At 34.2% G+C, this 72,089-nt stretch overlaps 4 protein-coding genes and 2 pseudogenes across 7 annotated transcripts; 4 read left to right on the top strand and 2 right to left on the bottom strand.

Annotated features, from left to right (window-relative positions):
* Nucleotides 1-6,276: 6,276 nt before the first annotated feature.
* On the bottom strand, nt 6,277-9,369 carry LOC142614610 (geraniol 8-hydroxylase-like; annotated as a pseudogene).
* A 1,654-nt stretch (nt 9,370-11,023) lies between these two features.
* LOC142617928 (geraniol 8-hydroxylase-like) lies at nt 11,024-12,796 on the bottom strand (annotated as a pseudogene).
* Nucleotides 12,797-25,979: 13,183 nt separating this feature from the next.
* Nucleotides 25,980-30,611, top strand: LOC142617684 (eukaryotic translation initiation factor 3 subunit C-like). The gene is made up of 4 exons (XM_075790637.1): nt 25,980-26,121; nt 26,679-26,749; nt 26,877-28,694; nt 29,318-30,611. Exons 2-4 carry the CDS (start codon nt 26,723-26,725, stop codon nt 30,320-30,322), a joined length of 2,850 nt encoding a protein of 949 aa, XP_075646752.1. The 5' UTR covers nt 25,980-26,121; nt 26,679-26,722; the 3' UTR covers nt 30,323-30,611.
* A 2,389-nt stretch (nt 30,612-33,000) lies between these two features.
* Nucleotides 33,001-37,479, top strand: LOC142614663 (U-box domain-containing protein 44-like). Its single transcript, XM_075787221.1, has 4 exons — nt 33,001-33,461; nt 33,815-34,560; nt 34,668-34,968; nt 35,831-37,479. The coding sequence occupies exons 2-4, from the start codon at nt 33,817-33,819 to the stop codon at nt 37,282-37,284; spliced, it is 2,499 nt and encodes an 832-aa protein (XP_075643336.1). The 5' UTR covers nt 33,001-33,461; nt 33,815-33,816; the 3' UTR covers nt 37,285-37,479.
* Nucleotides 37,480-39,304: 1,825 nt separating this feature from the next.
* Nucleotides 39,305-47,736, top strand: LOC142614862 (uncharacterized). The gene is made up of 9 exons (XM_075787507.1): nt 39,305-39,544; nt 39,703-39,786; nt 40,969-41,078; nt 41,209-41,259; nt 42,968-43,111; nt 43,207-43,296; nt 43,823-43,929; nt 44,712-44,796; nt 47,352-47,736. The coding sequence occupies exons 1-9, from the start codon at nt 39,433-39,435 to the stop codon at nt 47,448-47,450; spliced, it is 882 nt and encodes a 293-aa protein (XP_075643622.1). The 5' UTR covers nt 39,305-39,432; the 3' UTR covers nt 47,451-47,736.
* An 8,899-nt stretch (nt 47,737-56,635) lies between these two features.
* On the top strand, nt 56,636-63,500 carry LOC142617973 (putative disease resistance RPP13-like protein 1). 4 transcript variants are annotated; one of them, XM_075790953.1, is made up of 7 exons: nt 56,636-60,462; nt 61,470-61,691; nt 61,793-62,193; nt 62,283-62,598; nt 62,739-62,852; nt 63,000-63,114; nt 63,231-63,500. In XM_075790953.1, the coding sequence occupies exon 1, from the start codon at nt 56,726-56,728 to the stop codon at nt 60,431-60,433; it is 3,708 nt and encodes a 1,235-aa protein (XP_075647068.1). In that variant the 5' UTR covers nt 56,636-56,725; the 3' UTR covers nt 60,434-60,462; nt 61,470-61,691; nt 61,793-62,193; nt 62,283-62,598; nt 62,739-62,852; nt 63,000-63,114; nt 63,231-63,500. The 4 variants fall into 4 exon arrangements, with proteins under 4 accessions (XP_075647068.1, XP_075647066.1, XP_075647067.1 ...); XM_075790951.1 differs by having other exon boundaries at nt 61,811-62,193; XM_075790952.1 differs by having other exon boundaries at nt 61,811-62,193; nt 63,003-63,114.
* Nucleotides 63,501-72,089: the final 8,589 nt, after the last annotated feature.

The raw sequence follows: 72,089 nt of genomic DNA on the forward strand, positions 1-72,089 counted from the left end.
CCACTCTACATTCCATAAATCAAAACCTGCCACCTATCCAATAATTCCTAATTATTAACTTTTTTATTTCACTTGCCTAATTATTATCTTCTTTGTGAATAAATATTTGTCTCATATTTGTGTTCTATTTTATGCTCTATCTACCGAGTCTAAATCTTCCATTCTAATTTCCAGCTCCACTTTGTGCTCCACTAATAAAACCTGCTACATGTCCACCTATTTAACTAAATTTTACCATTATGACTTTTTCTATTTTAACAAACTAAATTAAAATTAAAAACCCTGAACCTCTTCCCCATCACCAACCTTCGCCAGCACTGGCCACCGATGCCATCAATATTGTCGGTCACGGCCAACCACTGTCACCTAGATTAATTTCTTTGTTTTTGCCATATGCCTCCTTTAGGGCTAATTTGTTGTTGCAGAAGATGAGTTCTATCAAGGAGAAGCAAGGGAGAGGGAGGTGTAATTGATGCAAATTGAAGAAAGTTCCAAAATTGGCATACCTTGAATATCACCAAAAGGGTATTCGATGATTGTTCTGCTATATATAATAAAGCTGGGATTTTATTAAGCAAAAGAGAGATACTCATTATTGAAAATGGCATATAGGTGAGGGTGGGGATTGAGAACAGTAAGTTGGTGTTGATTTGGGTTGAACTAAGCGAGAGAGATCAAATCCTATCATAATGAAAGGCATTTCACCATTTGGGTTGTGAGAGAAGCAACAAATGTATATTTGGAGGTTTACATACACATTGCACATCAAAACAAACAAATTTTTATTTTTTTACCAACACCAAAAACAAAGAATGGGAAAGAGAGAGTAATACAAGTGATGGTGGTTGGCCATGTCCGGTGATATTGATGGCACCAACGAAGGTTGGTGGTGGTGGAGAGGTGTTGGGTACTTTATATTTTATTTCAAGTTGTTGAAATAAGAAAAGTCATAACGGTAAAATTTAATTAAATAAATGTACATATGACATGTTTTTATTGGTGACGTAGGAAAATTGGAACAGAAGATTTGGACTCTACAATCAATATCCTTTGTTGACCCACACTCACTTTGCTCCACTCTATACTCCATAAATCAAAATTTGCCACCTATCCAATAATCCCTAATTTTTAGTTATTATTTATTTATTTCACTTACCTAATTATTAGCTTCTTTTTTATTTATCTATAGAATTAGAACCTATGACATTTGCTTTTGATAATTGTGGTCTTTGCCATCAAATTTAGACACCAATCTGTTTTTGGTGTAGATGGGAATTAAACCCCAGATTTTTTTAGAGAGAATTCCAACCTATGACGTCCGCTTTTGATGATAACTATTTATCATCAGATCAAGACAACAATTAGTTTTTTGTATAGGTGGGAATTGAATCACAGATCTCTTATACAACTATCAAAGACTTTACCAATTGAGCTAACTAGAACCCACAAACCCCAAATTTTTTATTTAATCATATTAGAGACTTTTTCAGTTGAGTTAATTAAAATTCACTAATTATTAGCTTCTTTGTGAATAAATATCTTTGTCCCACTTTTTTGTGTTATACTTTATATTTCATCAATTATTGTATAACATGTGTCTGATATTTTTCCATTTTGAACTTTAGTTACTTCGTTAGGAAAGTAAAAAGAATACATGGAAAATTGTAATTAGTGGAACATAGGTGGGACAAAAGTTTTGTATTACTTTTTAGCAACCATACGTAAGGTGTGCTGATTTCTTAATGGGGTCCTTGGAGATTTGAAAGAATTGGACCTTGGAAACGTAAATGACCACGTAGGAAATTGAATGTTTAAAAGTTAATTGTTCTACCAAAGATTTTTTCTCAGGTCCTAGACTCCTAGTTAATTGGTGTACTTGGTTCGGAAGCAAGAGTTTGATGTTCAGGGACTGAAGGGAGAAGTAGAACACTTGCAAGTACGGAATTAGGATTTGAATTTGGGGAGTCGAAGTATAAACCAAAGTTAGATTAAGTCTTGGTGCTGTGGTGATTTTTCAATTTTCATTGAAGAATTTTCAAAAATTGGGACATTAATAATAGAGTTTGGCAATGTTTGAACATCAACATCAGCTTGCAAATTATTTATATTTTTTCTTTTGAAAAAAATCAAACATTGCAATTAATTTTCTCATAATTTACAAATACAAATCAAATAAATGTTGATTATTCTATATTAAATAGTTCTATAGTGTCATAAATTAGTCTAAAAAAAACTAAACAAATCACACAAGTCACAATAAAATTACTGATGATAATTTATTGGATTAATCAGCAAACAAACATTAAAGAAAAAAAAAACACATTGTCAATTATTAACCTAAAAAAAAAAACACATTATCAATTACTAATGTTTATTATGTTGGGTGTACGGTCCTTACAAAATCCAAGCCACACTTTACTATTACTCACATTAATTAGATTGTTGAACAAGCATTGAAAAATCTAATTTCTATTACTCTCTCCGTCTCAGTTTGTTTGTTTTCTATTCCATTTTGGGATGTCCCAAAATATTGTCCTATTTCTAAAAATAAAAGTCATTAATTTACTAATGTTACTATTATGCCCCTACTTTATTTTCAAAACTATTTGAAAAGAAAACTAACAAATATTTTAAAAAATCAATCTAATTGGGGCACTTTTTTAGTTGTCTCATTAAGAATAACACTTTAAAAAAAAAAAAAAACTGATAAATTTATTTAAGGATAGTTTTGTAAACTTATATATTGTTACAAGGCAAATAAGACAACAAATTATGTTCCTTTAAAAAAATTGAATTTTTAAATAGGATAAACAAATTAGGATGGAGGGAGTATTTTATTAAAAGATGTGTGCGTGTATCTTAAGCTGAAGTAGGAAAAAAAAAAGGATAAAGAAAAAACAAAGAGACACACCAATTCTATAAAAAAATTAAAACACACACACACCATTGACTATGAGAGAGGGGAGACAACACAGATTGAAAAATAAACTTAGATCAATGAAGATAAATCAAATGAGATGAGAAGACCATACCTTAGCCAATTCAACTCATGTGTGAGTGTGAAAAGTAGACCAAGGTTAGAACCTGTGATAGTGAGCTTAGTGACTAGTTTGTGGATTTGATGTCAAAGGTAGTGAGAAATGGAGGAAGAATGAGAGCAACGAGACTAAGAGAGAGAAATTAAATGGGTAAAGTTGGGAATTTTTTATTGTTTTGTTTTTGTTTAGACTGAATTTGTGATTTATTTTGTAGTTAATTTTTTTGATACAGTAGTTAATTTTAGTTTGTCTAAAGGTTATTAATGTTGTTCTTGGGAAATTTCTGTTGTTTAAACCTAACGATTTTCTGGTTATTCTTGGATCAATATTTTTAATAAGCAAAAGGTTGGAGCATTTTTTTTATTTTTTGTTTTTTTTTGTTTTCATGGGTTACTATGTAAATATTTTGGAGGAGGGGGCTCAAAAAATATATTTTGGGGTAAATTTTTATTTTTTTGGTTAGATATATATATATATATATATATATATATATATATATATTTATTCTATATTTTATTCAAAATCTAGAGGGGGGGGGGACATGGCCCCTTAGTCCCAACGTAGGTCCGCCTCTGAGCACTTGAGATCGCTTTTGAGGTTTGACTTGTAGTGGGTAATTATTATTATTATTGGGGGCGTCAGGCCTAGGCTTGTATACATATTGTCTCTCAATCTCTTTTTATTTACATTTTTAACAATTTTTTTTTTAGAATACCAAATATTTTTAATACACACATAAGAAGAGGAGAAAATGTCTTAAAGAAACTGACAGTGATGTATATCCAAAAGGGCCTAACTCTTAGATACATAGCACAAACTTTAAACCTCTTTTACTCACACTCATTTTCTAATGTGGGATTATCCTATTGTTTTTTCTTTTGAAAATACTAAGTATTTTTAACACACTCACACAGAGAGAGGGGAGAAGGTCTTAATAGAGGCATGCTAGTGTTTGTCCCACTAGCAAAGGGATGAAGGTGCAAGCTAGGAAGGCAGGGGTGTTTTGAGGAAGGGGTGAATCCGAGAGAGAGTGAATAAGGGACACTTACAGTTGACAGCTTTTGCATTGAAGAGAAAGTTGGATGAAATATGCTAGTGATACATCATTTTCACAATAACTGATTTGATGATTTAAAGTTATGATGGTTGTATCATAAATGTGCAACTAATGATCACCATATCATCATACTCCAAGGGCACCTAAGACTGTAATTATTAAGTGCTTTAAGAGCTTAATAAATGCATGCCGAATCTCACATGAATAATAAGTCCTATCATGAATGTAAATAGTGTGATCCATTGACAAGTTAGAGGAAAGCATGCATTTATATATTGTGCTCTTGACACAATGAATAATTACTCCTTCTTTAACATATCAATTGGTAAAGATTATTGTTCTCCTGATTAAACATATCTTTATAGTTTTTGAGGTTTTGACCGAAGATGTATGAACAAAATCAAAACGGCAAAAAGGGGGAAGTGATCTAAGTTGAGGAGGAGAAAATTGAAGTGAAGAAAAAAAAATGAATCGGGAACCAGGGATTTAAAAAAGCATGAAATATCTAAATATAGAAGGATTATTACAGTTAAAAATTTTAATTTTTTTTTATGAACAACAAATAATAGAAACGGGAAGAAAAAAGCATAATAATTGAAGAAGGCAACAATGGTGCATGTCGTATCTATGCCAGCAGTCAATTTGTGCCTTATTTGCATTATTGTAGTGTCATTGCGATCTGATTTGGACGAGGCCGAGCTTTTGCCATTTGATATCAAGTAGGCTCTTGCAAATGAAAGTTGTATCTTGCTCTTGCTTGGTTTGTTGAATTTTCTTCATCCATAAAGGAAAATAGACATTTGTCTGTTTTGAACTTTGATTGGTGGGTTACTGCATAGAAGATTCTAAAACAATCAAATCCTTTTTTATTGAACAGTAAATAACTATATATTGTTTGAGAATCATTTTTCATGGATTATTATTGAGTACTCCCAGAGTATACTTTCTCTCTCTTATATGGGATTGGAGTATACTCCTGAACTATCTAATAAATTTTTATTTTTCACATTTGTACTGATGATGCCGAATAAATCACCAGTAAGCTGCAAGCACTCCTCAAACCAAAGCAACGCCTGCAAAAAGAAAATAGAGGACCTAAAAGAGAGCACCGGTGTGGTGCCGGCCAAAAACCCTCTGAAGGTCAAGTTAGTCTTCTTTTTTTACAACCCTAGAGTGCTAGAGTCGAGATAATTATGCGTACCTTGATGCTAGGGTTTCTGGGGTACTTATATTGGCATAGAATTTCCTTTCCTTTTAGGATTCTACTTCCTTCTTGAGCTCTTTTCCATATAGGAGTCTTCTTATTATGGTCAAACGTGTAACGCAAGAACTCCAGGTGTACACGCTTGCGTGGAGATAAAGCAAAGCCAAGTCAAACACATCGTGTGGCAAACAACTAAGGATTTATAATCAATCAATTATCGGACGGGTACTCAATGATCGGCACCGTCCTATATGCATTCCCACGGTATTAATCCGTCTACTTCCACTCCGTCCTCCTAGGACAGAGGAAAGATCCGTCTCATGTTTTTCATCCTCTTCATGTACCAACAATCTTTAGAATTGTGTGCGTTTATGCAAATGTTTTAAAATCTGAAAATATGATATTTATTTTACACCGAAAACATGAAAAGGTTAATATGTACAAAAGATGTGCAAGAAATTAGGTGTGATAATTATTATACATATATGGAATAAATATTGCTTTCTTATATGACAATAACGTTGAATTTTAAGCCCTTAGAAGGATGGGCAATAATAGTTACTAATTAGAGGAGGTTGGTTTGGATGGAAGGAATAAGGGGAGGGAGAGTGCATAAAATTCTTACACCATGATAGGAATAGCTCGTAAGGGTCGGAGAATACACTCAAACTATCTAATAAATTTTTATTTTTCACATTTGTACCAACAATCTTTAAAATTGTGTGCATTTATGCAAAAGTTTTAAAATATGAAAATGTGATATTTATTTTACACCGAAAACATGAAAAGGTTAATATGTACTAAAGATGTGCAAGAAGTTAGGTGTGATCATTATTATACTTTTATTGAATAGATATTGTTTTCTTATACGACAATAAAGTTGAATTTTAAGCCATTAGAAGGACAGATAATAATAGTTACTAATTAGAGGAGGCTGGTTTAAAATGGAAGAAGGGGTGGGAGAGTGCATAAAATCCTTACACCATGATAGGAATAGCTCGTAGGGGTTCAGCCTTTTGTAAGGTTAAACCAAACTTCTCTTCAAAGTAGATATCCTTGGGCTTAAAACCACCTTCAACTTTCCAATCAAAGGTGTGTATAAGCGAACCCAACATCAAGTGTAACATTCTTAATACCAATGGTAATCCAGGACACATTCTCCTTCCTGCACCAAACGGAATAAGCTCAAAATTCCTTCCCTTGACATCAATTTCTGATCCCATGAACCTCTCTGGCTTAAATGAGTTTGGGTTTTCCCATATACTGGCGTCCCTGCCTATAGCCCATATATTTACAAGCACTTGTGCACCCTTTGGCACTATGAAGCCCTAAATTTCTATATCTGCTCCAGCTTTACGGGGAAGCAACAGTGGAACCGGAGGGTGTAACCGAAAGGTTTCTTTAACTATTGCTTGTAAGTATAGTGAACAATCAATGTCAGATTCCACTACTGCATTTCCTTTGCCAATGATTTGCTTGAGCTCTGCTTTTGCTTTTGTCAAAACCTCAGGATTGTAGAGTAGCTCCGCCATTGCCCATTCCAATGTAGCTGAAGTTGGATCATTGCCTGCAAGAAACAGGTCCTATTCAATCCATAAAAAGTAAGCGATTATAGATCATCAGATCCATTCACGAGACCACAAGCCACAATAATAAAATGTACATAAAATGGATAATTACCCAAAAACAAAGTGCATAAATGAATAAATTCGTAGTTATTGAAGAAGAATGTAAAGAAATTGTTACCACAAACAAACGTTCGATTTGAGTTTTGTCAATCTCCCCTGTGCTTTCTGAAGGAAAAATTCTGGTTTTGTATCTCATACAAAACATATAGCGGAAGCAACAAACAAGGATCTATTTCATTCATGATTGATAACGTGCACTTTGTAAATTTCAGAAATTAAGAACAAGATGGCGTACCTTGGTGTGGGGAAATTCAAAACAAAGATTAGAAGCACTTGGGAACACTTTTAATCTTCACTCCAATTCCACTTTACGCCCAAGATGTGTAGTCTCTCAATCAGTTTTTCAAAGGGAGAATGAAAGTGTGTCTCACACTCTCTCACACACCGTTTCTTATTTCTTTTCTTTCTCACTAATAAAAATTCTATATGTTTCTCCCTTTATAGCTAACGGATTATCTAATTGGGCTGGCCTATTGGGCCTTTCTAATTGGGCTTTAGTGTGTGGCTTGGAGTGGGACCAAAAGGGACCAATAAGACACTAGCTCCAATGGGCCTTGGGCTTTTCCGTCAACTCTTGACAAGTCCAAAGTTACCATTAATTATATTTAATACCACTATATAAATATAATTGCACTCTAGGCCTTATTAATAAATTATATCCCAAGACTTTATTATACATGCAACTCCTTCATAAAATATTCGTAGTAACACAAAGTCATAAATGTAGAATGCCACTTTGTAAATTACTACATCTTATCCTTGAGTAACCGGTTTAATTCTTTAAAGTTATTCATTATATATTTATGAAATCCAATTTCATAAATATATACTTTAGTAATTTCTTACTAAAGTGGTTAGGCCTAACTCTTTGAATAACTGAACCCATTAAACTTATCTCAAGGGAATATTTTATATCTCCATCAAGAGACTATGAATTCCATCTTGAGAATATATGTTCCATCAACACTAAATGTGTCTGCCCAACATACTGAGATTTTGACCGTCACTTTAGATCTCACCCCTGATATATCAAAGCAACCCACACCTCATGATCAGGTTCATTATTCTCTCAGGATTAAGAGTTCATGCAAATTGAAGTTGTGAGATTTATTATTCATTTTACAGTCGTTAGGAGAATAATAAATCTCACAGCGGTCCTGTTCAATATGTCTTAACTCTTAAAACATATCAACATATCAACTAGAAGTCTCCACTTCCATGATCAAGACAAATCATCTTAGTTGATACGTTATAGTCTTCGCAGATGAAATGCCCAATTTCATCACCGACTACGAACTATAAATTCTGAGTTTACAAAGAACTTGTGATTTACATCTTCTGTAACTTTTCACATAAATCACATACAATGCATCTCATAGACTATATGATAATGTCTTATATTCATGTTACCATTATTTTAGATAATAATAAAATAACTTTATCAATCACAATATTAAGTCATACATCATGTCATACATAATATCTTACATAACATCATACAATAGGATTTAAGGGCACTAATCCTAACACTTTCTTCACTGATATGGAAAAGGGTATCTAACATGTCATTGTTTCTGATAGAACCAAACGTTTTACTTTGAAGCAACCGTTGGCTAATAATGCTGCTAAAGAGGTCTATCATCTTCCCAAAGTAAATTGTCATCTGGCGCCATATGCCTTGAAAATCAACCTTCTTAAGCACAGGAAAATAGTCTGCCAAGTTTGGACGTGAACCCACTTCTAGGATACTATGGACGAGCTTGCTTAACTCTCTTCCTGTGGCAGAATTGGGGTCAACCAAGTCTACTGAGAAGATGGTATTAGATAACAAATTAAGGGAGGTTCTAAAAGCTACTTTGACAATATCAACTGCATCTCCATTTAGACTGCTATTATGGATATCGGCAAGGAGCTCTTGCACTTTCTTTCGCCGGAGGTTTTGGTTTGCATCAAGTATTTGATTAGCAAATAAATGGGACTTGCAAATCCTTCGAAGGTTTCTCCATTGGGCTAAAACCGGTAGCCAAGGCAAGCTGAACTCGTGCTGATTGCCAGCTACGACTGACTCTGGAATGGTACGGTTGCAGAAGAATTGGTCATGTTGTTGGAGAACTTCTTTCGCCAAGTCTACAGAAGAAATGACTATTGTGGTTTTCTGGCCTAGCTTTAGAGTCATTAAGGGGCCATGTGTATTGGCAAGTTTAGCCATGGACTTTTGGGGTTTGTGACCAACAAGTTCTAAAAGGTTTCCGATGATTGGAAAAGGTTTAGGTCCCGGTGGAAGCTTTGTGGAAGTCACTTTACTTCTTGCAATTGAATAAAAACTTGAATTATGGTCCAGGTGAGGCAAAGACATAGTATAAAGCTCAAGAAATAATCCATCTCTCTAGCTCTTTTTGCCTGAGTGAAAGCAACTCCTAAGAACCATCTTGTTGATATATAGCGTGGATTACTTCAGAAATAAGTTTTTTTTTTTTTTTTTTATAATCTGCAATAATATTAAACCAAACAAGGAGAACTAGAAAGGTAATCTTCCCTACAAACAAACTCTTAAAGAGTAGGGAGATTACCATTATTGAAAAAGGACTGATAGGAAGTTAGAGAAAATTTGGCAGTTTCATGTGCTACTGCGTTGCCTAATCTTCTAACCCAACTAAAATTAACGGAGATAAAACTAAAAGAAAGACTACAGATATTGCTAATATAGGTGTGGATTGGCCAGTCTGGAATGATGTCATCAGAAATAAGGTTAGGATACTATGCATAATTTTTACAAGCTGATGTGTCACTAATAACAAAAAAAAAATATAATCAAACATTAATTTATTAAACTCCTAAGAACCATCTTGTTGCTAGATATATAGTGTGGATTACTTCAGAAATAAGGTTTTTTTTGGGGGGGGGGGGGATAATTTGCAATAATATCAAACCAAACAAGGAGAACTACTAAAAAAAGTAATCCACCCTACAAACAAACTCTAAAACAGTAGGGAGATTACCATTATTGAAAAAGGATTGATAGGAAGTTAGAGCAAATTTGGCAGCTTCATGTGCTGCTGCGTTGCCTAATCCTCTAACCCAACTGAACTTAACGAAGATAAAACTAAAAGAAAGACTACGGATATTGCTAATATAGGTGTTGATTGACCAGTCTGGAATGGTGTCTTCAGAAATAAGGTTAGGATACTATGCATAATTTTTACAAGTTGATGTGCCACTAATAACAAAAATAAATAAATAAATAAAATTCAAACATTAATTTATTAAACTTGACCCAAACCTAACCGGACTTGCCCATTATGCCATGTTTAAATTTGATCAAGTAGATTAATTGTGTACTTTAGGATTTGTAGATTCATTGTCTTTTATGTCTTTTTATTTGTTATTGTAATTTTTTTTGGGTAAAATATTATTTTGGTCCTTAAAGTTTTTCAAAAGTTTGTTTTTTGTCCCTAAACTTTAAAATTTTATTTTTTCGTCCTAAAATTAGTGAAAATTTTGTTTTTCTTCCTTAAACTATTGAAAATGTTTCTTTCGTCCTTAAATTTTACTAAAATTTTTTTTTTCGTCTCTAAACTATTGAAAAACGCTCTTTTTAGTCCCGACTTTTGTCTATAAAATATTTTTTATAAAAACTCTTTACAAAATTTAAGGGTAATTTTTTATTTTTTAAAGTTTAGGGAGAAAAATTAAATTTTTAGTAAAGTTTAGAAATCAAATTAATATTTTACGCAAACCACATATAGTCAACATTAAATTGATCCAAACGACAAGTGGATAAAGTAGTACAATTAACCCTTTTTAGTTGTGGGTTTCAGTTAACTCAACTGGTAAAGTATATGATGGTTGAATAAGATATTTAGAGTTTAATTCCCGCCTATACCAAAAACTAATTCTCAAAAAAAAAAAAAAACCTTTTTAGTTTGATAATTGTCACAAATGGGGGAGCAGATATTCAAATCATAATTCTTCTCATAAAAGGAGATCAAATAATGTCATTAATTTACAAAACTTTTAATATTTCATAAGCCAATAAATTTTGTAACAACAACCTGATGAACACAATAATTATATATTTTATTAAAATATACAAACATAACAAACTAGGTTTATTTGTTAAACCATGATAGGAATAGCTCGCAGGGGTTGAGCCATCTGTAAGGTTAAACCAAACTTATCATCCATGGACATATCCTCAGGCTTAAAGCCATCTTCTAGTTTCTAATCAAAGGTATGAATAAGCGAACCCAACATCAAGTGTAACATTCGTATCGCCAAAGGCAATCCAGGACATATTCTCTTCCCAGCACCAAACAGAATAAGCTCAAAATTCCGTCCCTTGACATCAATTTCTGACCCCATGAACCTTTCTGGCTTAAATGAGTTTGGGTTTTCCCATATGCTAGAGTCCCTGCCTATAGCCATGCATTTACAAGCACTTGTGCACCCTTTGGGACTGTAAAGCCCTGAATTTCTACATCTGCCTCCGCTTTACGGGGAAGTAACAGTGGAACTAGAGGGTGTAACCGGAAGGTTTCTTTGACTATTGCTTGCAAGTATGGTAAACGAGCAATATCAGATTCCTCTACTGGGTTTCCCTTGCCAATGATTCGATTGAGCTCTTCTTTGGCTTTTGATAGAACCTCTGGGTTGTGAATCAGCTCTGCCATTGTCCATTCTAATGTAGCGGACGTTGTATCATTACCTGCAATAAACAGGTCCTATTCCACAAAAATTTAACCAAAGTGAGACAACATATTAGACCATAAACCAGATTCATAAAAAGTACATAGATGAATAATTCATTCAAAAGAATAAGTACTTAAATGAATAAATATATAAATTATTGAAGAAGAATATAGAGAAAATTGTCACCAGGAACAAACGTTCGATTTGAGTTTTGTCAAACTCCCCTGTGCTTTCTTCACTAATGTCAAGAAGGGTATTTAACATATCAATGTTTCTAATTGAATCGGGTACTTTTCTTGTCAGCAACCATTTGTTGATCAAGTTGTCAAAAGAGTTCTATCATATTCCGAAAGTAGTAAATTGTCATCTGGCGACGTATGCCTTGGGGATCAACCTTCCTAAGCACCGGAAAATAGTCTGCCAAGTTTGGTTTTCCAACCTCTTCCATGATATTCCATACAAGTTCCTTGAACTCTCTAGCCATATCAGAATTCGAGTTTGCCAAATCCACAGTGCAAATAGTGTTGGACAATAAATTAAGCGTAGTTTTGAAAGCTGCTCTACCAATATCGACTGCATCATTGGTTAGGCAGCTTTTATGGACGTCAGCCAGCAGCTCTTGTACTTTCTTGCGCCGGAGGTTTTGGTTGGCATCGACTATCTTATGGGCGAATAATTGGGAGTCACATATTTTTCTAATGTTTCTCCAACGTGAGGAAACAGGTATCCAAGGCAATCCTAACTCATGCTGTTTGTGGGCTCGGATTGCATCTGGAATGGACCGGTTGGAAAAGAGTTGGTCATGTGTTTGGAGGACTTCTTTGGCCATGGTAGCTGAAGAAATGACTACTGTGGTTATATGGCCTAATTTTAGGCTCATCAAGGGTCCATTTGTCATGGCAAGCTTGGCCAGAGACTTTTGAGGTTTGTTACCAAGTTCCAAGAGGTTTCCAATGATTGGAAAAGGTTTTGGTCCTGGAGGAAGCTTTTTGGGAATAGATTTGCTTCTTTTTGCAATGGTATGGAGGGCTTGAATAATGGTCAAGCTGAGGCAAAGATAGAGTATACAGCTTAAAACTTCCATCTCTGTGTGTGTTTCAGAGAGAACCAAAAAGGGAACTGGAATGTATCTCCCTCCTTACGGCCTCCGGGCAAGAAGCTTTCTTGTACCTGCGATAAAGTAACTTTTTTTTTTCTTAATTATTACCAATCCTCAACAAGTGGTCACCATTGTTCATGAGCAAACGTTACGGAATTAAATTGACCTCCACAATTTGAATGGTATACGAACTGTGTTGTTATCCCTGCAACTATTATTTCCCCTTTTCAAAATATGAAAAATTAAAAATCATTTTTACGTCTAGCTTATATGTGTTAAGAGTTAAGAGTAAAATGTGAGGCACATGTTTTATGACTTTGTATGACCATTTTCTCTCATAAACATGCAATAGTATTTATTTTAGTGATTCATGTCGAGACAAATATTAACTACATATTTGCCTACAATGTATGGCCAAATACCACTTTCTGTTAAAATATGTAATGTTTTACTACTGTTTGAAAAATATTTAACAATTTATCACTCTTTTAAAACTTGAGTCTGGAAAAATTGAGTTTGCCATAAAAATAAGTTCCTTGTAAACAAATCTCCAGCTCTTCAAACTCGAGTCCTTCGGAAAAATTGAACCAAGCTTTAATGTCAACAAAGCCTGAATATCAAGCATAGGAAAATGTGAGGACCTAGTGCTGTAGGGGAGTGTGAAGGTCTTAACTTTGCCTGTAAGTGTAAAAGTCTACCTACTTGTCTCGGTGTAGGAGCACTTAGATTTCCATTAGCAAAAGTGGTGTCCCTTTGGTGAATTAATTTTTTGTCAATAAAAGTGTCTTTGTTCACGTGTTTTAGTCGGAGACAATAGTTAAAAGCATAGTAAGAGACAAAACATATTTATGGGAGCATGTTGTATTTTCCTATAAAAACGTTTGTGTCAAATTTTTAAAGAACTTATGTGAAACTCAATCTTTTACGCTCGTTTTTTAAAAAAGTGATAAATTATTAAATATTTTTTAAATAGTAATAAAACACTATATATTTTAATAAATAGTGGTATTTGACCATTTTAGCTTACAATATATACTTTAAATGGTACTATTCATATAAACTAATAATTTTCCTTTAAAAAAATTAGGTATGCATGGAATTTACACCAAAGAGAGGAGAAGGGATAGGGTTTTAACACCCACGGAATTAATACTCAATGTAAGGTGGTTTACTAATAAATTTTTTTTTAAGAAAAAGGGACTTACTAATGATTTAACAAAGTTCACAATCATGTTTTTTTTTTTTTTTGGGTACAACTAAAAAATATATGTCGGCTCCATACTAGCTTAATAATTAATATAGTTATGGGTCGCCTCCTTCTCCAGCCTTTGTGTACTTCTGTGAGCACCGGTTTTAGGAGCAATTTTAAAGTATGTGTGTTTTGAATATTCATTCATTAGCTGCCATATGGGGATTGCATGTTTGGAGAACCTCTGTCCCCTGTTTCGTTTCTACAAGAAGAATGGCCTCCCTGAAGCCTTGCTTCCAAGCTGCATATAACGCCTCTCAACTGTTAAACATCAAGCACCGCCTCTCTCTCTCTCTCTTTCTCTAGAAATTTTTTGGCAACACTTTGTACTTTGTAGAGCCACAATTTGACCATTGTTCTAGAAACTGTTTTGGACAAGAAATAAAATAAGGAAGAACTTAGAAGATTGTAGAACCAAAACTATAGAGATAAAAGGAAGAAGAGTCAAGAAGCTTGGTAGGAAAATACTCGCTGGTAGTAAAAAGAATGGTCTAGAGATTTTAAAGTCGGTTCGTTAACCAACAAAATCAAGTATAAATAGAAGTGATGGTGCCCATGTCGTGAAGTGTATAGTGGTGTAAGGTGAAGTGAAGTGAGTGTGTGAAGTGAAGAAAGGAAAGTCAAGAGCTAGTGTGGGTACGTGTACAGGTATATTTATATGAGTTGATGTGTGTCTTAAAACGTCTAGGGTAAAGGCAAAATAAAGTGCCGTGTGTGTCTAAGCAAAGTGTGAATTGGTGGAGAAGGGTAGAAGGTCAAGTTGTACTGTCAACTTGTCAATATTTTGAAATAAAATTTTGTTTTCTACCACGTGTTATCCTCTTTTGTTCAACATCAACACGTTTGTCGTCGTCAAATAATTAGCTTCTTTATTTTTAACATGCCGAGAGAAACATTTTTAACCAATTGACTTGGTGCTAAGTGATTCTTGATCAGAAAGGCTCCTATATCCCAGTTTGCTTGTCAAGTGTGATTACTGGTTCCAATAATTATATGTGATTGCTGCTTCATAGTGCATGGATCTCACAAACATATGAAATTCATATGTTATGAGAGAAAAGATGCATATATTCAATACATGAGATGCATTATCTTTTAATATAAATGAAACCGCATTTATTTTAGTGACACACGTCTCATACTAAAATGAAAAGAGTTTTTTTTTTTATTTTTTTTTTAAAAATGTTATGTACCCATGGAATTATTACTCCATGATGTGATTTACTAGTGTTGTGATAAAGTCTACAATCATATATGACCTGCTATTGTTTATAAAATGTATAAAAAGAATATTAAAAAAATGAAAAGAAAAAGGGTTTATCCTGCAATATATGTGGTGAAGCTAATCATCAGTTTCGTGGTAACAATTGTCTTATGTACATCTTATCACAAATGAAATCGATAGCCAAGAAAATAGTGAATCTGTGAAGGAATTGACAAGAGTGAGTTCATTGGCCGTGCTAGCTGAGGAAATGACTACTGTGAATATATCTCCTAGTTTTAGGCTCACTAAGGGCCCATTTGTCATGGCAGGCTTGGATAGAGACTTGTGAGGTTTGTCATCGAGTTCCAAGAGGTTTCCAATGAATGGAAAAGGTTTTGGTCCTAGAGGAAGCCTTTTGGGAATTGATTTCCGTCTTCTTGCAATGGTCCGGAGGGCCAGAATAATGGTCCAGTTGAGGCAAAGATACATTTGTGTACTCAAAATAGGGATAATGAATTGGGCCTATATTTGGGCTCACAACTTATTTGTGTAGTGGGTTTTGCGTTTCCTACTATGGGTAGTCCCTTACCAGGCAACCCAATAGCACTCTCTGGTTTTCATGAACTCCTCTCCTTTTTCTCTCCAAAGTGTTTTCCTCCTTAATGATACTGATACTATCACTTTCTTTGTTTCCTTTCCAGAATTGCCAACCCCACCTCTCATTCTATTCTCCTATTTATAGCCTGAGATGGGTGGAGAGGTTATGATTGCTTCCTGGCCTCACTCATGTGGATGGGGTCCAATCTCATCATTTCTAATAAGAAGATGCTCTGTTGGGAATTGTGGTAATGGCATTGGAACTAGTTCCAGCCTTCAAAAGACTGCTCGGTAGTGATGCTCCCCAAGGCAATGCCAGGAAGTCAAGAACATAGGATGTTCTCGGCACGCGCATTCCCGATCAAGGTAAAACTGATCGACATGGGCTTATTTCTAATATGTTCAGGAAAAGATGGACCTATTTCGGTATTCAGGCCCAGATTGGGCCTAGAAGTGTGTTCATACTAAGACCAAAGGTCCAATGAGCATAGGATTGTGTACTATGCCACAAGACCAGGGCCCAAAGTTCAATGGGCCCAGGCTCATACCTCGTACAATAGCCCCCTTGGTTCGTGCCCGGCTAGCAAGAGCAAACCAAGGACAATCTGGATGGCGCTTGTAATTCCTCGGGGATCCCAACTGTCGGTTATTAAACAAACAAGACGACCATCAATGCTTTCTCAAAAGAAGCGCTATGCCAGGCTGTCATATCTAACCGCATCCATAACCTGACAATTCGTGAACCAAGCCCATGCGTGTGGGGGGTTACAAAAAGAAGTCAGAAAGATTTTCCCACCTTCCTTTTCATTAAATGCTCTGGCCATATAAATAGTTTCTTCTGATTTTTCATACTACTCTTTACATCCTTTCTCCTTCAACTTCCTCTCTGTCGAGCATACTTCCCTTGTGCATAAATTCTCCACTCCAGATCATCATTTCCTAAAGTCTACAGTAAGTTTTCTTTACTCTTTCCTCTTCTTTCAATTTTCTTTTCACTCTAGAGTTCAGGAATGGATTATTCTCATCTTCTTGTTTTTGAAGCGTCCTTGGCTAACTTTAGAGTAGTCTATGGCGTTCCTGGAGATGTTGATATTGCCTACTGTCACGAGGGTGATATTGCTCTCCAGAGACGCTTTAATCCTAACTTAGTATTTTTTCCTTTGCTAGCTATTTTACAGGGTAGGGTTCGGTTTCCTGTAGACCCTCTCATACTCGGCACCCTTAGATTTTATGGCTTGTGTCTCGACCAGCTTCCTCCCAATTTTTACCGAGTTGTAAGTTATGTCAGTAGATTGAACCAAATATATGGGCTACAACTAAACCACCACGACATAAACTTTATGTATAGTTTATGTGGTAACATTAGATCCGATTATTATTTAAAAGCTAGGGATGTACGGGTAAAGCTCATATCATGCCTTCCTGACTCTAACAGAAACTTAGCGGGAGAATTCGTTCGGGTGAGCGGCAATTGGCTTGTCGATGAGCTCCCCTGCCAATTTCGCCGCATGACGTTGGTCAGTACCGAGCACTTTTGTTTGCTTTAAATCTTATGTTTTTCCCGTACTTATTTCACTTACACATATACTAATCGGTTTTCATGTTGCTTTGGTGCAGACAGCAAAGATTTAAACCAGGCCTTAGAGTTGTGCACGTGAGAGACCTCAATTTTGTTCTTAGGTCGGAGATATTTGTGCACTCAGACGGACAGCTTTGGGCATCTCACTTAATACTCGATTGCACCTGGTGTACTCTACCTAGCAGTCATTCAGCCAAGCTTTATTGGTGGACAACCCCTGCTATCGTACATCGACGTGCATCACTGCAACTTGCTCCCCCCCTCTCTCACAGTAGGTGAAGCTCAGGACTTTGGTCCCCGTATAGTCAAAGCGGAGTCACTGGTACCCCTTAGAGATGCCTCAGTAGAGACCGTATCCAGAAACCGCGCCATACACAAACCCGTTGACGAGCCTCAAGCTCAAGTCCAAGTTGAACAAGCCAAGCGAGCAGCCGCTGAGTCAGTTAATTCCATAGAAGCAGAGGCAAACCAAGGTGAAGAAATGGTGACCAAGTGAACAATGACCATTGATCGGTTTTTGCCCGGCTCCCACCTCGTGGCTCAGCCACAACAGCCTCAAGGCAAGGGTCAGACTCTGCCTCCTCCTACGAGTCGTACCCGAAAAAGGCAGCGTATCACCAAACAACCACCTATGGTCTCAGGTGATGCTCCCTCGAGAACCCCTACCCAGGCGTCTGGCGGGATTACAATCTGGGAGCCCACTGATGATGCACCAGCACAACCTGCCGAAGACGCCGTTCTATCTCGGTCCGCTGACCCTACCGCCTAAATTTGAAGAAGCTGTTTACCCTTTCATACTCCCATATTACTATTTTTCTTTTTCACTTCTGTCTCTATTTGGTTTTGCTTATTGTCATCGGGATGTGGTGACAAAATACTGGTTAAATTTTAATTTGCACTTATTTGATTTTGTTTGATTAATCACCTTGAGATGGTGACTGGACATTTATTTTATCCATGTTTACAAATAATCATTGCATTGTTGCCATATTGTTTTTGTTGTATGTTACTCTCTCACTTGTAATAATCCGGTAGCCAATTCTAAGTTTACCTCAGATCGGTAATAAAAGATTACTCTTTCGTTTGTCCTTAGAAAGGATAGAATATGTCTTTACCCATTCGAAGGCCGGGCCCGGACTGAAAATGGGTTTCTGCACTTAGAAGTAATAAACGTTAGGTTCGCACTTACTTGGTATTTAGATTTAAACCAAGCATTGACTCTGAGAAATTAAATATAAGGTTTCCACCCGCTCGGTGATTAGGATCGAACCAGGGAGAGGTTTCTGTCCTTAGGAAAACTTAGTGTTAGGTTTCCACCTGCTCAGTGAATAATATCAAACCAGGAACAGGTTTCTATCCTTAGGAAAATTTAGTGTAAGGTTTCCACCTGCTCGGTGAATAGAATAGAATCGGGAACAAGTTTCTGTCCTTAGAGATATTTAGAATAAGGTTTCCACCTGCTTGGTGATTAGGATCAAACTTTACAAAGGATGAACTTGCTCATAATTTTTCCAAACTCATGCAAGCCGAGTTCGAGATGAGCATGATTATAGAGTTGAATCACTTCCTTGGATTGCAGATCCATCAGCAAGAGTCAGGTATATTCGTATCTCAATCTAAATATGCTAAAAATCTTGTGAAAAAGTTTGGATTGGAATCTGCTAGTTCTGTTAGAATCCCCATGAGCCCAAATGTTAAACTCACTGTTGATTTGTTAGAAAAAAATGTTGATTCTTCTCTTTATAGAAGCATGATAGGTCATCTTCTTTATCTTACTGCTAGTAGACCTAACATTAGTTACACTATGGGAGTGTATGCTAGATATCAGGCAAATCCCAAAGAGTCTCATATGATTACTTTGAAAAGAATCATAAAGTATGTCAAACCCACTGCTGATTTCAGTGTGTGGTATAGCAGGGACACCAATGATGTCTTAGCTAGGTATTCTAATGCTAACTAGGCTGGGAATGCTGATGATAGAAAAAGTATTTCAGGGGGTTGTTTTTTATGTGGGTAATAATCTTATCTCTTAGATGAGCAAAAAGCAGAATCCCATCTCTTTATCCACTGCTGAGGCTAAATACATTGTTGTTGGTAGCTGTTGCACCCAACTTTTGTGGATGCAAAAACTCCTCATTGATTATGGTATTCGTCAAGAACATCTTACCATCTATTGTGACAATACCAGTGTCATTAACATCTATAAGAATCTTGTTCAACATTCTCAAACAAAACATATAAAGATTTGACACCACTTCATTCGGGAGCTTGTCGAAGATGGTACTCTTACTCTTGAGTTCATTCATACTGATGATCAAAAGGCTGATTTGTTCACTAAGTCTCTTGATAGCAAACGATTTGAATTCCTACAACAAAGCATTGGTGTGATCTCCAAGGAGTGATCTTTTCTCCTTCTCCTCATTCCTCATGCATTTACATCTAGTTTTATGCTTTGCTTTGTTTAACATGTTTTTGTTTGTTTGTTTTCAGTTTTTGCTTTATTTATCTTTTCATAAAAAAAAATTTGAAAATCAGAAAATACAAAAACAGTGTGTGTTATGTGTACATTGGTACTTGTGTACCTTGGATGGCCATTGAAACAAAGTTTTCTAAATTTTGTATCTTTTGTAACTTAGATGAGCATCTCAATGCAAAACCAAGCAAGTGCGCTTTGTGGCTCGTGTTTATGATGAATAAGATTAAGTAATCTCTTATACTTAACACTCGTATCACTCTTTTTGACAGGAAGGACTAAAAAATCCTAAGAGAAATGCATAAATAACCATTTCACCACTAAAGCCCACCATTTATGTATAACATCTGTGTGTTTCAGCATAGCAAAATTGTGATGTTTATGACTTAACATAATTGGGTATTTCTTTTCTCTTTCTTATATGCCTATGCATGATATGCTAAAAAAGAAAAAAATATGCAAAGAATATAAAAGCAAAAAACATCAAAATGCTTTTAAAAATGGTTGCAAGCGTGTTTCTAGAAGATGTGAGAGTTTTAGGATATACCTCGAAGGTGATAATCCCCATCAAGCAGTTATAATTGTGTGTATCTAGCAATTCAAAAAGAAAGGGCCTTTTTACCGTTGGACATGCTCATCTCTCCAGCAACAAAGGCGCTCAGCAATAAATTACCCTTCTTTGGTTGCATTGTTCGTCATTATCTAGCAATTCAGCATCAAAGGGCCTTATCAACAGCAAACACTCATGCAGCCGTTTAGTTCTATTACCATCCAGCAGTCCAAAAAGAAAGGGTCTAATTAACAGCAACTCATTTTACCGCTAGACATGCTCATCTCTCCAGCAACAAAGGGGGCTCAACAACAGATACCCATCTTTTCATCATTATCCAGCAGTTCAGCATCAGAGAACCTTATCAGCAAACCCTCATGCAACTGGACAAGTCTATTATTATCCAACAGTTCCAAAAAAAAGGGACTAATCAACAGCAACCCCTTTTACAGCTGGACATGTTCATCTCTCCAACAACAAAGGGACTTAGCAACAAATTACCTTTCTTTGGCTGCATTATTATCCAGCAGTTCAACATCAGAGGGCCTTATCAGTAAACCCTCATACAGCTGGACAGATGTATTATTATCCAGCAGTCCAACAACAAAGGGTTTGATCAACAACAAACTCTCACGCTGCTGGACACATTCATTGTTATCCATCACTTCCGTAGCAACATGCCTTATTAGCAGAAAACCCTCATTTTGCTGAATGGTCTATTTTTTTCTCCAGCAGTTCAATCAGAAAGCCCCCAACAAAAAAAAAAAAAAAAAAAAACACTTCTTCAGCTAGATGAATTATTACATCTCAAACCCCTATTTACTCACTCACCAAATACAAAACACTCAAACAACCCCCACAAATACTTCCCACATATTACTTAAATATTATCCACATTATTACCCAACTTGAGCTCCCATAAATACTCTTTATACAAGCCCCATAAATTATTTTGGGCCCACACAAATACTTACCATACCATTACCATATTGGGCCACTAAATTTTACCATTTCTATAAAAAGCCCAAATTCATTTACCTTGTGGTCAAAACCCAAAAAGCCCAACAAAACCTTCTACAAAGCTCGTTGCTACATAGCACCTATAAAGTCCATTGCTACACGGCACCCTAAAGTCTGTTACTACACGACACCTCTAAAGTCCTTTGTTGCATAGCACCCTAATGCTTGTTGCTACATGGCACCCTAAAGTCTGTTGCTACACAGCACTCTTACAAAGCCCATTGCTACGCGGTACTCTTACAAAGCCCGTTGCTACACGACACCCTTTACAAAGCCCGTTGCTACACGTCACTCTTACAAAACCTGTTGCTACACAGCACCCTAAAATTCGTTGCTACACGGCACCCCTTACAAAACCCGTTGCTACACGGTACTCTTACTAAGTCCGTTGCTACACAACTATATTTTTACAAAAACTCAAATATTATTTTGGCAACTATTTACAAAAGCCCAATATTATTTTGGAAACTATTTAAAGCCCAATATTATTTTGCAACCATTTACAAAAAACTCAAATACTACTAAAAGCCCAAGTATATCATTAGCAATATTTTATCAAAAGTCCAAACATTATTTTGGCAAAATTTTATAAAAACTCAAAAGCCCAAGTACTATTCTTGGCAATATTTTATCAAAAGCCCAAATAATATTTTGGCAAAATTTTACAAAAGCCCAAATACAATTTTGACAACTATTTCTAAAAGCCCAATATTATTTTGACAACAATTTATGAAAGCCCAATATTATTTTGGCAACTATTTCTAAAAGCCCAATATGATTTTGGCAACTATTTACAAAAGCCCAAATACTGTTTTGGTAACTATTTATAAAAGCTCAATATTATTTTAGCAACTATTTACAAAAAGCCCAATATTATTTTGGCAACTATTTACAAAAAAACTCAAATACTACTAAAAGCCCAAATACTATCCTTGACAATATTTTATCAAAAGGCCAAATAATATTTTGGCAAAATTATACAAAAACTCAAATACTATTAAAAGCCCAAGTACTATTCTTGGCAATATTTTATCAAAAGACTAAATACTAGTTTGGCAAAATTTTACAAATACTCAAAAGCCCAAGTACTATCCTTGGCAATATTTTATCAAAAGCCCAAATACTATTATGAAAAAACCCAAATACTATTTTGGCAATATTTTACAAAAGCCCAATACTTTTTTGGCAACATTTTATCAACCACCCAAAACTACTACTTTTTTGACAAATAATTATTCCGTAAAAGCCTAAATATTATTTGGCAAATAATATTATATTATGCTCAAAAGCCAAAGTTAACATTTTGGCAACAATTTATTTCAAAAGTTCATGATTTAAGTCCATGGCAAAACCATTTTATCAATGAAATTCAATTTTATATTAAAAGCTCACGGTTCAAGCCCATAGCAATCACTTATCAAAGCCCATGGTAAATCTCATAGCAATTATCTCTATTTCACTAACATTCAGGTTATCATTCAAGACCTACATCCAAGAAATGGAGAACTTTGCAAGAGAACTTTCTTAATCCATCACAGATCATGCCAACATTTTGCTACATCACTATTCAACCTACTTCCATTGCTACATGGGAAATCTTTGCCAAAAAATGTTCTCATGAAAAATTAAGTATCACTCTTGCCGCCCTTCATAAGCAAGAATCAGATCCAAGTCTAACTTTAATACATCCAACAATTCCAAACTACTTACTGTTGTATTTTCACAGCATACAATCTACCCAGTTGCTACAAAGGTTTGAAAAGTTACTGCATCAGTAAAAGCCTTGCACCGCGAGAAAGCAAGATGAGTACTCCACAGTTACTTCTAACCATGAACCAGTGAATGGTGAAAAATGCAAGAAGCTAATGGCCAACAACTTGACAAGAATCCACCTGTACCTGCTACCACTGGAAAAGATGAAGTGATCATCCACAAGTGACTAATGGAAGATATCTCCAAACTATCCAAGTCCAACAAAGGGTCTATTAAAGGAGACAACCAAAATCATCAACAATACTACTCCATGCTACAAAAGACATACACTTCGAAGAATCATCCATCAACATTTTCAAGTGGCACCCTTGATTCTTACTTAAGGGCAACAAGAGGTTCAGTTGAACTTACTTCCTAAACAAAAGGGGAAGATGCCACTTTTCTATTCTATTGCTGGATCTAGACAATCGCCATCAATCTGGCATTTCCTATCTTACCGCTGGAACTCATGCCAACCATACTTTCCTAGAAGTTGTCAGTACTATTTCCTTCATAGATAAAGACATAAAGATCAAACACTCTCAATCATTATCATCTGCTCAACAACCACTACATTCAACAAATCACAAAGTCATCCGAAATGATAAATCACTTATTCAAATCAAGAAAAGATTACTCCAGCAGTAAATTAATACACACCCAGCAACTTACCTGGGCAAACAGAACAAACTCCAGGTACTCATGTTCAAAACTCCAGCAGATCCATCAGTCTATATAGATGCCTCCAGCAAATAGACTTATTGATCTAGGATGCTCAATCAAGCAATTATCATACAAGATCATTACCCAAGTACCTATACTATTTCAAGTAGCAAAGTGCCAATTTCACTGCTGAATTTGTCAAGGTACTCCTCACTTGCTAATATACGCTTATCTAAGGCATCTCTACACTTGGGGGCTTGGTCTTATCAATCCAAAGGTTCCATCTCTAAGGGCTACAATTGGATATTTATCACAACAAAGTATAACAATATCAATGGAGTTATTTCCACTATACAAGTCTATTGGTCTAGTAGTGGCCAACTTCTTTCAAGAACACATTACTTATCAATTCAACACTCTCATAATATTATAAGCAACAAATGAAGCTCTATCCATGGGAGTACTATTATATCAAGTCGTGACAATCCCACGCATCCTCTTCAAAGCCGTGGTAGTCCCACACACCCTTTTCAAAGCCATGGTCTTCCCACGCACTACACTATTGGAATCATAGCGGTCTTATGCATCACATTACTAGAATCTTTGCAACGTCATCATCAAAGTTGCAGTGATCTTACACTTGGGGGCTTGGTGTATCACCATCTATTTAAGAGGACTACATATAAATCTACATGAAGATTAGTCACTCCACCAATTAAATCAAGGCTACTGCTCTAGCTATGGAACTTGCTGCTACATTGAATCTCTACATGTCCAGCAACAGCTATTTTATTACTCCAGCAATGTTATCAAATCCAACAATATGATTATAACTTATGACTCTATCAATACAATTATGATCATGTAGCCAATCCTACAAGTGTCCATTCAATCTATATGCTTCCTAAAGCAACTCTTCCAACAAGGACAAAATCTCAATGGGAAACTCATATTATCTTGGCCATCTCTATCAAATTTCTTCAAGCATCGACTTCAACAAGCTCAATCGTAATCAAAGCAACACAACATCCAATTGCAATCCTAACGAGCTACAACATCACCTTGCTGCCCTCAATCCAGCAGTACCACGTCCAGTTGCAATCCTAACCAGCTACAATATCACCTTACTGCCCTCAATCCAACAACACCACATCCAGTTGCAATCCTGACCAACTGCAACATTACCTTGCTGCCCTTAATCTAGTAGTACCACATCCAGCTGCAATCCTGACCAACTGCATCATTATTGCTGCTCTCAATTTAGTAGCATCATCTCCAGCAGTCAATTGCACTTTGATTTTGTAAATGATTGGTTACATTGTAATTTGGACATTTCTATATATTTTTTTAATAATAATTTCAAATTAGAATAGGTGTCACTTTAATTTTGCATCTTTCCAAAAATAAATAAATAAGTAAAAAACTTTTTTTTTTTGAGTGAAACGTAAAAAAAGTAAAAACAAAACTAATAACCTAAAATTTAGGTTGGGCCCTTGGGCTAAACAAAGCCCAGCCCATCCAGAATAACTAAAAGCCTTGAAACAAGAGACCCTTACGCACTTTCGTAACCTCTCGTGACTTTACGAACGCACCCTCCTTTTGTTTCTCTCAGCGCCGCAGCCAACAACATCGCCACAAACACAACAGGTAACCATGAAAGATTTGTTTTAGTTTTTGTTCTATGTATGTAGGGGGTGCAAAAAACCGACGAACCGAAAAAACCGCTTCAAACCGACCGAACCGTTGTAAAAATTTCAGTTCGGTTCGGTTTTTATTTCGGTTTCGGTTTTACTATATAAAAAACCGAAATTTTCGATTCAGTTTTCGGTGGCAGATTTGAATGCACCGAACTGACCGAACTGAACCGAAATATATTATTATATTATATTTTTTTATTAAATATATATAAAATAATATAAATTTATAAACGTAGGCTAGGCCTTGCCAAAATTACTCAAGCCCACTGCCTTTTTTTTTTTTTTTTTTTAAAGAAGCCCACTGCCCATTTTTTTTAAAGAAGCCCACTGCCCATTAGATAATCTAGATTTACTGACTAAACTTAAACAAATTAACTTAAACTAATTAAATTAAACAGAAACTAATAAAATAAAAACCCTACCCTTACCCTCCTTACCCCACTTTAACTTACACGCCTCCATCTCCCTCATCTGAGTCTCCCTCACGCCTCCGTCTCCCTAATCTCCCTCATCTCCCTCACGCCTCTGTTGCCGCCGAAACCGAACCGAAACACCCCTATATGTATGTATGCGTGCTTTGTTTTTTGTTTTTGTTTATTAATATAATTAAGGAATTATTTTTTTGCATTATCTGGATTTTTTCCAGAGGCTTAGGATGAATTATCAAACTTCTGATTTCATTGTTGTGCCTGAAAAATTAAGAGTTTATGGTTGTTGGGTTTTGTTGAATTGGTTTTATTATGTAAAAGGGTACTTTTGATTTTCAGTGTTTGATGCTCTTTTGCTCAGATTCGCATAGATAGTCCCAGTTGAGTTGTGTGTGTGTGTGTGTGTGTGTGTGTGTGTGTTGGTTAATGTGTATTTTATGTGGATGGTAAGAATGTAAAACTGTAAGTGTATTAACTTGTTTAAATTTACAATCTTTTCCCAATAAACCATAGGACCCCCCCTTTTTTTTATGCTGTTTTGTGGGGTTTAAGTGCTTTATCTTGTTCATGTTATTGAGTGATGCAAAATGGTCCTGTTAGAACCAGGGCTATGCTTGTTAAGACACTTGAATCTGATATGTTAATTCACTGAAGTATCTGAAATTTTGTTTGGTTTTTGTTTAAAATGCAGTTTCTGGAGCTTTATAATCTGTTAGATTTAACCAATTTCTGAGAATGGCTTCGCGTTTTTGGACGTCCCAGGTGATTACTTTTTATTTTGATACCTTGCTCACCTCAATTACTGTATTCTGTATTATGTTTAAACTTTGAGAACCAGTTTTGATAAAGGTTGTTATTAACTGTTATTATTATTTTTTCCTGTTGACAGGGTGGCAGTGATTCTGAAGATGATGATAGTGATTATGGTGACGAGATTGAGAATGAGGTGTCTGCTGATGCTGGCAACGTAGGTAATAACATGAAAAATAAATATATTGATGATGGGAATGACAGTGATGGCGATGACTCCGATGGAAAAAAGCGGGTTGTCAGGTCTGCAAAAGATAAGCGCTTTGAGGAAATGTCAGCCACGGTTGATCAGATGAAGAATGCGATGAAAATAAATGACTGGGTTAGCTTGCAGGAAAGCTTTGACAAGATAAACAAGCAGCTGGAGAAAGTCATGCGTGTCACAGAGTCTGAAAAGGTCCCTAACCTTTACATAAAAACACTTGTGATGCTGGAGGACTTCCTGAGTCAGACTTTGGCAAACAAGGATGCAAAGAAGAAGATGAGCAGCAGCAATGCCAAGGCCTTGAACTCAATGAAACAAAAGCTGAAGAAAAACAACAAACAATATGAGGATATGATTATTAAGTGTAGAGAAAATCCTGAGAGCGAGGAGGAAAGGGATGAGGATGATGAGGAGGATGAGGATGAAGAAACTGATTCAGAGATTGAAGAGGATCCGACAAAAATTGAATTCAAAGATTCTGAGGATGAGGATGATGATGATGATGACAAGTTTGGGGATAGCCAAGATGATGATGATGGACAGTGGGAGAAGAAGATGAGCAAGAAAGATAAGCTCATGGATAAGCAATTCAAGAATCCTAGTGAGATTACATGGGATACAGTTAACAAGAAATTCAAGGAGGTTGTGGCTGCTCGGGGTAGGAAAGGAACTGGAAGATTTGAGCAGGTTGAGCAGCTGACTTTTTTGACCAAGGTTGCTAAGACCCCTGCTCAAAAACTGGAAATTCTATTTAGTGTTGTCTCAGCACAATTTGACGTCAATCCAGGACTCAATGGCTACATGCCTATAAATGTATGGAAGAAATGTGTGCAGAACATGCTTGTGATATTGGACATTCTTGTCCAGTATCCCAACATTGTGGTAGATGATATGGTGGAACCTGATGAGAATGAAACCCAGAAAGGACTAGAATATAACGGTACTATCCGGGTTTGGGGAAACTTGGTTGCCTTTGTTGAAAAGATAGACACTGAGTTTTTCAAGAGCTTGCAATGCATTGATCCCCACACTCGTGAGTATGTTGAGAGACTCAGGGATGAGCCTATGTTTTCAGTTCTTGCTCAAAATGTCCAGGATTATTTAGAACGGGTTGGGAACCTCAAAGCTGCTGCAAAGGTTGCATTAAAGCGGGTTGAACTCATCTATTATAAGCCACAAGAGGTTTATGATGCCATGAGAAAATTGGCTGAGCAGACAGGAGATGGAGATAATGGAGAAGCAGGTGACGAGCCTAAAGTGATTGAGGAAAGTAGGGGGCCATCTGCATTTGTTGTTACTCCAGAGCTTGTGCCTCGGAAAGCCACCTTTCCAGAGAATAGCAGGACTCACATGGATTTTTTGGTGTCCCTCATCTACAAGTTTGGGGATGAGCGGACTAAGGCAAGAAGTATGCTATGTGATATTTACCACCATGCTCTCCTAGACGAGTTTTCAACTTCACGTGACTTGCTGCTAATGAGTCACTTACAGGAAAGTATTCAGCATATGGACATATCAACACAGATCCTTTTCAATAGAGCTATGGCCCAACTTGGTCTATGTGCATTCCGGGTCGGATTAATTACTGAGGGCCATGGCTGCCTTTCTGAACTATATTCTGGTGGAAGGGTAAAGGAGTTGCTTGCACAAGGTGTTTCACAAAGCCGATATCATGAGAAGACTCCAGAACAGGTACTGATGTTTGCTTTCTGTCTCATATATACATTTATAATTATTTGGTACTCTTTTCTTAAATCAAATTAAAAAAAAGTTAGAAAATTGTGAATTGCCTGGTCCTTTTTTTTTTTTTTGAGAAAAAAAAAAATTGCTTAGACCATGGTTGATGTAGTATGATTGTGTACCTTTCATACTATGTGAGGTTTTGTCCAACTGCTATTTGGATTTTAATTTTTTACACTTACATGCACACATCATGGTACATCATACAAAAAAGTGTACAATGTGATGAGATGATGGAGGAGTAAAGGTAATATATGATGATGTGACTGTATGATATGGCCATTACATTTAAGGTTAATAAAGAATTGAATGTAGATTTTGATGTGAGGTTAGCTGCAATTCTGCTGGTTAGATTTCATTCATCTTTTGTATGATAATGAAAGCTTGTAGGCTGTGTAGAATGTGTTGTATGGGACTTATTTGTTAGTTCTTCCATATGGAATTAAAAATTGCGCATCTTTTCTTCTAAACATTGTTGTTGGATTAGCTTCTGTACATCTTCTATGTTATGTAAGTGTGCACATGTATGTTCCATGGACTCACTATTGTAATTGTCCCCCGCGCAAAAACAACAGGAAAGGATTGAAAGGAGGCGCCAAATGCCATACCATATGCACATAAATCTTGAGCTCCTGGAGGCTGTCCACCTGATATGTGCCATGCTGCTGGAAGTACCCAACATGGCAGCTAACATTCATGATGCAAAACGCAAGGTCATAAGTAAGACTTTCCGACGGTTGCTTGAGGTTAGTGAGAGGCAAACATTTACAGGTCCCCCAGAAAATGTCAGAGACCACGTAATGGCTGCCTCCAGGGCCCTTAGCAAGGGAGATTTTGAGAAGGCATTTGGTGTCATCAAATCCCTTGATGCTTGGAAGCTTCTAAGGAATCGAGAGAATGTACTTGAGATGCTCAAGGCTAAGATCAAGGAAGAGGCTCTGAGGACCTACCTATTTACTTATTCCTCATCTTATGATTCCCTGAGCTTGGACCAGCTCACCAAACTGTTTGACCTCTCAGATGCTCAGACTCACAGTACTGTCAGCAAGATGATGATCAATGAGGAGCTCCATGCAAGTTGGGATCAACCAACTCAGTGCATCGTTTTCCATGATGTTGAGCACACTAGGTTGCAAGCTCTAGCATTCCAGTTTACAGAGAAGCTCTCTGTCCTTGCAGAAAGTAATGAGAGAGCGATAGAAGCAAGGCTAGGTGGTGGTAGTTTGGATCTGCCTCAGAGGCGGAGAGAAAACCAGGATTATGCTGCTGGAACAGCTGCTCCTGGAGGTAGGTGGCAAGAAAACTTGTCCTTCACTCAGGGAAGGCAAGGTGGTGGCACTGGGCGCACAGGATATGGTGGTGGAGGGAGACCTTTCCCACTAAGCCAAGCTGCTGGAGGCGGGTTTTCAAGGGACCGAACAGGTCAGTCACGAGGTGGTGGCTATCAGGGTACACGGTATCAAGGTACTGCATATGGAGGCTCAGGGAGGAGTGCTTATCAGAGTGGTTCAGCTGTGAGGGGATCCCAAATAGATACTTCAACTCGCTTGGTCAGTCTACACAGAGGGATTCATGCTTAGAGTAGTAAGACTACTGGAAGAGAAGACAATACTGATTAAAAGTTCTTGCGTCTTAGAGAAAACTTATTCTGTTGGTTCTGAAATTTGTCCAAAAATTGTTTAATTTTCTTGCAGTATTTGAATTTTTCCTTCAGAGGTCTATTTCTGAAGTTCTAAACTGAAGGTTAACTTTGAAAGGTGGATATTGTATGCTTGTTGCTATGACAGCATTACTCCAACATGTTTTGTTTCATCAGTTGCTCATAATAATAGTTTACACTCCTATGAGATGGACTGGTTTTGTTTGGCAGGTTTCAAATCTTATGAAATTTTTTATCGAATTGTTTTGCCAGATTTGTTGGAAACTTGGAAAAAGGACTCATGAACTGACCTGAATCATTTGGGAAATAAATCTTAGTTGGCTGAACTATTCTGGCATTAGTCTATATCTCTGTATATCAATGTCCACTTCTAGTTGATTTCCTCTAAACTTGCTACCTAAGCTTTTGAAAAACTAAAATTTTTCACTATCATTCTAATGCATATTTGGTTAATTTGTTTTTTTGAGTTACAACTTACAAGTAGTGTTAAGGTTAAATTACTTTCTTTCTAGATAAAATCAAAATAAGTTAGGATTGATCTTTTTAAAACAAATTATAATTAAATTATGTATGTTCATTTCTATAAATTCTTTAATTTAACTTTCTATTTAGTAATGCTTCATTTTTCGAACTTTCTTTGTATTACACTGGTTAGTGACCAGTTATTTTATATTATATCACAGGATCATTGGTGGATTTAAGGCTTTAACAACAAAAGTGATTAATTCACACTTAGGTAGAATACTATTCAACTTGTCACAGTTCCATCCCCTATTTAAAATGGAAAAAACTTGTGCAACACAAAATGGGACAAGATGGGTCAAGCAGGACTGGCATTTTGCATCCCAACCTACTCACATGTATTTTTTTTTTTTCTTTTCAATGTTACTTTATACCTTATTGTCAATTTGAGCCCATTTTCAAATCCTATTCTAATCTTTTCAAACGTGCAAAGTGTTTACATGCAAACCTTTTCCAAGAAAAAATAAAACATCCCAGCTCATTGGAATTGAAAATCAAGTTCCTAAAATGCTTTTGTGGCTACCCTTTTTTGTTTTGTGTTTTTTCTTCTCTGACTACCCCTTTTTTGTTAAGTATGAACCCCAAAAAGGAAATGCCTTTTAGGAGAACATGATCAACGTTTTGCCTGTATCATATATTTTGTGCTAAATAGGAGTTTTGTGGGCCATTTGCATTTAGTGAAAAGCTTATGTCCTATCAGATCGGTTGGGAACGTTTTCACCAAAAAATTGGGTTATTCTAATCAAAATACTTAACCACCCAAATGACCATGTTAATTATTTTTTTTTTTTGGTAAAAAAATTATTTATTTATTATTGCTTAGAGCCTTATACCAATCCATGTGGGCATGACTTTTGTTCTGTTCTACACACAATCTTGTGGTGACATTTTAGGAAGAAGAATGGGTGAAGTCTGTTTGGGAAGGGAGAAGTCTTTTTCTAAAAATAAAAAAATTGAATAGGGGGAAGTCTTTTTTCATTTTTCAACTATAAAAAATGTTTCTTAAATTGAAAAATTTTCATTAATCCAATTACATTTTACCTAATCTTTTATCATACCCTCCCACTTGTAGTTGAGAAATCAAAATCCTTTCCAACCCTACCTGTTTATTTTATGATGCATGGATGGGGTCAATTTCTTTTATTTTTGGAAGAGAATGGGGTCAATCTAATATTAGTTAATGCTGAGCTGTGAAACATTATTTAACTATATTCAACCAAGACCAAAATATTGGTCTTCATTAAAAAAAAAAAAAAAAAAAAAAACCCCTAGTATGTTGTGATATAAATTGAACAATTAAGAAACTTGAAGCTCAATTGACACTTTTTAGTATTTTCAATACACATATCTAGGGTTTAAATCCTCCGTTCTCAATTGTCAAATTATCCACAAAAAGAAAAAAAAGAAAAAAGAAAAGTGGGAGCTCAGGCAGATAGTTGGTTCCCCTTTATTAACAAAACTATGTATATGTAATGGACCTCCTCTAGAGATATGTGTACACATAAATTAAAAGCTAATATATATATATATATATATATATATAATTCTAAAAAAATAGTATATATTTTTATTTCAATCATTTTATGTTTTACATATTTTTACATGGGTTATTAAGAGTTTGTTTGGTTAGACATTTTGAGAATCTAAAAGCGTGTTTTTAAAACTCAAAACTCCGTTTTGCAACAATAATTTTTCATAACTTTATTTATTTATTTTTACAAATGATCATTTTAAACTTAAAATACTGTTTTGCAACCATTTATACAATCACTACCTAAATATTACAGTATGTAAAAACAAAATGTTCTTATATGATCCCATTGTAACCACATACCCATATTCAACCCGATTCAAAAATGGAAGAAAAAGTGACTGTTGACCCCAAGAAAGAATTTGCCGACACATTCACATTCAATAATTCCAAAAGCCCACTAAGTATAAGCTTCTTTGTTATATGTGAAACTAAAAACAATCAGAACAAACCGTAAGTTGGAATAGTAGATAATAATAATAAAATAAAATAAAATAAAAACAGTAACATACTCAAAGGCCAGGTCAAATGGAGAAGAAAGAGAAAGAGAGAGAGAGAGAGAGAGAGAGAGGAACACAGAATTTGACTTCGTCTTCTCTCATTGAATTTTCACTTCGAAAATGGCTGAAGAAGAGGACGAAGAAGAGGTTGTACATTTATTGTTGTTGGTAACTTGATTAACGTGTGATAAGAGCAGACTTTGACAGTTTGACACTGACTCACCAGATACCCTTCTCCGCATGATACCCAACTACAAAACTCCAATAATCTCTCTATCTTTTCTTTGTTTCATTCATATATTTCTGACCCAACAAGATCAAGAAGAAGAAGAAGAAGAACATGAATTATATATACAAGTCTTGGTCTTTTCTTTGCCTTTGATTTCTTTCTTTGTGGTTACTGGTCTAAGACGTAGAGCTGAAATATACAGCAACAAATTTTTGGTTTGCAGTCTCAGCCACTCAGTCAGTCATTCAGTCAGTCTTTGTTGCCTTTTGCTCCGCAGGTTCAGCTCCTTATTGTTCACTCTCTCTGACTGTTCTCTCTTTTCTATTGAATTCTACTTTTGTTCTTTGCTTTTTTTTGTTTCTCTATATATACATTTCTTATTTGTACAAAAGGCATAGAGAAGCATAAAGAATACAAAAGAATAAGTACACTCCTTATATTTCTTCTTATTCTTGTCTTTTTCTCTCTCAATTCCCACTATTTTTCTTTGTATACTTTTCTATTTGTTTATTTCTTCCTCACATAGACACATAGAGACATACAGTTTTTCTCTTTTGGCTTGTATATCAAAATTTTGTCTATTTGGCTAAGTTCTTCCTCATCTTGTTCTTTAATCTCTGTCACAAAAAGAAATGGAAACTATTGATACCAGAAGCTTTTTAGAGCTCATGACAGAGCTAATAGCAATGGTGGACGAGATTGTCTCGCTGGCAAAAGACTCAGATACTGAAAGAGAGGTTTTCACAGAATTTGCACTGCTTGTTGAAAGGTTTTCACCAAGTCTGAATGAATTAAAGAACAATGAAAAGTTCATGGACAGGTCAACTATTCGAAAAGCATTGGAATCCCTTGAGGAACAGCTTAAACGCTCCAAGGTTTTGGTACAAAGTCCCAATTCAGATACATTTGTTAAGCATGTGGAGGAAGTGACTCATGATCTTGGCCGGTCACTAGGCCTATTGCTCTTAACTAGTCTTGAAGTGTCCACAGATTTAAAAGAAAAGACTGGGGACTTACATAAAGAATTGATGAGTGCAAGGTTTAGTTTGGATTCAAGTCCTAGTTCAAGTTGGGTATCGGAGTTTGTTAGTGAGTTGAAAGTGGTGAATGAAATAGAGGAGGAGTGTATTACTCTTGAATCTCTTGATATTGGTGATGTTGTGTTGCAACTCAAGTATGGCAATGATGAAGAATTCAAATATGCACTTTTGGGATTGAATGAGTTGATTGGAAGTGAAAAAGTTAGTAATGAATGGATTGATGAAGAAGCGATTATTCCAATTCTGTTTAATCGTTTAGGTTCAAGCAAGCTGGAGAATAGGTTGACTATAATTCAAATACTAAGAAGACTAGCTTTGGAGAATGCTGACAACAAGGTATATGATATGTAAATCTATTGTCTGTTTTTCCCCACTAACTCAACATTTGGATTGGACTTCAAAAATTACAAATTTATATGTTTTTCATTAATTGGAGTGTACAGGAAAAGATGGTGGATGTTGAGTATTTGTCAACGCTGGTGAAGTCTTTGACACGGGATGTGGAAGAGAGGAGAGAAGCTGTTGGCCTGTTGGTAAATTTCTCTGATCTTCCTGCAGTTAGGCGGCAGATGGGCAGAATTCAAGGGTGTATTGTTATGTTAGTTGCCATGCTAAATGGGGATGATCCAGTTGCTTCCAGAGATGCAGGGAAATTGTTAAATGCCTTTTCAAGTAACAATCAAAATGCGCTTCATATGGCAGAGGCTGGTTACTTTAAGCCACTGGTTCAGTACCTAAAGGAAGGTGATTACACTGACTTTTCCGTTTGCTACTTTGTGCCTTTCCTATTTTACCATATATCTTGTTTTAGTTCTGTTCCTTTGATGTTGAATTGTCATTCTAATTTAGTTTGGAGTGGTTTAAAATTTTGATATAAAAAATATTCTGGATTTGTATTAGTCTTCTATTTCCATCAAATTGGAGTCAAATGTGGACTTGAAACACTAATTGCAACATAATTGATTGAAGGAGTGGAGGGTCTTGATTCCCACACATCCAAGAATTTTTTTGCTGTAAGACTTGATAATTAAGATAAGCAACTGGCTCATTCTTTTGCAAAGTCATTGGGGCAATGGATTTGGAGACCTCGTGATAGAAAATAAAAGCTCACTGCAGCTTAACATTGCAGTGAAGACATCATTGGGATTGGGTTCGTGTGTAGTTCAATTTTTGGCTTTGAAGAGAAGAGGTAATAGCTGGTTTGGTGTGTCCATTAGAGGAGCAATTAATAGGATATATATACCTTAAATTTAGGAAAAAGCCAATTGAAGACTTCAATCCTACCCTTCGCCCCCTTTAAACGCCATACTTTTGCTGCAGATTGCATTCAGTTACAGATGGTTAAATTTTGGTGATATGGTTTGAGTGACTTGGTTAAAATTGAAGAGAATTTTTTTTTTTTTTTTCACTACTTGTCCATGTATAATTCAATTAAAACAGTCTGACTATATGCTTGTGTGTGCACGTGTAGGTGCTTTTAGTACCCAGCTTTTGTATCTTAATTATATCATGGTTTGTCACTAGTAAAGCACAAATTCTGTTTCTCCTCTGCAGAGTACAAAAAGTATAAGTTCTCTGATAAACTCTCCATGCAATGTATATGCAGGTTCTGACATGAGTAAGGTTCTCATGGCAACAGCACTATCAAGGATGGAGCTGACGGATAAGTGGAGAGCTGCACTTGGAGAAGATGGGGCAATTGAGCCTCTTGTCAAGATGTTTAATGCAGGAAAACTTGAATCTAAATTATCAGCTTTAAGTGCATTGCAAAATTTATCCAGATTGACAGAAAACATTCAACGCTTGATTAGTTCAGGAATAGTAGCACCGCTGCTTCAGCTCCTCTTCTCTGTCACGTCTGTGCTCATGACTCTTCGGGAGCCAGCATCAGCAATTCTTGCAAGGGTTGCAGAGTCAGAATCCATTCTTGTTAACCAAGATGTGGCACATCAGATGCTCTCGCTTTTAAATCTGTCGAGTCCAGTAATTCAGTGTCACCTCTTACAAGCACTCAACAGCATTGCTGCCCATTCTAGTGCATCCAAAGTTAGAAGGAAAATGAAAGAACATGGTGCCATTCAGCTACTTCTACCATTCCTGATGGAAAACAACACAAAAATCAGGAGTCTTTCCTTAAACTTGATTTACACTCTATCTAAATATTTACCAGAAGAGTTAACAGAACAGCTAGGAGAAACACACATTAGTACAATTGTCAGTATTATTTCATCATCAACATCTGAGATTGAAAAAGCTGCAGCAGTTGGCATACTAAGCAATCTTCCTATTAGTTATAAGAAAGCGACGGATATACTTAAGAAGGCAAATTTTCTGCCAATTTTGATCCCCATTATCAGTTCAAGCAATGCACCTTCAACACCCACAACATGTTGGTTAGAAGAGAGTGTTGCAGGTGTCCTAATTCGGTTCACAAATCCTTCTGATAAGAAGTTACAGCTTCTCTCAGCAGAACATGGGGTGATTCCTTTGCTCCTGAAGTTGCTTTCAAGTGGGTCACCAGTTGCAAAATGCAGAGCCGCAACTTCACTAGCCCAGTTATCACAGAATACACTATCTCTTAGAAAGCCTAGAAAGTCAAGGTGGTTGTGTGTTCCTGCTTCTGCAGATGCATATTGTGATGTTCATGATGGTTTCTGCTTTGTAAATACTACACTTTGTTTGGTCAAGGCAGGTGCCATTCCTCCATTGGTTCAAATATTGGAAGGTAAAGATAGGGAAGCAGATGAGGCTGTTCTTGGCTCACTTGCAACTCTCTTGCAAGATGAAATTTGGGAGAACGGAAGCAATTACATTGCCAAAATATCAGGCGTTCAAGCCATTATAAAATTTTTAGAATCAGGTAATGTGAAGGCTCAGGAGAAAGCACTATGGATATTGGAGAGGATTTTAAGAGTTGATGAATACAGAGTAAAGTATGGGGAATCAGCTCAGGTAGTGCTTATCGATTTAGCCCAGAATGGTGATCCCAAATTGAAACCAACTGTTGCAAAACTATTGGCTCAGCTTGAGGTCTTGCAGGATCAGTCTAGTTACTTCTGAGAAGATTCATTGTGTATAAGCTATATCATACTTGTAATTTTGTTTCAAAGACTTTTAAATGCTCCTCAGTACCCAAAATTCAATTCCTTATGATGTATATGTTTAAAAAATGAGTATATATGTTGAGAAATGTTAACAAGCCATGACACAGCTTCATAATGAAGTGTTAGAACTAGCAAGGCTGATTGTTGAAAAGTGAATATTCCCGATGCTTGTTATTCTTATATTTCTTGTCTATAAATTTTTATTGTGCATTTTTGTGAACAAGGGAGGAAGAGAAAAAAAAAAAAAAAGGAAAAAGATTGTTACTTTTATCTGCTTTTGTAAAGTTACAGTTTTATTGCAGCCATATTTAATTTGTTTTCTTCTCTGCTGTGCTTGACTTTAGTTTTGATGTATGTAAAAAAACTAATTAATGATTAATTATGTGCTTTTACTGCATTTGAATTGTCTCTTTGCGAAGGAGGGCTAATTGAGGCTGGTTTAGATGATGTAATTCACCTGTGATGTCACTGATGTGCATAGTTTTGCCACCAAATTTGTATACATATTTATATATATGCAAAAAAGGTGAAGGAATTTGGTCATACTTTTCTTGTTGGTTGGTGATAGAATCTTATTCCACTCCTCTTGGAATGAACCTATAGAATATATAAATTTTCCAAAATTCATGGTACCTTTCAAACCAAGACTAAAAGCTTCCATAGCCTGTTGACTAAAATGAGGAACTAAATTGCATAATTTCATGAAAATAGTGCAACAACCACTCCTTGGTGCATTCTCTAGCTATTTTTTAATCTAATTAGGTAATAGTTATTGTAAGGTTGGAACATGAATCTTGAGCTCCTGAATCACATGGATTGCAGACTTGTTTTGCTTGTCTCTGCCAAGAATATCCATGATCCATCAATTTCTCCAATTATGCATCAAGTTTTATTTGACCATACATCTTGCTTTTACACTATATATAAAAGAAAGAAACTATTTTTCAATGGAGAATGTGGAAAATATCATGGTTGAATTGTAGCATTCCTTTATTAAAAAAAAGAATTGGGCATTCCTTTGAAAGCCCAAATGAATTAGAATAATCCAATATAAGGTAGACACAGTGACACTATTTTCTACCATTCGAGGAAATCAAACCAACCCTGACATTAGAATATCCAATATGAAAATTTTACATAGTTAGGAATTGTCTAAGTTCTCTAGAGCTATTTGCATAAAAAATTGAGGGCATTCCAAGGAATAAACATAAGGGGGATCTTCTCCTATTTATCTATGTATTATGCTAATTCAAGATGTATCCACTCACTAATTTAGACACTAGCAGAAGTAGCATATTGTCCATACGATGTTATATTTAAAAAATTGAAGAACACTCTTCACAAACACCATCATGATATAGATAAAAGTAGACCAGTAATACAAATTAATTCGAATTAAAATTTAAATTACAAAAATTTTAATAGTTTTTTTTTAAAGAACAATTTAAACAGTTCAAATCAATCCATTCTAACAAAAAAATTAACTTAAACTTTTATCCCAAGAAAGACCAAAAATGTCATTACAAAAAGCTTTGGGTCACTATTAATCTAATCATATTATTTTCAATTTGCATTCAATTTGATTCCTAAAATTTTGATAGCATTCAAACTGTTATTTTCAATTAGTTGTCAATTTCGTCTTTGTTATTTTTAATTTACAGTCATTTTGGGTCAAAATCTGTTTAGTTGTTGAGTTGATACGTGTGTTTATCGGAGTTAAAAATTGGCAAATTTAATATGTATTTTTTGTGTTTGGTTGTCAGAAAAGTGCAAAAAAAAAAAAATTTGTGATTTGGCCAAATTAAAATAACACCGACCAAAATAGTATTTTTTTTTTTTTGGCCTTAAAAAAAAGAAAAGAAAAAGAAAGAAGTAGGGTCAATTTTGTAATTTTCTGTTTGATAGCAAGCATTAACACACCAGTTTAGTTTAAACAAAATACATAAAAACGACGTCGTTTGCTTTTTATTAGTTTCAGACAACCCCTAAAGAAACAAAAACCCTAAACCCCTAACCTTTCTTCCTCTCTCTCTCTCTCTCTCTCTCTCTCTCTCTAAAACTTTCTCTCTCTAAAAACCTGAACAGGGTTTAGGGTTTTGCGAAGATGAATCGAAGGAACACTCGTTTGAGGAGGGAGTACTTGTACAGAAAGAGCTTAGAAGGCAAAGAACGCATTCTCTATGAGAAAAAGCGAATGATCAAAGAAGCCCTTCAAGGTTTGCTGCTTTTTTTTTTTGCAGTTTTTACTCACTCTCTCACATTCATACATACATGCATGTATGAAAGTTTTTGTTTTTTTTTTGGTTTTTTTTTTTTAGATGGGTTTTGATTGTTGGTGTTAATTTTGTGGGAATTGGTGTGTGTTTTCTGGCAGAGGGAAAACCGATTCCAACGGAGTTGAGGAACGAGGAGGCGGAGCTTCGGCATCAAATTGACCTCGAGGATGAAAGCACTGCCGGTATGGTTTTTTTTTTTTTTAATTTTTGTTTATTTGGGTGTTTGGTTTGCCATGAAAATGTAGTAGAAAGTGTTTGGTTGCTGTGAAAAAAGGGGAGTGAAAGTAAGATTATTGAATGTAAGTTTTTTTTTTTTTTTGGGGGGGGGGGGGTAGATTTTAATGGGAAGCTGAAATGGAGAATGGAGAATGGTAAATAGTGTACAGTGTTACTACTTAATAGTTTGTATTCTTTAGTTGAGGTTGAATATGGGATGCTTATATTGTGTTTAGTTTGACTAATTTGGAAGTAAGCGTTGTTCGATTTTGCTTTTGTTTGATGTTATTGGATTGTGTAGCTTAGGGTGCATTTGGATAAACTACTGCAAAATGATGTTTTGGATTTAAAATGTGTTTTTGTAAAAAAGCTATGTAGAGTTTCTATTGCAAAACGGAGTTTTGGGTTTTAAAAATGCACTTTTAGGCTCCCAAAACACCTAACCAAATGGACCCTTAGAGTTTGCATTGGAAAGTCGGAACATGTATACGGATTTTTTTTTAATAGAGGAATTTGGAAAATGTTGACGGTGTCTGTTGATAAGCTCACATATGAAAGAGTGATTTGAAAGTTTTGTGAATAATGGGAGATATCATGATAACTTGGAAGTTGAAACTCTAGCTTTCTGAAGTTGCGTATAGTTTCTACAGTTTGAGTGAATTTGGATTTGGGTTGTACACATTAGGATGACTGCAACGATGGAGTTGTGAAACACTTTGTCCGTGAACATTTTTTTTTCCTCAAACTGTAATTGGATACATGCTTAGGCATCTAATTATAACATAAAATGTCCAAACAAAATGAGCTAATGAAGTTTAGGCACATGGGATAGTTTGCAAATTGATCACACAATATGGAGCCATGGGCAGCTATAGAATTTTTTGTGTCATTGTTGATGGATAGATAGACACCAAGAAGATTGTATCCAGGAACTTTGTATGTGTGTGTGTGTGTGTTGTCTTAAGAAGAATCTTGATTCTGACTTAATTATGATTGTTTACAAGCTTTATTTCATGATTGTTTAATTTGTAACTTTTCTAAAGTTGTAATATATATATATATATATATATGTATGTATGTATATATATGTTAAAATTTTGTTTATGTTTTTATTCTTCTCCCCTGATGGTGCATGCAATTTATTTTAGTCCCAAGGACACATATTGATGATGAGTATGCCAATGCATCCGAAAGAGATCCTAAAATTTTGATAACTACATCCCGTAATCCAAGTGCTCCACTTACACAGTTTGTAAAGGTTGGTATGGTTTTGATTTGTTCCATATTTCTCAATTAATGTATTCAAGCTGTATTCTAGCTTACTTCATTTGCATTCTGCAAGGACTTTAGTTTTAGTCATGATTGCAATTGTTAGCATGTTCCTGCAGGAATTGAAGTTTGTTTTTCCTAATGCACAACGGATGAATCGTGGTGGCCAGGTTGGTGAACAGCCTTTTTCTCCACCCACATTGCTCTGTGCTGCATCTGCAATTGCTTCATTCTAATATTTCATTCCCATTGGTTCAAGACATGCTTGGAGGCATTAAAATTTGTGGATATCCAATTTCCATGTTGTACCTTTTTGCATCTTATTAATAGATTTATGATTAGAAGAAATATATCATTCTTTACAAAATACTGGATTTTTTTAATAGAAGAACATGCATAATGTGGCTAAAATGTTGTTTTTTGATTGCATCCAGTGTGCGTAACCATCTATCTTATTCCCTTTTTTTGTCAAAAAGATTGTGCTCCCTCCTTCCCAAATTATTGGTCCGCTATTCCATTTTGAGATATACCAAAATGTAGTCCTCTTTGAAAGTTGATAAATAAATTTCTTATCTTATCCTTTACTCTATTTAAAAACTCAATAATATTCTTTCACTAGAGTTTAAATCAATGAGGGTAGTTATGGAAACTTTTACCTTTTTAACTACAAGACAATGCATTAAATGGTGTTCCATGTTCCCTTAAAAAGTTGGATTGTTTAATCAGGACCAACAATATGGGATGGGGGGGGGGGGGTAGTATTAGTGTAGTTGGCCTGTAATTTGTGAAGCTTTTTACTTATCAAAAAAAAAAAAAAAAATTGTGAAGCTTTTGCATTTGTCAAACAGACTAAATTGAATTTTAAGTGGAAAACAGAGATGATAATCAACATGTTTTGCTGCCTATTACATACAGAAAGATTTTTACGTGATGTTTTACTTCTCTTTTTGATTCAATTATGTTACTCGCCATTGAGTGAATTGGCACAAACTAGTTGGTTAGTCCATTACAAGGTAATCAAAAGTGAAAGGCAACATTAAGGCACCAAGTCCTTGTATTGCCCTAGGTGTGAGGCAACAAAAAGGCGCTAGCCCGATTAAAAGAGAGCCTCCAAAATCTAAATATAGTTAATATAGATATAGACCTTAAACAATGTGTACCTAATGATCTGAAATATTATAATCAAGTGTTTTAAATGTGTTGCATGAAGAAATTAGGTCTATTAATTGATTTCAAATAGGCTTAACATGTTTTAGGCTGCATTATTTATTCTAATATTAGGCTTACAACAAGCTTCAATAAATTAATTAATGTGACAATAAGTTTTACAAGCTTCTGTAAATTAATAATCTAATTATAGGTTTGACAAGCCTTCTATACTTTTTCTTTTAAAAAATTAAATTTAAACTTATAAAAAAAACCACTGAGTCTCTTGCCTTAGTGCCTTTTTCATGGCTTAAGGCGGTTGCCTTGCTCACCTAGGCTCTAAAGGCGAGCTCCTCACTAAAGGTGCCTTGCCTTAAAGCTTTATTGGCGCCTCGCCTCACCCATGCGCCTATGCGAGCAGGGCACTTTGACTACACCAGTTCATTAGCTCCATTCTTCATTTGAATATTGTGTAGATATATTCACTATTAGTTCTATTCTAGCACATGCTTACATTAGTCTCACTCACTTGAAGAAGTTGTATTTAGTTTATCAGCTTTCCCATTTTGGAATTCTAATGCTCCTCATTCTTCGGACATTAGAATATGCTACAAGTTATTTTACTGCGATAATAGAAAATTGGTACTCCTACAAAATTCATCCTGATAATGGTTAAATATGTGATGATGCTAAGCTTGTGGCATAATTTTTTCGAATTTTTCTCCTTTGCAGGTTATTAAAGAAATTATTGAAACTTGCCGTGCACATGATTTTACAGATGTTATCCTAGTTCATGAACACCGTGGTGTGCCAGATGGTATCACTATAAGCCATCTACCCTTTGGTCCGACTGCATATTTTGGATTACTCAACGTGGTAAGCATGATCATATTAGTGTTTTTTGTACTTTTGCTTTGGCTTTGGCCTCATTGTATGGGGCATCAATATGTTAATAAAGTGTTTGCTTGTAGGTTACAAGACATGACATTAAGGACAAGAAAGCCATTGGAACAATGTCTGAGGCTTACCCACATTTGATACTTAACAAGTTTTCAACAAAGGTATTGCTTATCTTTGTTGGATTTAATCAATATATTATGTCAAGAAAGCTTATTAAAAAAAAATATGGAGAGTTTTCAACTGTATATTGAGGTTGTGTTCTTGTCAGAAATTATTGGTGAATTCTGCCCCAAGGGCACTGCATATCTAATAGAATGTAGCAAAAATATGGAATGTATCTTTGGTTTCTTAAATGAGTTCCGTGAGATGTAAATGTCAGTACCATAAATGGTTTCTCAGTTATTTTAGTATTAAAATTTTAAAAGAACAACCGGAACAAGAACAGGACAAGTAACTTGAAGGATTTTACTGCCAGAAACACAGTAGGAGCCTTTATTTTGGCAGTTTTGGCTTCCCCACTCTCATGGGATGTAGCATCAATTCTGCTTTTGCGTTCACTGTTTTATATTTACATTTTTAACAAACACTTGTTAAAATAACCTCTATATTTTACTTATAAAAAAAGTGTTCACTGTTTGATCTTATTCAGCTTTTTATTTATTTATTTATTTTTTATATTGTTGATAGCTAGGTGAAAGGACAGCAAACATTTTGAAGCATCTTTTTCCAGTGCCAAAGCCAGATACCAAACGCATTATAACTTTTGCTAATGAGTCTGACTATATTTCATTCAGGTTGGTTTATTGTTTGATTCTTTTAGCGATGCTTCTATTGGCTATTCTCTAGTTTGTTAAACTTCTGTCAGCAATGATTATGTTAGCTTGGACCTATATTATCTCCATTGACATAAATTACGTGTGAATGAGTGTTCACAATGTTTAACATACAAAAGAAAAAGGGCAAATTGCACTTTCCCTCACTAAACTTTAGGGAAGTTGCAGCCAAGAGCCTGTAACTCAATTGGCACCTCTTGGTGTTTCTAACAAAGGTGTCTAGGGTTCAAATCCACCCTCCCTCAACTATTGAATCATAAAAATAAAAATAAAAAAGAAAGAAAAAAAGGGGTAGTTGCAATGTTCGCCTAATTGATTGGTAATAGGCAAAGTGCCCCTCTCCATGTTTGTGTGTATTTACAGTAATTAACCTATCAAAAAGTGTGTATTTGCAGTAATTAGCACATAAATCAAAAAGAGTAAATTGCAGATTTCCTTCCTAAGCTTTGGGTGGTTGCAATGCCCTTTGATTGATTGGTTATATGCAAATTGCCCCCATTGTTTCAAATTTAAGTTGGAGTCAATTTTTTTAACAAAAATTTCTAGTTTTTTTCTTAAATTCATGTCCGGGCCCACATGAATATCGTTTGAAATGTCACTTATGCCCTTAATGATGCCAATTCTATTTGGATTTCACATGAAATGTGAAATGCCAAATTTTGGAATGAGTCTTGATGTGGAACTATGGCTGAACAGCACACATGTTTGCTTTTGAACCCTATTAACAACTTGTAAACAATCAGGCATCATATTTATGAGAAGCATGGAGGTCCTAAATCCATTGAGCTTAAAGAAGTTGGTCCTCGGTTTGAAATGCGGCTTTATAAGGTATCTTATACTACTTTGTTACTTTTCAGTGAAGCTTAATTTTTTTGAAGGATTATTCTCTTTTAATTGTGTGGAAATTGTTTCACAACACCTTAAATATTTTGCTTCTGGTATTACACTATCATATGCTAGCTATTGTTGGGTGCTATTTTGCGTGAATACATAATGATGGTAGGAGATATTTTTGCTTTGTTATTTATGTGATCAATATCCAAGAACCTGTCACAAGTAAGCATGTTCTTAGGGTGGCCATTACCAACACCCCCCTCTTTTTTTACCCACTGTGCTTTCTAATGGTGGACTTGGGGGGGGGGGGGGGGGGGGGTTGAGGGGAGGCTTCTTAGTATTTTGTAAAGAAGTCATTTCATTATTTTCCTTTTAAGATATTGGAACTATGAAATGGGATTTTCATTCACATTCTCTATTTAGCTGATGTTCCACAATATTTCTTGTCATGAATCCTCTTTTTCATCATTGTTGCTTTAGAGGTTTTGAGTACTACTATACAGCTGAAACAAACTGATATCACTATCATCATTATATGTTGCTTTGTGACAATTAGAGCCTACTTTTTTTCAATAAAATTTATTTCACACACACACACACACACAGATATATATAGATATATAAGGTCTAGCTCAATTTGCACCTCCCCTTATAAGTTCTAGGTGGAGGATAATGTTGTGGGTTCAAGACCCATCAGCTGTGTGTGTAATTATCCAATGTGTGCATATTGGTTTGTAAATCCATTTTCTTCCTTTGTCTTAGGTTTTCTCAATATGAGTTTAAATTGGTACATTCCTTTTCTGATGGTATTTATTTAAATCCTCCTGTCATTATCATCTCCTTTTATGCTTTCCTATTCTTGTTCATTATATTTATCCGAACTTGTCCTTAACTTCATGTTTCATTGGGACCCTTAGCCATCCCCTCAATTTGGCTTGATGTCATTCATCAATTAATTGGTGAGCATTTGTTGTGTCTACACAATCTATCTTCTTCTCTTCGTTTATCTTCTTCTGTTCTGCGTCCACCAGAACTATCTCTTTATTGTGATGCTGTAGCACCCCCTAATTTTTAGTAATTATAGCCGAAAGGCACTGATCCTTAGGGCATCGGGCTCAGTAATGACCTAAATATATACATGTAAGGCATTGGATTTCTTCATTACCTTTGAGGTAGAATCCCGCCACTTCATTGGAATCAGCAAAGTTTTCTTAAGTATGCATTTTTAACAGTAATTAGGTTTTTCTGGTTATCTTTACTAGTTTAAACAATTTCAAACATTAGACTCTATTTTTGGATGGATCATTTGAAGACCAGATGTTTCTAAGATGGGATTGTAGTGGTGTTGCCAAAGTAAATAAATAATAAAGCAACTGAATTAGAAAGAAAATATGTTTGATGTGATCTTTAAAGATGGTGAAGTGCTAGGCTGCGAAGCATAAGATTGTGATTTGACTCTTGTGAGTGGCCACTTAGAAAGTATTTGAGGATAGCCACCCCTCCTAGAATCCCACTTATAGGAACTAGCACTAGGAAATGGCCTTTATTATATGAACTGGTAGAAAAGGTCAATAGTGTTTTTCATTGTGTATCAACCTTCTGGCTGATTGCTTTGTTAACTTTCTACCCAACAAATGTTGTTCCCTTTGAAAAGTGTACATTGTAACAGCATTGTAACAGAGTCATATTGACTGATTTTACTTCAATCTTAAATGCTGTCCTTAATACTATAATGTGGGAATAAAAGGGAGGAACAGTTGTAGCGAGGGATCATTTGGGGGAGTAGGAAAAACTTACCCACCTATATTTGAAATGGACAGTTTTTGGAATAGAGCAAATTGAAGGGTGGAGGACAGCGTTTTTTTTGGTTAAGGAAGTCTATGGCCGCAAATGGCTCTTATTTCCTCAATGCTATATTAAATGACTCTTATTTCTCAAAGCTATATTACTGCCCTTTGGCATTTAATTATAAATTTAATCTTTGGGAGTGATGACCATTCTGGCGTTCAATTCAAGGGGGGTAAGAATCTTTTGTGATTGTCTGCAGTCTGCAGTCTGCATTAGCCAATAGCCACAGCATCCCTTTGTTCTAAATATCAATGAGGTTTATGTCCATTGATAAGTAAATCCAAAGACTTTGTGATCCTGGAGGGGTAAAAAGATTACAAATCTACAAATATATTTCTGAAATGTGCACACATAACTAAATAAATATTATATGTGCATGTGTGTGTGTGTATATATATATATATATATATATTCCCTTTGTTGACAGGAGGAGTCTTAATTCATATATATATGCGCACACACACACACGCTACCCTAATGATGCCACTGGTTATACGCCGTTAATTTTAGTTGTAATGCTTTTGATCCACTTGAGCTGATGCCAAGCTTTCTATTGGTGTCTATAGTTCCTCAGCATCTATTCATAATTTGTTGCTCTCTAGTCTACTTAGATGTTGGATTGCTCTCAGTCATTTTTAGCTTGCTATGTAATTTGCTTGTATTTGATTGTTCTACTCAGTATCTCTTTGTTGCTGTTTCAGATAACATTAGGAACATTGGATCAAGATGAAGCTCAGACTGAATGGGTCATCAGACCATACATGAACACAACCAAGAAAAGGAAGTTTCTTGGGGATTGATGCCACCTTTGAGAAAATATTATGCTTTGTTTTGCAGCAATTTTGGCCCCAGATATGCTTAAGCTAGTTGCTTGTTATCAATCATACACTGTCAGGTATATTTATAGAAATGTGAAACATCATAAATTTGATGATGGAACCTTTTTAGTTTTATTTGAGGGATTTGAGGAAGTGGCAAATATTTTTTTTCTTCATATTTGTAATTGTGATCTGCGAGGCTGCAATATTATCTCCATGGGAGAAAGTGGGGGCTTAGCCTAATTAATATGCAATTTAAATTTCGTGCTATTCGGATATTATTTAGGACAAAGTTTGGTTACAAACTAGTTTTAACCTAAGGCTACAACTTCAATTAAAAAAAAAACATGGTTATGTATTTTGAAAATCTAACTATTAGAATTTATATTATTTATGTTCTTAATACACATGTTAAATTTTGTACCAATCAAATATTATTTACTTTTTGATCTACAAACTTACTTTTTATGCATAATTTTATTCTATAAAAATTTGAAATTTAAATTTTGATTGATGACTTAACTATTGATATTTAATCTTTTAAAAATTTTGTAAGCATGGAGGATATATAAAGAAAATGTAATTTAATGGTGAATTTGTCAAAATTTACATTCAATAAGTGGAGTTCTACCCTAAGACTATAACAAAGTTTGATGCCAAAGTTTATCCAATTATTTACCATTCAATCTATAAACTTATCTTTTGTATATAATTTTATACTGCAAAACTTGAAGTTTAAACATTTAGTTGATGACATAACTTTTGATGTTCGATCTTTTGGAAATTTTGCAAACATGAAAGTTATAAGAAGAAAATATAATCCATGATGAATTTGTCAAAATTCATATTAAATAAAAAGACATTGAGTGCAGTTGTAGCCATTGGCTAACAAAGTTTGTGGCTAAATTTTGTCATTTTTCTAATAAGCCATTTGATTTGTTTAAATAATATACAAATAGTTTTAAATGGACGAAATTTCAAGGACTACAATTCTTACTAAAAAATATTAACGTAGTTACATATTAAAAAAATTAAACTATTAGATTACATGTTATTTATGTTTTTAATATACATGTCAATTTTTTTTTTCAATCTAATATTATTTATTATTTGATTCTCAAATTTATTTTTTATGCATTTTTTAGACTATAAAAATTTAAAATTTAGACATTTAATTGATGACATAATTATTAGTCTTTAATTTTTTGAGAATATTGAAAAGATATAAGTATGGAGAATATAATAACAAAATATTATGGATTAGATGAAAGAACAACAATTGTAAAATAGTAAACAATGTTAATCAGCATTCCTTCTCATTAAGGTTCTTTCTCTTGTGCATTAAACATTAAACCTAAGGCCCCCTCTTATAAAAAGGGGAAAAGAGATATTGCTTGGACTAAAAAAGAATGATTGTGGCTAAGCATATTACTGTTGCTAGTCAGCAAAATAATTACACTGGCTGACAGAGTTGATCATAAATCAAATTCACTTTTTCAAAAGTAAACATTCAAAGGAGAAGAGGAAAATGCCTTACAGGCTACAACCGGTTAAAGGTAAGTCTTTTGTCTTTTCTTATCGTCATTTATTTATTAATTTTTATTGTTGCTAGTAAAAACTATATGCACGTTTGGTAAGAGATTTTTAGTAATGTTATTATTATTTTATAAAAATATATGTGTGAAAAAATATAAAAATATATGTAATATTGTTTAAACAATAATACCAAACACCCCAATAATTCACTGGCCAATGTAAGTTAAAAGATATTGCTAACCGTTACTTTTAAGTCAATTGTTAATCTCTTATTTAAAAAAAGTTTTGATTTGGCTTTTATGGAAAATAAAAATAACTAGTATTAAAATATTAATTACTTTTTTCTTTGTCCTCAAAAACTTTTCCAAAATAGTTTGCTAACAACTGTACTTTTTTTTCAAGAGTTTCAACTTATTACGTCCGCTATGATAAAGAGCTTTTCTAAAATAGTTTGTAACAATTAGACCTTTTAAAAAAAAAACAATTTCAAACTATGACATCTACTTCTGATGATAGTTCTTTATTGTCAAATTAAGACACCAATCAGTTTTTGGTCTAGCGGAGATTAAATCTCAAAACTCTTATTCAACCATCAAAATTTTTACCAATTAAGTTAACCAAACCCGCGTCAACAATTGCACTTAAGTCATCTTTTAACCTTTCGAAAGTAAAGACCAGTCTTTCTTTCTTCCTTTGCATGTACAATAACTACAGGAATGCTAATCCAAGAATATAATGGTTTAAGTAACACCAACCATTCTAACATGCTAACACCTAAGTTGGTAAGTTTATAATATTGAATTGACAAAGATGAGCTAGAGAAAGTAGGGTCTGTTTGGTACATATGTTTAAACAATTATTTTTAATTTTTTTTTAAAATATATACGAATAAAAAAATGTTTAAAAAAATATATAATATTGTTTAAAAACTAAAAATATATAATTAAACTTACGGACGAAATGAGGCTACTTCTCTCGCTTACTTTATAGTAGTCTACAGGAAGTGAGAACCACCCCAAAGCACAGCTACAAAAGAAAGAGTCAAATTTTCAATTGTTGTGCTTCCTGGAAAAGGCGCAATGACAGATTGACAGTGTTTGGGATCCACCACAACGTGCAATTATTTATTCCTCCCATTGAAATCAGTTCAATGGTTCACATTTGATTCACACATACAGAGGTAAAGGACCTTTGTGTTGCACGCCTTAAAAGCAAAAGATAATTTTTTTTTAATATAAGTAATAGATTTAATTATAATATTTTTTTATATTATTTAAAATGTATAAAGTATAAATGATGGGTAAAGAGTATTAGAAACAAATTTTAACCGCACATTACATTATTTATAAAATATTTAGTTTTATATAATAATTGAATGTTAAATGTATTATATTTTATTGAAGAAAAAAAACAATACAAAATTTTAAACATTTTTAAATAACAAATATTAATAGCTTAGTTTAGAAAATCTATTATATTGTATCAACTATATTTTGTTAGAAAATAATCAAATTATCTTAAGAATGGCTTGGAACTCCCTTATAAGCCTTATTTATTATTTTCATTTTTTACTTGGAAAAAAAAAAACAAATCGCTTAATTTTTTCATGCATAGTGCAGGAATACGACTAGTATTAAAATAAATATATTGTCTTGGGTTGTCACTAATATGACACATGTCAACTTATTTAAAGAATATAATCCAAAGTGATTAACATATTTTTATATTTTGTAAACACATAAAAATTTCAATTATTATTAGAATATAAATTTTTCTTAAATTTTATTTCATATAATTATACTATAAAATCTAAAAAAAAATTTATTACAAGAGTTTCCACCAGAATTTATAAATACAAATCTAAAAATGATAAAATGAAATGAGACCTTTTTCTTTATTTTTGGGAAAGGGAAAGGGGTCTTAGAGTTTCAAATTTCAATGGAGAATTCAACCCCATACGTAATTATTCAATTTGATATTTAAATTATAATTTACATAGGAAAGAAATGAATTTTACTTATATAAATTAAACAAGTTTAATTGTGTCAAAATGGGTCAATTCGTCTTGATAGAGATAATGAATCAAATCATTCATGTTATGTTGGACAATGAAAATTACCTATAAAAATTCAAATTATCTTTGGAGAATGTATTTTTGGTGTTATCCAATGTTGATAAGATTATTGAAACTCAACAAACTCATTTTCTTTTTACCTGAAGGATTATCTATTTTGATTGATTTTTTATGAATAAATAGTCATATCCGATTCCTTTTGTTTATTAATTAAAAATACAATAAAATAAATAAATCAGTTAGTCCTATAGTTCTTCAATCTCCTTCTTTTTCATGAACAACCTTATGAAACAACTTCTACTCGATTTCTTAATTTTAATTTTTACTTTTGGGAAGTAAACTTCATAGTTCCTTCCACAGGAAAAACACTTCACTCCACTCAGATATTTTTTGGAACTAAACTTCTTTCCAACTAGTCAAATTTGTCCTTTTCTTTTCTTATCTTCTTTTTCAAAAACAACAACTAAGCAACTTCCACTATTATTTATTTTTAGGAACTAAAGTTCCTTCCACTAGCTGAACAACTTGACCCGGAATTGAATTTTCTTCACATAAAAGTTACAAACATTACAAGAAAAGACCCTTCAATTGTAACCTCAAAATAATGGTTTGAGTAAAGCACACCAACCATTCTACTTGTTCATTATGATCCTTTCAACCTAAAAAAAAAAAAATTGTTGATCTAAGATCAAAGCTGGATGTATTTATTTCCATTGCTTCTTTAGTTTTTTCCTAAGTGAAAATTTTAAAAATTGAATAACTGTAATTTTGTATAATAAACCCATGAAAATAAACTCAATTAACTAGAAAAATTACTTCGTCTCACACACTTTTAGTAGTTGATAGGAACCACAAAGACTGATAGGCAGCACAGCTGCACAAAGAGCCATATATGTCAAATTCTTTCTCAATTATTGTGCTTAGAATGTGTCTGGGATCCACCACAACGTGCAATTATTCAATCACCCCATTGAATTCAATTCAATGGCTATCTAGTAATACCTCCAAACCCCATGTTTTCCTCGAACTAGAAGGGCCAATTTGTGGTGTGACTTTGTTTAGCGTGGATAGAATCTCAGTCTCTCTCTTGTATGAGGTATTTGTTTTTAAAAACAAATAAAAAATATTTTTTTATATACTTTCTAAAAATAAGACAAATATACAACTTTTAAGAAGTGTGAGCTAGCATGCTACACAAATTATTTTAAAAATGTTTTTTACAAACAATTAACGTGGTGGATGGTTAATTATTATAAGTAGAGTTGTTATTTCCCTAAAAAATAAAAAAAGTAAAATTGTTATATTTGTGGTAGGCTCAAATGAAGACAAGCTATCTATAAAAACTAGTAAATTTTCCGTGTGATGCACGAATACTATTGTAAAGTTTTATGTAAATTTGTTTTTGGAAAATATTATACATATATTATATCATATTTATTATAGAACTTTGTTAGTAATGAGTTCATCATAAAAAATAACAATTATAAATTGCACACATATATCTATTATAATTAATTTGTTCAAGTAATGAGCAATAATTAAAACAATTTGGAGTAATATTGTATAATAAAAGTTGATAAAAGCATATTAATTCATTCTATATTACTGATTTTTATTATATGATGTAATAAAAAGTTTCATTATAAAGTCTTTTTTTTTTCTTTAATCTTTGTTATTGTAGTATGGTGATGCTTGTTATCATCATCAGTTTCTCCATCTTCAACGTTTGAAGTTTAGTTCATCCATATTTGTTCAATTTTTGAGCTTTCATCATTTTTTTCCTTTTGTTGCATCATTTGTAATACCCCATAATTTTATTACTTATTTAATTATTATACGTAAATTAAAAAGGAGGCCTACAATTAAATAGATTAAATTGATTTGGGCCTAAGATATTAAAAGTGAGATATATACTATAGAATATGAAACCCAAGTGAGGTGACATAAGTAAATATATGGGCTTTATTAAATTTAAAAAAAATATATAAATAGACTTTTTTTTTTTTTCTAAAAGTACAGAAGTATAGAGAATATAATAAAAAAAATATTATTCATGAGATGAATGGACAACAACTGGAAAATAGTAAACAATGTTAATCAGCATTCCCCCTCATTAAGGTTCTCTTGTGCATTAAACCTAAGGCCCCCTCTTATAAAAAGGGGAAAAAGATAGTACTTGGACTAGAAAAAATTATTGTGTTTGTGGCTAAGCATATTACTGTTGCTAGTTAGCAAAATAATTACACTGGCCGACAAAGTTGATCATAAATCAAATTCACTTTTTCAAAAGTAAACACTCAAAGGGGAAAGGAAAATGCCTTACAGCTGGTTAAAGGCAAGTCTTTTGTCTTTTCTTGTCCTCATTTATTTATTAATTTTTACTGCTGCTATTGATTGCCAGTTTTTTAGATCAATTGTTAATCTATTATTTTAAAAAAGTTTTGATATGATTTTTTATGAGAAATAAATTAGAATAAAAATATTAATTTTTTTTTCCTTGCCTTTAAAAACTTTTTAAAAATAGTGTGTTAATAATTACATTTTTTTTTAAGAGAGTTTCAACATATAACGTTCGCTTTTGATGATAGTTCGTTATTATCAGGCCAAGACACCGATCGATTTTTGGTGTAAATAGATATTGAACCTCAGATCTCTTATTTAACCATCAAAAATTTTACCAATTAAATTAACTGAAATCCACGTTAACAATTGCACTTAAGTTATATTTAAACCTTTCAAAAGTAAATACTAGAGTCTTTCTTTCTTCTTTTGCAGGGACAATCACTACAGGAATGCTAACCCAAGAATATAATGGTTTAAGTAACACCTACCATTCTAATATACTAAGTGGTGGTTTGGCATGATTAGTCTTGTTAGCTTATTTTACTATTTAATTTATCTTTGTTATTATTTATGAGTCTACTATATTTTTTGGTATTATTCATGAGTCATATTATACTATTTCAGCTAATTTTTATTTTTACTTAGAGTACTTTCACTTTTAACCAAAAAAAAAAAAAAATACTTTCACCAAAAAAATTTTAATTCCGACAAAATAAATAATCCTAAATAGACCTTAACATCTAAGTTGGTAAGTTTAAAACTGAAATTTTTTATATTAAACTGGCGAAGATGAACTAGAGAAATTACTTCTCTCACTCAATTTATAGTAGTTGGTAGGAAGTAGGAATCACACAATTGATAGCACAGATACCCAAAAAAAGAGTCAAATTTTCAATTATTGTGCTTCCTGGAAAAGGCGCAATGACCGTATTTGGAATCCACCACTACGCGCAATTATTCATTCATCCCATTGAAATCGATTCAATGGTTCACATTTGATTCACACATAAAGTGGTAAAAGACCTTTATCCTGCACGCCTTAAAAGCAAAAGATGAGTTTTTTTTTTTTTTTTTTAATATTAGTGATAGATTTAATTATAATATCTTCATTTTTTTTATACTATTTAAGATGTATAAAGAATAAACTGTTTGTAAAGAGTACTAAAAATTAATTCTAACTTCATATTATGTTATTTACAAAATATTTAGTCTTATATAATAATTGAATGTAAAATGTAATATGTTTTGTTGAAGAAAAGAAAAAACTTACAAAATTTTAAACACTTTTAAATAACAAATATATAACTTAATTGAGAAAACCTAATATATTGTATCAATTATACTTTGTTAGAAAATAATCAACTCATTTTAAGAAGGGTTTGGAAGTAACCCTTATAAGCCTCATTTATTATTTTCAATTTTCACTTAAAAAAATATCGCCAAATTTTTCTGAGCATAGCACAAGTTTATGACTAATATTAAAATAAATATATTTTTGTGAATTGACACTAATAAGACACATGTCAACTCATTTAAAAAATATAACCCAAAATGATTAACATAGTTTTATATTTTGTGAACACAAATTATAATTATTATTAGCATGTAAATTCTACTTAAATTTTATTTCACATAATTATAGTATAAAATCTAAAAGTTCTTATTACAAGAGTTTCCACCCGAATTTATAAATACAAATTTGAAAAAGATAAAATGAAATGAGACTTTTTTCTTTATTTTTGGTGAAAGGGAAAGGGGTCATAGAGTTTCAAATTTCAATGAAAAATTCAACACCATAACTAATTTTTTAATTCTATATTTAAATTATAATTTATATTGGAAAGAAATGAATTTTATATATATAAATTAAATGAGTTTAGTCGTGTCAAAACGGGTCAATACTTCTTAATAGAGATAATGAATTAGATCATTTGGAGTTATTCACATTATGTAGGAGAATGAAAATTAGCTACTGAAAATCACATTATCTTTGGAGAATGTGTGGTTGGTGTTATCCAATGTTGATAAGATTATCTAAAACTCAACAAACTCATTTCTTTTTCACTGAAAGATTATCTATTTTGGTTGATTTTTTTATGAATAAATAGCCATATCCAATTCCTTTTGTTTATCACTTGAAAATACAATATAAAAAAATTAGTTAGTCCTATGATTCTTCAATCTTCTTCTTTTTCATAAACAACCTTATCAAACAACTTCCACTCAATTTCTTAATTTTTACTTTTGGGAAGTAATAAACTTCATTGTTCCTTCCACAGAAAAACACTTTATTCCACTCATATTTTTGGGAACTAAACTTCCTTCCAACTTATCAAATTTGTCATTTTCTTTTCTTATCTTCTTTCTCAGAAACAAGTGAGCAAATTCCACTATATTTATTTATTTATATATAAGAAATAAAGTTCATTCCACTAGCTCAAAAACTTGACCTCGCATTGAATTTTCTTCGCATAAAGTACCAACCATTCTACGTTATGATCCTCTCAACCAAAAAAAAAAAAAAGAATTGTTGATGTTGAACTTTCTACTGTTCCTTTATATTATCAGGTAATTACAGAAAAAAGACACCCCGCTCCAATGCTAACCCAAGATCAAAGCTGGATGAGTTTATTTCCATTATTGCTTCTTTAGTTTATTTGTTAAGCACAGTTTTTGAAAATGTATAACTCTAATTTTGCACAATAAACCGACGAAAATAAACTCAATTAACTAGATAAATGTTCCTGTCTCACTCACTTTTTAGTCGTTGGTAGGAGCCACATAGACTGATAGGCAACACAGCTGCACAAAGAGCCACACGTATGTGTGTGTATATATCTGTGTCAAATTCTTTCTCAATTATTGCGCTGGGATCCATCACGACGCGCAATTATTTAGTCTTTCTCTTGTGTCTATCTATTTGTTTATAAAAACAAATAAAAATAAATCAACCACCCAAGACCCTTCTCTTCTAAAAAAAGAAAAAACAAATAAAAATTTTTTTTTTCTTAAAATAAGACAAATATTAAACTTTAAAAAAGTGTGCGCTACTATGTTACACAAATTATTTTATAATTTTTCTTTTTTTACAAACGATTAATATGGAGGATGGTTACCGTAAGTAAAATTGTTAAATTAATGGCCGAGAATCAACAATTTATAATGATGTTGTAAAAGAGTCTCTGCACTCAGCATTATTCATTATATATCTATAACTTGCAAACCATTCTCCTCTGGTTTTCTGCCTAAATTGCAATTGCTTCCCTTTGGCCTTTTTATTTCCTTCTTCTAGCAACAAGAGACCATGGCTGTCTTCCTGGGACAGGCACTTGCCACTTCAATCATTCAGGTGACACTTGATAGACTGGCTTCTCCTGAAGTCATAGGCTACTTCAAGGGAAGGAAACATAGTGATGAATTGCTACAAAAGTTGAAGGTTATGCTGTTATCTGCTAAATCAGTACTCATTGATGCAGAGGAGAAGCAATTTACAAACCCAGCTGTGAAAAATTGGTTGGATGAGCTTAAAGATGCTGTTTATGTTGCAGATGACCTTCTGGATGAGATTGCCACTGAAGCCTTATCCAAGTCAGAAGCTAAATTTCAAACTCGCACCAGTAAGGTATTGCGCTTTGTCTCTACTTCTGTTAATTCATTTGATAAAAAGATACGGTCAAAACTAGAAAAAGTTCTAGATATGTTACAAAAAGTCATAGAACAAAAGAATGTCCATAATCTGAAAGAGGTTGCCAGTGGAGTACCACTACCACCACGACAATTAACAACTTCTTGTCCTGAAGAATATGGTGTGTATGGTAGAGATAATGATAAGGAGGAGATATTTAAGAAGTTGCAATTAGATAATGCAAATGGTGATGAGATATGTGTTGTTCCTATAGTGGGCATGGGTGGGGTTGGTAAAACAACCCTTGCTCGGCTTGTATATAATGACAACCGAGTAAAGGAGAATTTTGATCTCAAAGCATGGGTTTGTGTTTCAGACACATTTGATGGTTTTAGAATAGCAAAAACTATTCTTGAAGAGATCACTTTGTCTAAATGTGACATTAGCTTGAATTTGTTACAAATTAGAATAAGAGAGAGCTTAAAGGGAAAGAAGTTTCTCCTTGTTTTAGATGATGTTTGGAATGAGAGTTATATTGTTTGGGATGAGTTCCTTACGTTGTTTAGATGTGAGGCAAAAGAGATCAAAATCATTATTACAACACGTAGTAAAAATGTTGCGTCAATTGTGCACCCAATTTCAATTCATCATCTAATGCAATTGTCTGAAGAAGAATGTTGGTTGCTATTTGCAAAGCATGCATTTAAAAATGGAGAATCGAGTAAAAATTTAGATATAGAACTAATTGGTAGAAAAATTGTTTGTAAGTGTAAAGGTTTGCCTTTAGCTGCAAAAGCACTTGGGGGTATGTTGCAGTCTAAACAAGACCTAAGAGAGTGGAATCGTATTTTGGAGAGTGATATATGGGATCTACCAGGAGGTGAAAGTTCTATCCTTCCAGCTCTAAGATTGAGCTACAACTACCTCCCATCACATTTGAAACAATGCTTTACTTATTGCTCAATTTTTCCGAAGGATTATGAATTTTCAAAGAAGGAGTTAGTCTTGTTGTGGATGGCAGAAGATTTATTGTTGAAACCCAAGGGAAATGAAAGCATGGAAGAAATAGGTGAACAATACTTTGATGAGCTACTATCGAGGTCATTTTTTCAACGATCAAATAATGATGAACTATGTTTCATAATGCATGATCTTTTTAATGACTTGGCAAATTTTATATCTGGAGAATTTTGTTTTAGGTTGGATATTGATAATTCATGTGAAATTACAACAAAAATGCGTCATTTGTCATATTTTCGAACTAAATTTGATGTCCCTAAGAAATTTGAGGTGTTTTATGAAGCCAAGAATTTGCGAACCTTTTTGGGACTAAAATTGCCATCTACGTCAAATTTTTGGTGTAATAATATATCAACAATGGAGGTAAACAATGTGTTGTGCAAATTTAAGTGTTTACGAGCATTATCGTTGTCTCTCTATGGATTGTTAGCTGTGTTACCTGATTCTGTTGGAAATTTGAAACATCTTCGATACTTGAATCTTAATGGCACCAATATCGAAGGCTTGCCTGATTCTGTGTGTGGTCTGTATAATTTGCAAACCTTGTTATTGAGGAATTGTGATTACCTCAAAGAGTTGCCAACCAACTTGGGAAGACTGGTAAACTTACGTCACCTAGATATAAGAGGGACCCCTTTGAAAGGGATGCCAATGCACATGGGTAAATTAAGAAGCCTCCAAAATTTAAGTGCTTTTTATGTGGGAAAAGGAGAACATAGTGGGAGTAACATTAAAGAGTTGGGAGAGCTTCCGCATCTTTCTGGATCATTGTGTATATCAAACTTAGAAAATGTTTATCAAACAAGAGATGCAAAGGAGGTTAATTTGAAGGATAAGAAGGGCTTGTCAGAGTTGGAGTTGGAATGGGGAAGAGATCATGAGAACTATGATTCAGAACATGAAAGAGATGTGCTTGAGCAGTTGTGTCCTCATACGAACTTGAAATCACTCTCCATCATATCTTATTGTGGTGCAGAATATCCAAGTTGGTTAGGAGCATGTTCATTCTCTAATATGGTGTCCCTAAAGCTTGACGATTGTAAATACTGTTCCTCCTTGCCTCCACTTGGGCTGCTACCTGCCCTTAAGGAACTCTCAATTGAAGGTTTGCATGGAGTATCATGTGTGGATAATAAGTTCTACGGGGATGGCTCTTGTGCAACTAATAAGCCATTCAAATCCTTAGAAAAATTAACATTTGAAAGGATGCTAGAGTGGAAGGAATGGTTTGTATTTGAAGGTGAAGATGAAGGCGGAGTTTTCCCAACCCTCCGAGAGCTTCGCATTATCAATTGTCCCAAGCTTACAGGAAATCTGCCTAGTTTACTTCCTTCTTTAAGCGTAATTGGAATTGAAGATTGCCCCCAACTTGTTGCTTCACTTCCTAGTCCTTCGGCTCTCCATGAATTGGCCTTGACGAATTGTGATAAGGTGGCGTTGAAGGAATTATCACCTAAGCTACAAAGTCTTGGAATTGGAGGATGCCACGTGACTCTCCTTGAGGGTGGTCTACCCACTACTTTAAAAACACTTCAAATCAATGGAGTACTTCAGTTGCCAGGGAGTCGTTACTTTCCATCAATTGAGAGCTTGAAGGTAAATAAAGGTCCTGGTTCACTTTGGTCTTTACCATTAGAGTTTTTCCCAAAACTCAAATCTATCGATATTTCGAAATCTGATAATCTTGAATCTCTTTCGGCATCAGATAAATCTCTCTTGGATCTAACTTCTCTCACTAAATTGACCATCATGTTGTGCCCTAATTTTGTATCCTTTCCCAGCGGGGGATTGTGCGCCCCAAATTTGACACAGATTTTTATTGTTGACTGTAAAAAGTTAAAGTCACTTGCTGAAGGTATGCACACCCTCCTCCCATCTCTTCTATATTTGAAGTTGTGGTTCTGTCCAGAACTGGAATCATTTCCTGAAGGGGGTTTGCCCTCCAATTTACAAATACTTGAAATCGATTGGTGCGACAAACTCTTTCTCAGACGCATGGAGTGGGGTTTACAGAGTCTTCACTCTCTCAGAGAAATTGAAATTTGGTATTACGGCACAGAAGTGGGTTCCTTTCCGGAGGAGGCGTTGTTGCCCCCTTCTCTTGTCCGCCTCAACATTGCATTTCCACAGCTGACATCACTCAATGGTAGGGGGTTTCAACACCTTACCTTACTTAAAGAGTTGGAGATTCGGTTCTGCGGTAACCTCCAATGCTTACCAGAAGAGGGCTTTCCCGCCTCCCTTTCTATTCTACATATTTCTCACTGCCCTTTGCTAGAAAAGCGGTATCGGAGAAAGAATGGAAAAGAATGGCGCAAAATTTCTCATATCCCCATCATAAGGATTGACCATGAAGTCATCACATAAGCTATGAGTCCAGAAGTACTACTGCCCAGGTATTTGTTTCCGCACTAATTTGTACTTTCCTCTGTTTAATTCTGAATTTTGTTTATTCCCACGAACCATCGCAGCCAGTGTTGCACTTTTCTTTGTTATTTTCGTATTCCAAAAAAAATCATTTTTTAAATGGGAATGACTAGCTAGCTTCTGTCAAAATCAAACTTGTTTTTGATTTGGGCAACATAACTTTAAACCTCATACTCATACAACATACTTCTTAAATTTATTCGTATTACGCATTATTCCAAAGAGTATTTGTCTATTCATCAAGCAGCTTGATATATTCTATAAAAAATTGCTTCATCAATATTTTCAAATCTTTTACACAAAATCATTTGGTTTCATATTAATTTTTTTTTTTGAGAAGCTTGAAAACTATGATAATATAATGGATAATTAATTGGACTGCATTTGGGCAAATTTCAATTTTCTTTCTCAAAAAATAATATAAATGGCCTGCAAACAAACAACTAACCCAAACTAGCATTTGGGCAAAATTCAATTTAAAAAAAAAATTATTTGATTGAAGTTTTAGGTAATGTAAAAAGTCAAAGAAAAAAGGGTTTTATAAAGAGATTCTTATAAAAATTTACAATATCTTATTACTAATATAAACAAAAAAGCTGAGTATTTTTCCCATTATTGTTTGAAGTGGAGTATCATTCTCCCAAACCTCAAAGGAGGGGAGTGTAACTACCCTAATTTATTTTTAATATATATATATATATATTTTATAAAATGTTTATAAGGGTATCACATGGCCTAATCATCATAATTCCATAGTCTTCTTCTTATTTTTTGAATTATAGATAAACTTCAAAATATTTAGAATGAGGTTCAGAATTCTTTTAATTTGTTTAATAAATATCGAAGTAAACCTTTGTAGTAATATATATATTTTTGGTACACTTATGAAAGAGATGCTGTTAAATGTTTTGGGCCTTGCTACAATTAAATTCTTATGAACTAAGAGATTCTCATTCAGTTGCCTTTTCTATTGCAGTGTCAATTTCAGTTGTCAATAACAAGTGACACACCTACCGTCAATTTCATGCCACTGCTAGCTGCTGATCCTTTTGCAATGTGTATGAACTCCTATATGATTTCAAGTCAGTGTAAAGTCCTTTACTCTCATTCTTGCTGGAGCTGCTTTCGCCTCGTTATACATTCATTGCATTTCTAGTTTGAACTTTTGAAGTACAAGACAGGATTCATTTAACCTAAGGTAGTACAGTTTCTCCATCATATTTATTTGTCAATGAACAAATTCGGATTGTAAGCTTAGAGTATGTTACGTTACATTATGATTTGACTTGGGCAATATAGTATGCTATTTAATCTCAGGTAAGACACTGGGGCAGTTCAAAGCTAGTGCTGCTTCAATACCTGCTAATAGCAGTTGAAACTCACTGCTCATGTCTGGACAGGGACTTGCTTAGACTCTCTCATTTTTAGTTTTGGGAAGTTTTGGTGAATGGGAAGATGTGAAGTCCTCTCCAAAGGACAGGTTGCTGCTTTTGGTTCTTTGTTCTCTTTCAAAATTAAGACAGCTCAAAAGGCTCAGCACATTACCACTCTTGTACAGACAATGGTGTCAGAGGCAGAGGGAGAGAACTGATCTAAGTCTGGGAAGGTGCTTTTACATGACAAATCAAGTCCGATCAGCACACTCATCTCATTACCAGCAATTATTAATATGCTTTTTAAAGATGCTCTGTGGTTCTTAGGTTTGTTTAATTGATTTGTGTTTGTTGGTAATAAACTTTGGACCTGTAATCATAAATGATTTTTTAAATCTTTATCAATTCTTCTGCAGGTTTTCAGACACAAAATGTGCGAATGTTGAGGCCTCAAACAAGAGTATACAAAACCAAGTAAACCTCGTGCAATCCAAAACTTCCAGATAGCGAAATTACATCCGATGAGCTGCAATGATCTGTCCTGCTAGCATGTTCTGTTTACTTCATGTTTGGACTGTATATACAGAGGTGTAATGTAGTGAAATGAAGAATGATGCCTCACAGCTCCAATTTCATCTCCTCGATTTGACTGAAAACAAATCTTGTATGAATTTATAGATATCAATTGTGACCACAAATTCATGATGCCTTAAGAACTTCCTCATTTTTCATGTGAGATTACTCAAATGTCTTCTGAAATATTCCGAAATTCGCACTTTTGTTTGAGTACTTTTCCAATGGTACTAAATATTCTGCTTACTTGTAGTAATTTTGTTCCTTGTCTAAGGATTGTGTGCTGTTTTCATTACCAGATAATTTGAACCTGAAATCCTTCATAATTTCACTGAAGTAGCTCTTTTTCTATCTTCTATGAACTCTCTGAGAATGTAGCTGGAATCTGCTGAGAAGACATGGAAGAGTTATTGGTAAGTGTAAAAGCTGTGAGTAGATTGATTTCACTATCACGTTTGTTTGTTTGTGTGTTTTAGGGCCAATTATATATTTTTTTGAATTAATTTGTTGTCTTTGTACTTGTATGTCCTTCAACCTTCATAAATGAAATGATGCCAAAGAAGTAAAAATATTGGTGCAAGATTGCTCACATCCTTGCATACATATGGTATGGATGATGAAGTAATTACATGAGCTAAAATCACAATGTGACCCACGCCCCTGTTTTATAGTCAGGTAATGTGTTGTAGTGCTGTGCTCGTACTCTACCCATTTTAGTTCGGTTACATTTATATTTATTTGTATGTTTATTTTTTGATAAATATATCTGAAAATTTTTTCACTTAATAAAGGATTGGCTGAGGAATGGTGGCACAATCACTTTCTGCCTTGAGCTCGAGTACATGTTAACTGAAGTGATAGGCTGCCTCACTGAGGATTGATGAGTAGTCTCCTTTGATGAAGGAACAGTGCTGTGATGAGAAGAGGGGAAAAGAATGGCCCAAGAATGCTCACTTCCCCATCATTTTAATCAATGGTGATCATATGAAACTGAAACTGTAGACAAAGTCCTCATCGCTTGTTTTCTTCATTCACATGCAGCAACATAATATTACAGCTTGGTACGTACTTCTTGTTGTACATAAACCAGCAAATTGTCATATTGATTTGGTACCACAACTCAAAAGTGCTTCAAGAAGCAATAAAAACATGTTTTTTGAGAGAGAATTTCTCTCTCCCAATAATCTGTTCATTTATGAAATAACAAGAAAATTATTGTGTATTAGGAAAAAAAAAATCTATTTCCTTGGTTTTAATTATTTAATTATGCATTTATCCCTTTCAATTTTAGTGAGGCCAATATTTATTCTCAACTCATTTCTTGCCCTGCATTTCTTATAGATTCACTAGAATGTCCCCTGGCGTTGAATTTTTTTCTTTTGTTCTTAGTACTCAAGTCAACTATACCTTAATTCCAATAAAAAATTCAAGTATCACAATAGAACCCAAAAAAAAAAAAAAGTTCAGCTTTCATCTTCCCTATTCACTGGAAAAGCTATGGAATGATTTAACATGGGACAGCTAGATACTGATCAAATGGTTTGATGCATTTATTGGTTTATTATTTATTTGATATAATTTGTTTGTGAACGATAAAACCATGATTGTTATTTATTCTCTTTTTCTTTTGCAGAAATAACATTTTTTTGATCAGTCCCAGGAGGAGGCATTAATGTGGTCCATTGCAGAATAATCTTGTTCGTTATTTAGGGATGAAACAATGATTGTGGCAGACAAAGTGTAGACAAGTATTTAACTTGGCACCTGTACAGATTGATAGCCTTCACAAAATATAGTTTAGGTGGAACTTTTTAACTTGGCACCCTGGGAATTTCAAACAATTTATAGTGTGTTCTAACTTTCATTTTTCGCTACTACTGAATTAAGCATTTGCTTGACTATAGATAATCCTTGGTTTTTTGGTGAATTTTATGCATTTATCAGCTCACTACCAGCAATTTCTGTCCAAATTTTAAAATATTCACAAGATATGCATGAGGAGGTAGGGATGGCTATATTTCTGGGAGCGAACTTCAGACGAATATTAAGCACATGGATACAAGTTATGCCTTGGAATGAAAGACAGTTCTGAATCTGCTTTGATTGTTATTATTTTCTTTACTTTTCTTTCTTAATTTATTTTCAAGTGGTGCTGCACTATTCTACATGTTTTTCAAACAACGATATGATGTAAATAGCCGAATGAGATTTCAGTTTGTGATTTTGAAAATTATTACCTTGCTTTTAAATTCCGGGGTGACTGCAGCGAACCTACCCAACCTCCCTCCACACGGACCGCACCCAATACTTCTTGTAAGTATTTTAACCTCATCTTCCCATCAATATTTCTGCAAGTAGCTGCACCACCTCATTCTTCTTTCAATATTTCTACACAGAAGTTTCCTAAGCGTCTGTATTTGCTGAAGCTGCAGGTTGGCCCTGTGGGCTTGTGTTTACTTTTTTTTTTCCAGACAAGACTCCCAATAGCAATGGCAAGAATGACCACAGGTGGTCCTCATTTTTAGCACTGAAATGTGATTAAAAGAACATGTCCTTCAAGCCAATCAAGTATGAATCATGATCTTGAAATGTCTACAACTTGATTATTTTCTGTGTGAAATATCAAGGGACTTTTCTGCAATTATATTGTTGTTCCTATTGCACATAGGTGTTGATTTCCATTTATATTTTGTAGGACTTCTTGTTTGCTTAGTGAGAGAAGTGAGGTTAGGAAATTCAGGAGAAAAAGTATTGTTAAAGGAGTATTAACAGTGGCAGCACTCCAAAGCTAACCAGGTACTCCATCTATTCCTACAACATTGCGCTTCCAAGTTTCATACATTTTATTTTTTCCAGATTTAATTAAATAGTCAAGGCCAGGTAGGAGTTTCACAAATTCTTGACTACATGTTGAAACTTTAGAGCAGGATTGCTCTGATCTAGTTCTTGAATTATTATTATTATTTTTATTTGGGGGTGGGGGGGGGGGTTATGATGGAAAGGATGGGAGTTGTTATGGACCAAAGGGGTTGTGCATTTATAATATCTTTGGTAGATCCTGATAAAAGTTCTCTCAACAATTTTGGGGCTCTTGACTATGATATTCATAATTACCATAAGTCATTGCTAATTATCATTGATCACAATAATGTGAAAATTGAGAATTCTCAGAATGTTGCTTATGTAGGGCTTGTTGTCATGATCTGTTTAATATAGTTTGAGTTTTGCCACTGACATGGTGATTCAAAGGGGAGTATTTGGAAGAATAAATTAGCTGATACTCTAATAGAGATATAAATCTATCTGGGAGCTACATGACCAAAATATAAATATTTTGTCATTTTGTATTGAATATTTCACAGATTTACTCGATTGTATTCTCATTATTTTCACCTATGGCCACTGACCTCAGTGTTTATTGTTGATATGTTGCAGAACTGTGGCCAGATTCTGATGCAAGTTTCCTCAACAAATTGGGGCTTTGGACAATGATCTTATTGTTAGTTACTCCAACTCACTTCTTTCCTTTTTTTTTTCCAACAACATCTCCGTAACTTAAGGGAACTTTAGCCAATAGCCTCTATATTGAAAAACAAATATATTATTTATTGATTCACAGCATACAAAACATTAATAGAAACTTCTATGAAAGAAATTGGCTCTGCTAGCTAAGTTACTAATGTCAGTCTCTTAATATTTTAAAACATCCAGATTTGATCTCAGCAGGACTCATTATCGACATGGTATGATCTGAATGCTCAATGTGAATACCATATGCAAGGAAGGGGACATTGGACTTATGATTGCTATTACCTTAAATTCAGGACCTCATCAACCAGGACCTCCGGGGTCCATATGTTAGTCTCATCAGTCGTCTGGAAAGAGGGGTTGAAAAGTTGTTGCAAGACCACTTACACATTATCAGAGACAATGACACGATCGATATTGAGAGCTATGGCCAGCTAACCCTATCTCCAACAGCTCCTGACATTCACAAAACTGTAGGCTGGCGACATCAATTGAATGTTACACAATCGGCTATGGCCAGCTAACCCTACACAATCGAATAGAGTATGCTTTGATTGTTGTCATGTATTTAACAATTGCTTCACATTTCTTTAATTCTTGGATTCTTCTTATTTGTGGATGCTTAGTCTGGTTTTGCAGATCCACTATGTGCATGGAGTACATTGCTGTTGCACAGCCAAGTTGTTTATCAAATACAAAATTTCATTTTACAGCCAGGTACATGCCAAAAAGGCAAGGATTAGCATCAGTTCTCTATTTTGTTGGTACTCATTAAACATATTCCTTACCATCACCTATCCTTTCAATTCTTTCTGTACAACACATTGTCAAGGCCAAGATCAAAATCCATTCTGAATGGATTTGGAACTAAATGGCATTAGCTCATATATTTTAAACCATTGAGCTGATTGTCATTATTACAAAAATAGAGAATAATAGTACATGTACATCCCTTGTTGGTGGAAACATTTACTAGCCATTTCTGGGATATTATGCTCCATTGGATCTAATTCTCTCTTGTTGATTACAATAATGTTTGAATTTAAAAATCCATCATCCAGGGTGTATTTATCACAAGCAAAAACTGATGCATTCCATTTACCATATAGGGAGGGGAATATTGTATATTTCATCGACCTAGTTTTAAATCCAGTTTTCATCACCAGATGCAACAATTTGACTGTGATGGGCTTGGAAAGACTTTATTTGACATTTTGAAATTGGTGGTGGACGTGAAGATGTGAAGTCATCTCCTGGGGACACAGAACTTCCACTCCAGATGGCTCCAAAGGCTCAGCAATCTTGATATCGCTGCTGCCCTCACTAGTAGAAGCTTCCCAATTCCCTTTTGTACGTCAAGAACTTTATATTGTCCTATGCCGATGCCATGGTGCCTGAAATAGAGAAAGATGGAAAATCTGGCTACTAGCACAAACTTGCTCAAGTCTTGTTCCTTGAAGGATCAAAGTCAATCTTGAGGCTCTCCCATATCAGTACCAGACTAATAGGTTTTCCCCCAACAAAAAGGTGTTTTGTGGTTGTCAGCTTTGTTCAATTAATTTATGTTTCTTGGTATAAGATTCTAACTTCCAACCAATGATTATTTTTAAAATATTTGCAAACTCTTTCACAGGTTTCAGACAAAAATGTGGAACACATTTGCAGTTTCTAACAACAGTATACTAGGCAATTGCTCCACATGATCCAATTTACTCGCCTGGTTTGATATGGCTTCTTCCAAAAATATCCCTTGATGCTATCATGTATTCAGCTTATTTCTAGTACTAATTAAGTTCCATATATTATCTATATTGTACTCATCTATGATGATTGGCAGTTGTCTTATAAGTTAGCTTCATAGGCTTCTTTTAGTTTTTAATAAAGCATAGGAATGCCTAATGTTTCCTTCGAAATTAATACAAGTTCTAGATTTATAAATACTATTGAAGTCACAGCTATAGAGAAGTGCCAATTTGCTTAGTGAATTGAATTTCAATACTACGTGTTTTACAGCTCATAATGAGATCAAAGTACTTTATTTTACACAAATAGAACGACAATGTTGTATGAGTTATCCAATTTATGTTGCAAGTGAGAGATATTTGGGTCTGTATTCTCAAATATAAGAATGTTAAGTAGTCTTTTTGAAGAACTTCAATCTCTTGTAAGAGTTCCAAACTATTCTTTCCCCATCTTTGGATTTAGCCAAAGCTACTATACTTGTCCCAATTGGAAAAGAGAAAAGGTTAACCTTTTAATGGGCCTTTAAGCAGTTTCTTTAATGACCGTGGGGCTCCACTGATTTAACTAGAAGCTGCCGAAAAGCCCATATTGTAGCACTCATTCTTACACTCAGCCAAGTTCTAGAACTGTTCAGCCAGCCTATCACTATTTAATGATGATATATTGATTTGTTGGGGTGTAACAAGGTATTAATTCCTTGGAGGCTATAATATAAAAAGATATAACAATTCAAAAAATTGACATACAAATGGGCCTGTAATCACAACCCAATAAAGAAAAACAAAGATGGAAAAGAAGTTCGTTCTATTCTAAAAAAATTATTAGTTTCAATTGTGATAAATTGCGTTTCTAATGCTTAACTTGAAGAGGTTTGAGGATTTTTACAAAGCTAAGCATTCATTGCACCAAACAGAATTGGACGTGGAGTTGTACCAAACAAAGAGGGTACCACATGATTTATTCCGACATTGAGATGTTATTGTGTGTTATCTAATAGAATTGTTACGTTCAATTGGAGATTTCTAACTTCTACACTATCTTACACCTATCTTATTCTAAAAGGTTTATACTATTTAAATCAAATGAATATGTAATATCCAAATAAAAGATACTTAAATCATTGAAATTAATTCCCAATCATATATAATCATAGATATGGGATTTGCAGAAGGAAAATATTGCATTGATCTGGGCAAAATATGTGGGTTTTATACTATGTAAACATTGAAAGATATAGCTCATTGTGTTAATGTTGTAGATTAGACCTTTATTAGTAAAAGCTTGATCTTCAAAGTTTTTCTTAGAATTTTCTTTAGTATGGGTCTGGTCTCTTTAGAAAGGCTAAAGGGTTTTAGTGCAGCCCAAAGGAACCTCAATCCAAAAGAGTGAATGATGGTAGTGATTAGCTACACACCTTGATAGCCAGAAGCTAGACCACAAGCTTTTGCCTTGTGGTCGAGAGAGAGGACAAGTTAGAGTTAGACACAAGGGTTGGATCCACAACCTTGACCCAATCTAGCCCATTGAAAAACTAACAATCACACAGCCTGATCCATATTAGAAACACACAACTCAATCTAGAACCTTTCTTTCTCGACCCGATCTGACCATTTGAGGAAACGAAAGAGAAGTAATGAGAAGCGTTTCAACTTTCAAAGCTCATAAGCAATCCCAAGTATTTCTGAACTTTTAGAAGTTTCTAGCCCATAGTATATATGAACAGTCTAGATCGCATAAGCCAGTCACTACGATGGGCTTGCAAAAACTTTTTGTTAGATTTTGGAATTTGTAGTAAACTCAGGACTAGTATTATAAAAAAAAAAAAAAAAAAACAAACAAACAAACAAAAAGTATCATATTTTAACTAATAAAACTTAAAATTCACCCACATCAAGCCATATGAAGTTATGTAAAAAAATACATAGTTGCTGTGTAAATTTATATTGGTACTATTCATATTGTATTTAATTTTTTATTCTTTTTTTACGTATCTTGATATTGAAGGAAAAGAATAAATAATGGTTGTTGTGGGTAAATAAATAAAAAACAATTAAAAAAATCAAGAAAAAAAATGAAAAGTTAATATTTTAATAAAATGTAGTGTAAAATAAATAACCTAGTTGGGTGTATTGAAAAATAGGTATGTAAAATAGAAGAAAAGAGTATGTTTTTAAGTTAAATTTTTTTTTAAAAAAAATTATACAAGTTTATGCAATGGTTTTACAAATGCAATTTTTGGTATTTGTTACTCCAAAATGTCGGGGTCCATAAGCCTTGCTTCTCTAGGCCTAAAATCTAATACCACCTGTATTTCGAGGCTAAATTGCTTTATCAAAAGTTGAATCATAATCAAATTCATATCGTAAAATGTATACAAAATAATTAATAATCAAAGGGGAGAAATGCTTTTACACTTGGACTTAGGTAAAATCTTTGTCTTTTCATAAACAGCTTTAACAAAGCAATTTCCACTATAGCTTTTTTATAGAGACCAATGACCCATAACCATCCAATATATTGAGAAAAAAACTCTATGCCCTCTAACATGAAAATTTTTAAAAGATTGTGTTCATCTTACATCCAGTTAATTTTTTATAGATACGACAATGGAGTATGAACTATCCAATTCATGTTGCAAGTGAGATATTTGGGTTTTTCTTCTCAAATATAAGTAGTATTTTTGAAGGAACTTCAAATCTCTTGCTGTAAGAATTTCAAACTATTTTCCAATATAAGTAGTATCTTTGGATTTAGCCAAAGCTACTAATCTTTTTTATTTTAAACAATTTTGTTTTGCAATGCATGACCATATCCTTCATTACACTATACTTGTACCCAACTGGAAAATAAACAAAGTTAAATTTCTATTTGGAAGGTTTTGTTTCAGATTGGACGGGGGACAACAAAGTCCTCCTTCTAAACTCTGTAGATTTTGTTGTGGTTTGCCATCACTTTGGCTGCTCCATATCTGCAAGACCCCTCTATTGTTTAGTATAATTCTTATCAAGATGGGTAATTGTTGTTACACACAACTGTACAAGCAAATTTTGTTCTAAAATCATGACTTTAAGTCATAATTTCAATGCAAATTTAATGCATATGGTTGTTTAAAAAAGCATGTAATAAATGCCACTCTACAAAGATATCAATTGCGTCTCTATTTCTTCCTTTTTTTTGGTGGTTGTGTATTTCACATTATTTTAATGGGCCTTCAAGCAATTGCCTTAATGAACCATGCAATTCCACTAATCCAACTAAAAACCGTTTGTATATTATTACTCATTCCAACACTTGTCCCATCTGCTTGAACAGTTGAGCCTATCACTATCTAATGACTAATAGTATATCATATAACAATTCTTTGGGACTAAAATATAAAGATCTTTAACAATTCCAAAAAATAATACAAATGGACTCATAGTCATGACCTAATAAGAAAAAGAAAAAGAAAAAAGGGAAGAGAAGTTCGTTCTAAAAAGAGATCTGAGTGAACCTGAAGCTCAAGTGTGCGATATGCAAGCAATGTTTCTACAAAAACTTAACCCAGATTAAATTTACTTCCCAATGCTAACCCAATGAAACACTGGTTGAGTAACACCAAGTCCAACCAAGCAATATTAATCATCATTGTCCCCCAATAATAGTTTGAAACCACAGTATGATTTAGCAGTGGGATTTATCTGAAGATACTAGCCCAATTGCTTACTAATTTGCAATCTTTCATAGGTCAAATTTAATAGACCTTCAAGCAACTTCAGCTACCTTATTCAGTACTATTTAATGATTTGTTAAATAGTAAGTATTTGAAAGCTTTTTCCCAAAGTTTGGGATTTATCTGAAGATACTAGCCTCTTTCATATGCAACAAATTTATATTTGTAAGTTTTTGTTTTAGGTTGGAGGAGGACAACACAAACAAAATCCTAAATAAAACTTGCCATTTTACTTATTTAAGATAACAATATGAAACCTTGAAGAGGTTTGAGAACTTTTACGAAGCTAATGCTAAGCATTCACTGTAACAAACAAATTTGGACGTGAAGTTGTACAGACACAAGATGTTTTTTTGCGTGCTATCTAATAGAATTGTATAGGTTCAATTGGAGCTTTCAAACTTCTACACTATCTAGACCTTTATTATTCTAAAATAAATCAAACGATTGTGTATTATATATAAATATATAATAAGATAATTAAATCCTTGATATTTGGTCCCAGTCATATCATGTATAACCTCACAACTAATAAAATGCTGTTATTTATGCAAATGTGACATTATCTAGTAATTTTTATTTTTTATTTCTTGTGCTGTTTAAGAAGCTCACACATACATTTGCATAAATGATATCATCTCATTGGTCAAGAAAGACCACATCAGCA

This window comes from Castanea sativa, chromosome 11 (genome assembly GCF_040712315.1).
Source record: "Castanea sativa cultivar Marrone di Chiusa Pesio chromosome 11, ASM4071231v1".
In the NCBI taxonomy this organism is placed as follows: domain Eukaryota; kingdom Viridiplantae; phylum Streptophyta; class Magnoliopsida; order Fagales; family Fagaceae; genus Castanea; species Castanea sativa.

Coding starts and splice junctions, on each gene's coding strand:
- LOC142617973 (XM_075790953.1), top strand. CDS start 56,726: ATGGCTGTCTTCCTGGGACAGGCACTTGCCACTTCAATCATTCAGGTG.
- LOC142614663 (XM_075787221.1), top strand. CDS start 33,817: ATGGAAACTATTGATACCAGAAGCTTTTTAGAGCTCATGACAGAGCTA. Junction 34,561..34,667: donor TGGAGAATGCTGACAACAAG/GTATATGATATG, acceptor TGGAGTGTACAG/GAAAAGATGGTGGATGTTGA. Junction 34,969..35,830: donor GGTTCAGTACCTAAAGGAAG/GTGATTACACTG, acceptor ATGTATATGCAG/GTTCTGACATGAGTAAGGTT.
- LOC142617684 (XM_075790637.1), top strand. CDS start 26,723: ATGGCTTCGCGTTTTTGGACGTCCCAG. Junction 26,750..26,876: donor CGCGTTTTTGGACGTCCCAG/GTGATTACTTTT, acceptor TCCTGTTGACAG/GGTGGCAGTGATTCTGAAGA. Junction 28,695..29,317: donor ATGAGAAGACTCCAGAACAG/GTACTGATGTTT, acceptor CAAAAACAACAG/GAAAGGATTGAAAGGAGGCG.
- LOC142614862 (XM_075787507.1), top strand. CDS start 39,433: ATGAATCGAAGGAACACTCGTTTGAGGAGGGAGTACTTGTACAGAAAG. Junction 39,545..39,702: donor GATCAAAGAAGCCCTTCAAG/GTTTGCTGCTTT, acceptor GTTTTCTGGCAG/AGGGAAAACCGATTCCAACG. Junction 43,930..44,711: donor TCTGACTATATTTCATTCAG/GTTGGTTTATTG, acceptor GTAAACAATCAG/GCATCATATTTATGAGAAGC.